Source organism: Lactuca virosa, chromosome 2 (assembly GCF_052849685.1).
Source record: "Lactuca virosa cultivar CGN04683 chromosome 2, Lactuca_virosa_CGN04683_v6, whole genome shotgun sequence".
Lineage (NCBI taxonomy): Eukaryota > Viridiplantae > Streptophyta > Magnoliopsida > Asterales > Asteraceae > Lactuca > Lactuca virosa.
The window spans coordinates 20,132,971-20,205,059 of NC_136427.1; the positions used below are offsets into that span (position 1 = coordinate 20,132,971).

A 72,089-nucleotide genomic window follows, 5' to 3' on the forward strand; every position below is an offset into this window, starting at 1 on the left:
ATTTGTTATCCTTTTCTAAACCACCAATTGCTCGAAATGCAAAATATTGCCATCATATCCTCATTGTTGTTTTATCTGGATAATATTTAACCGCCTCGTAATATACAAATTGTTATGTTTTCTTTTAAAAGTTGTCTTTCTTTCTTTTAAAAATAAACTTTTTTTTTTACTTTCTTGTATCTCTAACTGCAACAACTATTAATTACCTATGTTAGTGTACTGGTGTGATAATTTTGAAAAAAAATATAAAAGAAAGAATTATTTAAATGAAAAATAATGATATCTTGTGGTGGGGTCCACATTGCAAATACATTTGCAAGAGGCGATGATGGTATGAGTTTTGAGAAATTTGATATTGTTTTTGGGGATAATGACTTGGTAACATATTATTGGTTTTGTACACATTTAGTCACTGATTTTTTTTTGTCCACATTTTACCCTTGAACTTCTTGTTGTGTATAAATTAAGTCCTTATTACCGGTTGATGCCATATTTGCTTACATGGCTGCCTATGTGGACATTCATTAAAAGAAAACACTCCTACGTGGATCATCTCTGAGTTCCATTGATTATAATACGATGTCTAGCCCTAACTTGAATAAAAAAACATTTCGAACCCATACCCCAAATCGAAGAAGAAGATGTCGACTCCCAGTTCATCTGGTTCCATCGCAAAGAAAGAGGAGCTTTGTGATTGTCGACTCCCAGTTCGAATATGCACATCCAAGACTAAAGACAACCCTAACGAAAAGTTCAAAGTTTGCCCCAATTCTTTGGTATGTGGATCTTGATTTCCCTCTGTACTTTTGATTTTCCTTCTAATAAATAAAGAGTTTGAGCTTCTTACCATCTTTATATTTGATTTCGAAGAAACCAGGTAAGAAGTGTAAGTATTGAGAATGGATTGATGAACCTATGACTGCGAATCCGGATTTAGAACAAGAACTTGAAGCAGTTAAAGAGGATGTTGTATGTTTGAAGAAAGAAGTTCAAGAGCTGAAGAATAAAGCACATAGTTATAGGGTAGAAATCAGTTGTAATATTATCTGAAAACAGTTGAATAGAGTTTGGTATGATACATTGAATTGTGGTAGTTTGAATGTAGGGATTGAATGGTTTATATGGAATGTATTGAATGGTTTATATTGAATGTATTGAATGGAGTTTGCCTATTGAATAAAGTGTTACATGGTACACATTTGATTGTAATTTACATTGAATTTGGCTGCAATTTCAACAACCAAAAGACAAGGACAATGATAATTGAATTTGTATACAATTTCAACAACCAAAAGACAAGGACATTAATAGAAACAAATATGATTCCCAGTAGACAATTGACATATGATTCCCATTATAACCTTCTTAATAAACTAATGCATTAATACCAATAAAGACTGAAAAAGACAAAACACAATTGACATAGGATACCATATTCGATTCCATTACTTAAAGGCCATCAAAAGTTGTCAGGTTACAAGCAAGGGTAGTATTGTCAATTACATCAAAAGTTGGCCCAATTAACAAAAGAAAGTCACCATACATAGTGTACTATTACATACTTCCAAAGCAAAAGAAAAGTAACTGGGTTGTCCTCAGTCACTCCTTTTCCATCCTTTCGAAAAACCTGCTTCCTGATTTGTATCTTGTTGATTCTCTCTGAAGGCTTCCTTTCTCTAACACCAAGGCTCTTAGGCACTCTAACACCAAGATTCACAGACACTTGGTTAACAGGTACTGCTTGGTTAACAGGTACTGGATTCACAGGATCTTGGTTGATAGGTACTTCATTCACAGGAACTTGATTCATATGATCTTCATTCACATGCTGTTGATTCACAGGGATATTCTCTTGAATGTCAGGCTCTTGATTCATAGGGACATGCTCTTGAGTCAAAGGATCTTGATTGACATGTGTTGGAGCACCTGGAGCTGGAGTGCTTGGACCTGCTTGTGAAGGACAATTTTTTGCATTACTCTTCTTTCTTGCTTTACTTGGACCTGCTTCAGACGGACCCCTCATTGGACATGTAGCTTTGTTGTGTCCAGTTTCATTAGAAATTATGCATCTGTGTTGAACACATGCCCTGCTTATAGTATGCCTTGTATTCCCACTGAGTTCATTTTCTGCTTGGTCTCTTTTTCTTTTCACACATGGCCTACCAAGTAACCTCCTCCTAATAGGAGGCAGTATCTGGTGAACATTAGGCATGTGGGGTCACAAGGAACTATCATTCAAGGGATGTATGGTGTACTCATAGGCCCTAAGAAATGCATATTTAGTAAACGACTCTGCAACATATTCCTCTAAATCAAGATCTAAAGAAGATATGACACATATGGAATGTACACAAGGAATTCCTGTCAATTACCAACCTCTACATCCACATTCTCTCTTCTCCAAGTCAACACCATACCTTTCATTACATTGCACAACTTCAAACTGTTTGTATCCGCTAACATATGGTGCCCAGAATCTGTCAATAAAAAAAGTTAGTTATCAATTGCATGAACAAAAAGTAAGTAAAAGTGTTTGTAACAACTAACCTTCTCAACTTCTTTAGTTCACCAAGCGTCCTTCTGATAGTTGGACAGATTGCCAAATTCTAGCCCAATCCTTTCCCTTTCTGCATGTACAATCTCTCCATCACAAATACCCTTATGTCCTCTAACATAGCGATCAATGGCTTCTTTCTAGCTTCTTGAATAGCAGCATTGAAGCTCTCAGAAACAACATTTTCCATTGCATCACATCCCACTCCCACCTTAAAAAAGCCCTTGACCAACAGTTGGGGTCTCTTTTAATGATATAATCATATGCCCCTACATCAAAGCTCTTGATCTCTTCCATTGCAAGTTCAAAATTTTGAATTGTATTTGCCTTTACAACCCTCCAAAAGGCTTAATGTAGCACTCACCCTTAAAATTTTTATGGAAGTTAGCAAGGATGTGCCTAGCACACAACCTATGCTCTACTTCTGGACATCTTTCTTTCACATCCTCCATTATACCCTACATTGATTTGGAATGTTAGTTTGTGTAAAAGGCAATTTTTCGTAAAAGGTAATTTGTGTATATGTACCTTGTGTCCATCTGACATCAATGTGATTCCATTACCATTTCCCCATTCATCTATGTCTTCCATTATATTGTCCAAGAACCACTTCCACGTACTCTTGTTCTCAACATTTACTACTACCCAGGCTATTGGGTATATGTTATTGTTGCCATCCCTTCCTACTGTTGAGAGGAGCTCCCATTTACATATGCCCTTCAGAAAACATGCATCTATCCCAATAACCTTCCTACACCCATCTAACCAGCCATCAACCACTCCTTTAAAACTCACATAAAACCTTTCAAACACCACAATAGAATTACTTTGGGGTTGCACGTAAACTTCAACCTAAGATCCTGGGTTGGCCCTTTTAGTTTCAGCTCCATAATCCCGCAACTTGGAATAATGATCCTAAATCACCCTCAATTTCACACAATGCAAATCTTTTTGCATTCCTACATTGTCCAACACTAACATTTATGTTGAATAACTTGGATACCATAGCTTTCATCTTCCTCATACTCATTTTAGGGGACTCCAAAATATCAGTGACAAACTGTTTTCCTATCCACTTGTAGGTAACAATTGACCCAAGTTTGAATGCCCTTGAGCAACTATGGTCTTCTCTGAGGGACTTTATTTGAAATGTTTGTTCATCTTTCATTCAGGAAGCCCACAGTCTAAAAGGGCATTGTGGTCTTTTTCCTTTACAAGTAACCTATCCTTGTCATTCTTCTCATAATACAAGTCATATCCATGTGCAACTGCATAGTTATTGAGAGATGACTTAAGTTCAGCAGGAGAAGACAATCTCATACCTAGTTCAGGCTTCATCTTCCTCCATTCCTGAGTAGCATCATGCCTAGGGTAGACAGCTGGAAGTTCATTGCCTTCTTCATCTTCATCTGCAACAACTACTAGACATAACTTGTTCAAAAACTTATCATTATAGGTTCTTTTGAAGATTCTTTTGCTTGATGTAACATATTCATCCTCTTGATGTTCACAGTTCTCATCATCTGCCAAAACAGAGTCGACATCTTCTTCTGAATACACAAGTTCTTCATCGTCTGGTTCTTCTTTCTGAATCCACTCAAATATAGGTTCATTATCATGGTCAATATACACATCCACATGTCTGTTAGCATTTGTAGCCTCAAGAAACTCAGAGTAGTCACATTCATTTTGTAGTGTTTGGAGCCCCTCACTCAATCTCACTTCAGGTATACAGTAATACACATGCTTGCACTGAAAATCGATAAGCTTCTCAACATATTTGATGAAAACCGAATAAAACAAACTCGTTTGCATCTTCATTCAGTCGTAGTACTTCTGGAGCAAAATACACTAATGGATTAGGCACAAAAGTACCATTATAATGTACATCGACTTTTGGAAAAGCTTGATTTTCCTCCATTGAATCAGAATGGTGTTTTAAGAGAAGAGAAGGGTGAGTAATGAGGCACTGAGCAAGAACGGATTGTGAGAATAAAGACAATAGAACCCAACTGATCTTCGTTTGTAAATGAGGTTTCTTCATAAATGAGGGTGAAAGAGGGTAATTGTCACGTAATTGCCACGTAACTAAATTCATTTTCCTTAAAATCCCGTAAAACACAAATTGATCGGCTTAACCGGCATCAACCGGTAATAAGGACTTAATTTATACACAACAACAAGTTCAATGGTAAAATGTGGACCAAAAAAAAAGTCAGAGACTAAATGTGTACAAAACCAATAATATGTTACCATTTTAAGTCATTATTCATTGTTTTTGAGTCGTGTAATTAAACTAATAAATCCACTACCTATATATACTAAAAGGGTGTTTGGGATTGCTTTAAAAATGACTTTTGGATTTTTTACTTTTCCAAAAAGTCAAAAATATTCAAAAGATGTTTGGCAAGTTTAGAAGTTATTTTTAAAGCAACTTTTGGGCAAGGGAAAAAAGATTGATTCCAAAAGTCACAATTAGTGACCTTTTGTGACTTTTGTGTTTAAAAGCAATTTTTGTCTTTTGCCCATCCAAACATTTTTAAACCACTTCTTTTGAAAAAAGTTCTTTCCGAAAAAAATATTTTATAAAAAAGACTTTTGAGCTGAAAAAGTTATCCCAAACACCCCTAACAAACATGAAAAAATGGCATTTTATGCAAAAGAAAAAAAAAACAAAACAGCTGCTTTTTTAACCGGTTTCTCAAATCAATTCGACTCAAACCGGATTCAACGGGCAAAATCTAAAAAAATATAAAAACGGTCAGTTTTATTAAAACCGTACCTGTTTAGCTCAAACAGATTCGGATTTGAAACCACTTTGGATCCTGAACCTTTTTTTGTGCACCACTAATTATTATTATTATCTTATAATAATATAAGTAAGATATACATTTAAGTAATTTAACAAACAAATGTCCTACTATAATAATAAATTAATGACTGACTATACAGAGAAAGAAGCATGAACCCCACTCCAGCCCACCCTTCCCATTCATTACTATATCTTCAAGTAGAAACACAAAAACACACATAACCCATGGATGATGTATGGAAAGACATCAGCAGCCTTCCATCTCTTCACCACCCTACCACCACTCATCACCTCCAAGATTTCTTTGATCCAGATGCAGCCAGGGCTGGTGGAGGTGGTAGTGGAGCCACCCTCCACCACCCTTCTCCTCCATCACCACCACCGCCACCGCCACCCACCACCATGTTAAGTCTGAGTACTTCTGGTAACTCAGCACATGATCAAGAACCAATACATAATAATTCATCAACAGGAGCCACTCCACATGTAACAAATCAAAGATCCCCCCCTAAGTACAGTGACAAGTTCAAGCGTCTGATGAAGAACCGTGAATCAGCTGGTCGCTCTAGAGCTAGAAAACAGGTCTCTCTCTCTCTCTCTCTCTCTCTCTCTATATATATATATATATATATATATATATATATATATATATATATATATATATATATATATATATATATATATATATATATATATATATTGTATTCATCTAAAAATACAACAGATAATTTCATATATACTTTAATACATATATCTTACCATCAATTAAACTGTTTAAAATGTCATATTTTTTATTTTATAAATTAAATATACTTTGAATCACAGTCAAATACCCCTGTGCTATGAAGTTGCTTACATGAAGTAATACTTTAATGCTATAAAGTTGCTTACAAATTAAAGATGAATGTTTAATTCTTTTATTTTTTTTAGTTACAAACATTTCTTATTAAGACTTTTTATTAGTTATTTCTATCGTCGTTTTACGTTATATCTTTGCCAAAGAGCATTTAAGACATTTAATAAATATTAAGAACTCTTCCAATTAAATTAAAAATATAAAATACATATTTTAGGATTTTCATTGTGGCATGTTTGAAGACTGTTTGTGCCAATTTTAAAGAAAACGAATCCTTTATTTTGATCATTTAAAATATTTATATATTACAAAAAAATTATTTGTGTTTCGGTTGTCAAGGATAACATATCTTTGACCCACTTGCAATTTTAAAATATATAAATGAAAAGATAAAATATTCAACATCGGTAAATTTTATTATCTTGAATTGGACGAATGGATTGATGATTTGGATTTATACTTTAATTAAGATGGAGTATTGATCAATCTTCTCATGCTTTTGATTTCAAATGCATTAGTTGAAGAAATAAGATTTACTTTTATATATATATATATATATATATATATATATATATATATATATATATATATATATATATATATATATATATATATATATATATATATATATATATATATATATATAAGGTATTAATTAAAGTATAAATCACTTACAAATTTTCTAAGTGATTAAATGTATATACAAGATATGTTATTTCGTCGTAGATTATTTGAAATCAAAAGCATGAGAAGATTGATCACTTAGTATAAAATTTATGCAAAATACAATCCCGATCCTAATAAGATTATTTTTGAAGCAACACCAAATTTAAGATGGCAAGACTGAAGACACTGGGACTGTATTAATTTCGTAAGACCATATGCCACTCGATCCTACCCATATTCGTTAACTTGCTCTTAAGTGTATACAAGTGTAAGCTATGATGTTTTTTCTAAAACATCTTCAGTAATAGGTTTTTTTTTTTTAATATCAAATATTATTAATCAATCCAAAATATGTTTTTTTAAAAGACTGAGTAAATTTGGTTTAGGTTAATAACCACTTTTACTCTATTTTTTTAGCTTCATGTTTTGTATAATTAACCTCATTCTTTAATAATGCTCCCTTTTACATTCCTTATTATATTTATCTTCTAAAGCTTTATTGTTTTTGACTAACTATATATATATATTTTATTTTGATATTCGGTATTAAGTCATATCATATTTTATTGTTTTCTAATCAATACTACAAAAAGCCTAAAAAGACCCGGTTTTAAGCTTAATATAACCCGGTTTTCAACCGGGTTCCTTATAAACAAGTCCTAAGTTGAAATCCTGATAGAGCCCGACTGTTAAACCGGGTCATATTTCCATAATAAAGACCGGTTCCATCACAAAAAACCGGGGTTTTTCTTCAAAAACCCGGGTTTTACATGCTTTGAACCGCGTCATATTGCTTTTTTTTTCATAAAACCCGGTTTCTACATAATATTATTCGGTTTTTTGAAAAACCGATATGGCGGGTCCTATGTAACTTTCTGTAGTAGTGTATATTTATAATAAGATATCATGTAACAAGATAAAAACTATATATGAACTCTGGTTTAGTAGTCTTGATTTAATTGTATGTATTATAATATATTGAATTTATTTAACGCCATTGTCAAATACTTTTTAGTTTTATAAATATTACATATAATTAAAACTAAGAAACTAGATGAGTGGCTTTATAAAATACTACACAAAAATAAAGATAAATTAATTAATTAGAAAAAAAAAATCTTAAAAATGGTTAATGATCGTAAATCTTTAATTGAATAACATCTATTCTAATAAATAAAGATTTTTTTGTCAAATGTTACACTCTCATTCAATTTGTCAAATGTCATTTTGTGGGTATTTTGAATTAATTTTTTTTTTCAAATGTCATTTTATGGGTTTTTTATTATATTAAATTTCACATGATATTTCAATGTAATAACTACAATAAATATAGTAATAAATGAATATCAATTTTATTAATGAACTTACCTTTTAATTTTAAAATTCTTAAATTAAAGTTCATTAGTTTCTTTTGTTTATTTATTTAAATTATTTTTTAATTTAAAAGCTAAAAAAACATTTCAATTTTAATAGCACTTTATTTTTCTTATTTTCTTATAAATCAAAAGTTCTCAAATATTTAGATATATATATATATATATATATATATATATATATATATATATATATATATAAATTAATCCATGTAATACATGGACCTCACAACTAGTAAACTATAATACAATAAGATTAGGATTCACAAGGTATTGTCGTATCTTGGAAGTCACCATCTTAAAAGGACTTAATTTTTTTCACGACCCAACGGGATACATGTAAGTTTAAGATCCTCTACCAATTTTTTTCTTTTAATATATTAGATCAGTTTTCTAAGGTTAGTGATCTCCCATCATGGACCTTATACACTAACCTTAGAAAACTGATCTGATATATTAAAAGAAAAAAATATGTATATGTATAAGGTCCATTATGGGAGATCACTAACCTTAGAAAACTGATCTGATATATTAAAAAAATATGTATATGTACATGTATATGTATAAGGTCCATTATGGGAGATCACTAACCTTAGAAAACTGATCTGATATATTAAAAGAAAAAAATTTGGTAGAGGATCTTAAACTTACATGTATCCCGTTAGATTGTGAAAAAAAAATTACGTCCTTTTAAGATGGTGACTTCCAAGATACGACAATACCGTTTGAATCCTAATCTTATTGTATTACAGTTTCCTAGTTGTGAGATCCATGTATTATATATATATATATATATATATATATATATATATATATATATATATATATATATATATATATATATGTGAGAAGATCTAAATATTTGAGAACTTTTGATTTATAAGAAAATAAGAAAAATAATGTGTTATTAAAATTGAAATGTTTTTTTATCTTTTAAATTAAAAAATAATTTAAATAAATAAACAAAAGAAACTAATGAACTTTAATTTAAGAATTTTAAAATTAAAAGGTAAGTCTATTAATGAAATTGATATTAATTTATTATTATATTTATCGTAGTTATTACATTGAAATATTATAAGGAATTTAATATAATAAAAAACCCATAAAATGACATTTGAAAAAAAAATTAATTCAAAATACCCACAAAATGACATTTGGCAAATTGAATTAGAGTGTAACATGTGACAAAAAAAATCTTCATTTATTAGAGTATATGTATTAACTTTGAAGTTTATTCTAAATATTTCATTTAGATGATATATTTTTTATGTTTTAAACTTATAAATATTTCATTTTGATAGGAACTTTCGATCTCAGTTCGATCCTATGATCACAGTCTTTCAAAATTAAAAACAATCATATTCAAGATCTCGATATCCTTTTTTTTCTATATTTATCTCTTTTATATTTTAGCTAATAAGAGTAAGGGAAATTGTCAGAAAATTCCCAATATTTTCGAAAAAAATTCACTTTAATCTCAAATTTTTATTTTTTGAACATAAAAGTCCTGATTATTTCATTTTGGCTCAAACTAACAAAAAGATCGTTTTTTTTCTTTTAACAGGAAATAAAATATTATCGTGTAAAATCAAATAATTGTGACTTTTCTGTTCAAAAAATAAAATTTGGGACTAAAGTGAAACTTTTCCGAATATATTGAGATTTTTCTAACAATTTCCCTAAGAGTAAATTACATAAAACATCCTTATGGTTTGGTGCAATCGGTAGGTTTCTTTCCTATTAATAAATTATCATTGAAACCGTGAATATGGTAGTTTTTTGTTGGAGTATTTATCCCTCACATACATAAAATGACTACTAGTCGTTTACCCGCACAAAGCAACAGGTGGCGAATAGTTTGTTTCGGAAATTAATTTCTTTTTGGCGGACAATGATTACATTTAGTTTAACAATTAGTTTGATTTATGAAATATATCAAATTAAAAATAAGACACAATGTATGTATTGGCAAATAACACTAAGCATTAGTCGGTTCATCAATTTGTTTTCTTTTTGAAAGACAATGTATTGCTTAATGTATTCAACTTTATAAAATCAACCATTCCTTCCTTGTCTCCTCAATCTCATATGTGGAATTAACTCCATCTGGATTCCAACACTTGCAAGAATCCATACTTTTCTCTTTTTTTTTGTTACCCTTTCACAATGTCATCTAGCTTTGGGAAATCATCAACTATTCAGCTCTAGACCTTTAACTGACGATGATTTTTTTCAATCTTATACTTAAAAAGTTAAATAAGAAACTGATTTAGTTACATGAAAAAATATTACTAAATGAATCTTTTTAGAAACCACTATGTTAAGAATAAGAAAGATTGTATAACACCAATATTAAATAGCAAATCATCATTATAAGAAAGCTTAAGTTATATAATAATAAGAAGGTCAATCTAACATCAATAATAGTTTGAATACAATCCAAATTTTCAGTAACATAACATTAAATGACAACAAAAGCACGAGTCATGTATATTGCTTCAAACTCATGAAAACCATTTGCAAAAATATCTTAGAATCTTTAAAAAAAATGAATGAAATATGTCAAAAAAAAAAGCATAAGTTTGTTAAAAATAGCTACAAGCTGTCAAACAATTAAAAGGGGTTACTTTGAAGGATATTTCGAAATTGGAGGCTGTGTTGTAAGATTTTTCGAATCTATGGGCTATTTTGTAAGAAATTTCGAAATTAAGGGCTTTTTTTTGTAAGAAATTAAAAAAAAATAGGGGCTATTTTGTAAGATATTTGAAATTGGGGGTTGCTTTGTAAGGAATTTTTAATGTCATGGGCTATTTTGTAAGAAATTTTGAATGTGGGAGCGGTTTTGCACAACGAATACCATAAAGTACAATGTTATAATTGTCTTATCCTACAAACTACAATGCTATTTTGCACAACGAAACATAAAGAACAATGCTTTTTTACACACCATAGCCAAAACAAAAGTACAATGCTACTCTTGTTCTATCCTACTCTTGTTCTTCCATTTTCTATAAAAATAGCAACATTTGTTTTTTACTTGTAACTGAAAAAATAGTTATTATAATTTAAGTTAATGTATATATACATTTCCAATAATTCAACTTCAGATTTTTCGTCATGTGGGTCATTATTAAGGGCATTCTTCTTCTGCTTATTCCATCTGTCTACCTAAAATACCCTTTACAAAGAGTCTATGAATGTGACATTCTCCCTAAAATACCAATTTGTCGAAGCTCTCAAGCAAAATGTGCCATTTCTTCTTTTTGATTTAATAAAGTGTCATGAATCTCCTAAACAATAGACTCCTTCAACTGCTTCTTCATCTAGTAACTGATTGAGACAAAGCATCTGCACGGAAAAACATGTCTCTTAGTGGTTGAGAAATAGATTTCAACTATAATTACTTTATATATAAAAATCCAAATAGATTTCAAATTAAATTAAAAAATAAATTGAATTAATAGATTTGGTCCCCTTTCTTCTTAACAAAAACTTTTTAATTAAAAGTAAATACATTTCGTAGATGATGGTTAAGTTCTAACCGGGAATGTTACACATATACAAGAAAAAAAAATTAAGATTTTTTACTAACTCGAATTAAAATAAGTAGTCATTGTACACCAGGAATACATTATCTAGCATATCTTATGAAAGTCACCCACCATTGCACATACACACATCAAACACACCCAAGCACCACACATGCAAAACATGACACAGCCTCTTTCTCAAACTAAGATTGTATAACACGAATTAAGTTAAACAATATATGAAAACAAAAACATGACACGATGCTAACTTCAGTCTAAATGTTCAAAAAATATTACCTTTCTTGACCAGTAGTGTCTCAAATCTGAGCCTTGTTAGGTTTCATGAACAACACCTTCTCCCATTACAAATACATACATTAACTCAAATCACAACTCATAAAGTTTGTTATAGCCAATGAAACTACAAAAATGTAGAGCTTTTAGATGTATAAAATTTATACCCAAATTAAGAAAATCGTAAATAATGAAATTACCTATAATGCACTTATTGATCGGTTTTGTAAAGATGAACATTTCTCTACTGCACTTGTCCCTTCGACCTCCTACTCAGCACATGGTATTCCATTTCTCCTCCTTTTCCCCATAATACAGGCATTGTATAAGAAAATTCCAATTTAGAAAAAATGGAAATGTAATGTAGAAATGAAATTAAAAAGCTAAAGAAATCAATTAACTAAAGTACATTTCTACTTATTGCTCCTTCCTTGAGAATGTTGTTGGAAATGGTTAGATTTGGATCTTGGTTGTAATCAATGAAGCCTCTTAATAATGAATTGATATCCTACACAATAATATGATTTAAGATTAATTTTAAGAAACCATGATATATACATATACATATAGATAAATACATATCGATTGATTTATAAGAAAAAAAGAGCATTATTTTAGTAATAGAAATCCTTCGTACTGCAAGGTATTCCAATGGCAAGGAGAAATATGCCAAACACAAAATCTGATCTTCAAGTATCTACGAAAGCTGACCAACAATAGCAAAAAAAATAAGATAACAGAATTGGTATGAAAAATCCACAGATAAAAAAAAATTAGCAGAGGAGAACCTCATATGTCACCTGGACCAAATTTTTCGGTCCCCATAATTGGATTGAAGGTGTTTAAAGGTGAGCAACATCAAGAAATCCAACTTCCTAGTAACTATATTTCCCCAACACAAATTCTTCAACAAATGAAGAAAAGAAAAAAAAATGATGTTTACAAAGGAAACATCAAAACTGGAGGCAAAATTGCCAACCATTGTTTCGTTTGTAGATTTCTTGATAACAAACTCGACATACCAGAATAAAACCCAGAAATAGCATATCTAAAAACCAATAAATAATCTTACAAAGAAAAGACCCAACATCAAAATTATTCGGATATAAAACATCTTCAAAAAGAGTTGAGATGAGTAAAATTAACATAAAATCAGATTTAGATAATAATAAAAAGTTGATTCTAGACTTGTACCATGAGATATATAAACAACTCAAGATTAGTAAAATTAACCTAATATCAAATATAGATCCAATTTTTTCTTTATAATACAATGAATAGAAGTTAAAAAAAAACTGACATTTCTTGTTGTTTCGATATTTGAGCCTTAAACGATGTTTACCCCTTCTCACGTCTTTAAACTTGATATCCCTTCTTTCAATAGAAAAACGCCAGGGAAGGAGGGAGCCGAAATCTGAGAAGCAACTCCCATATAGAAATCAATATAAGTTGTATTGATTTTGGTATCAAAGTTCAAGCCTCGACACTAAAAGTAGCCGACCCACAACTCTGATTTACAGCAAATAGGATAACAGTAAACATACACACATAAAAAGTGGAAAGACGCTTTCAAGTTAGCAGAAATAAAACAAAAAACTTACATAAAAATAAGATTTTTTTGTTAATTTAGGTATTCAACAAAGAAAAGAACACATGAAATACAAAAAATCTTAGCAGATTGAATGGATTGTAATTTCAAGGAGATTGTGAGACCGAGAGGCGGAGGTAGGGTTTCTGGAGGATGTCGACTTATGCAATTAGGGTAAAGGTGTCCGATTATGGTGGTGAGGCAAACCGGCGGCGGCCATATTGGTGTTAAGGGGCAGAGCAACAAATCGATTAGTGACGGAAAAATAAGAATTGGATTTAGGGTTTGGATATGAAACTTTTTTAGGCTTTTCAAAATTTGTGACATTAGACGCATCACATGATAAAGCACTATAGGTTGTACAACCTGTAGTAAGATTTGTACATCTTAAAATTAAAGAAACACTCAATATATTTTATATAATAATAAAGATTTTACCATCTTTGAATATTTTTTTTCTTTTATTTCTTATTATTGATATATTATCATTATAGTTCATTAAGCATTTAGTTAATAACTATTCATGGTTATCCCAAACAAAAGGATATGGTAAAATCTATAGCTATACTATGACTGAATTGATGTTACATCAATTCATTATATATATATATATATATATATATATATATATATATATATATATATATATATATATATATAATATTTGCACAAGATAATTACTACTCTTACAAAAAGTTAACAATCATGTAATATTCTACGTAAAAGAAATTAATAATTAATTAATGAGTAAATTACACGAATGGTCCCTATGGTTTGGGGTAATTTGCAAGTTTGGTCCCTAAATAATTTTTTTAACTCGGAAGGTCCCTACATTTTGTTTTTGTTGCGTGCTTGGTCTCTGTCTTATCTAAAAAGACTATTTTACTCTTGATTTTTTAATTTATTTAAATAAACACACTCCAACCTCACTTCCACCTCATCTTATCTTATCTTACTTATCCCATTTTATTTAAATAAATTAAAAAAAATTAAGGACAAAATAGTCTTTTTAGATAAGACAGGGACCAAACGCACAACAAAAACAAACTATAAGGACCTTCCGAGTTAAAAAAATAAGTTAGAGACCAAACATGCAAATTACCCCAAACCATAGGGAGCATTCGTGTAATTTACTCTTAACTAATTAACTACCATAGTTTAGTTAATTATATTAACAAATTTTAGTTTGCATCTTATTAATATTTGTTTGTATAAGATCATTTCATATTGAAATTAACTTATGTAAGATCACTTGTTAATTCTTTTGGTAAGAGATGTTTAGTATGTGCAAGATCACTTTCTGTCGAAAGATGCTTGTTTTAGATGTTAATATTACGTTTTGGTACAATTTATAAGTGACACACTATGTATTTCCCACATCATACTCTATTTTTATTTGTCATATGCTAGTGAAAAATAATTATCGAAAAAGAAGTACATAGAAATTGTCATGCATTTCAAATAGCATTAGACACTTATGCTCGTCTTTGTTCCTTTTAAAGATTCTCTCATATTTTTTCAGCGATCATCATTGTCTTATTGAAAATTTAATGAAACATTACTGGACTTTGCTACATATGCTTTACAAATTTTCTAAGTGATTAAATGTATATATAAGATAAAGTTTATTCTCATATAAATCAATAAATCAGTCATATTAATTGTATTTTGTGAACATGATAAATAAATTTAATGACTAAATATATAAACGCGATAAAGTTTGTTACCCTTATAAATTATAACTTTTCAATAAATTTTTTAATTTTTTAATATTTACAGGCCCGTGCCGATGAATTGGAACATGAAGTTTTAAGACTAAAAACAGAGAATGCTAAACTCAAAAGGCTCCAAAAAGAGGTGATTTTTAATATTTATTCATTCCTTTACATGTAAAAATTATGAAATCGGTTTTTTTAATTAAAAATAATAAATAACAATATGTTATTAATTTTTTAGAATTCCCAAATAGAAAAAAAAAAACATTAAAAACAATTAGAGACGCGTTTCTTTGCAAATTCGTCACATACTATTTTTAGGGACACGTGTTTTTGCGATCGTTATGGCATTGTTATCAACTTTTATATTATTTATTATGATTATGATATTTTATTTATTTATATGTTGATATTGTGTTCTAAAAACTTTACCAAATTATAACTTTGTCATCTTAATATAAAATATTTTTTACTAGCTATAAAACACACATATACGCATCCAAAGTGAACATAATAAACAAGCAAGTGTAACTCATTTAATGAGAAAAACACTAAATAACTATTAAATGTGTACTAGAAGGTTGTCACACTCGGATCAACCTCCACAAGGTTTCACTATTCATTTCTCAATTCGTAAATGAATAATATTATAAAAGCCCTAAATTTTTAACCCGTAATTGGAAAAAGCCCTAATATATTTTTTTATTATTGTTATGGCCATAATTTTCTCGCAGAATTATCACTCTAGCCCATTTAACGAGTTTCATGGTTAACTTGGTTAATTTTTTTGCAAATTCAGTCCCAAAAGTTCATATTTGGTCCCTGAGGTTTGCAAAAAATTACACCACATGATGTTTTAACTTTATTTTTCGTTTTTTGTATACTTTTTTTTATTTTCGGTTTTTTTATAAATATATATACATTTTTTATTTCCGTTTTTGTATATACTTTATTTATTTTCATTTTTTAACTTTATTTTTCATCAATTTGATTTTTTTTACCTTTTTACCTTTTTGTTTCTATTTTATAGTGTATATATAGAGTATATTAGAGTTTTTTTAGTTTTTTTTTCATATTTCTTTTCGTATTATATTTTAATTTTTTCATCTTTTTTTTATTTTTTTCTTATTTCTTTTCCAATTATTTGTTTTTACTTTTGTGTATTTTTAACTTTTTATTGACCTTTTTCAAAAAATATAAAATGTATTATTATATTAGATTATATTACAATTTATATAATTTATAGTTTTTGTAATTTTTTTTATTTTTATTCAAGTAAATAAATTTGTTATGTTTATATTTGTAATTTCGGTCCAACTTATTTTCTTTTTACTTTTTTTTCTTTAGTGCTATTATATTTATGTTACGAAAAAATGAAAATTAAAAAAAATTAGCTTGTTTATTGAGAATTAGTGTTTTAATGTGTTATATAACTTGGAAATTAAATCATATTTTTATATGTGATATCAATAGTTTAAATTCAAGATAATATTTTTCAATTTGATAATAGACTAAAAGAAAATAATAATAATAATAATAATAATAATAATAATAATAATAATAATTGGTCTCTAAAAAAACTTGTTATAGTAATTTATATTAAATTTGAGTTCATTTACTTGAATCAAAATAAATAAAAACATTAGAAAAACCATAAATAACTAAGATAGAAAAAAATAGAAAACAAAAGGTATAAAAGGTAAAAAAAATCAAATTGTTGAAAAATAAAGTTAAAAAATGAAAATAAATAAAGTATATAAAAAAGAAAATAAAAAATGTATATATATTTATAAAAAAACCGAAAATAAATAAAGTATACAAAAAATGAAAAATAAAGTTAAAAAACCATGTGGTGTAATTTTTACAAACCCCAGGGACTAAATTTGAACTTTTTAGGACTGATTTTGCAAAAAATTTAACCAAGTTAACCATGAAACCCGTTAAGTGGGCTAGAGTAATAATCCTGCGAGAAAGTTGTGGCTATAGCAATAATAAAAAAAATATTAGGGCTTTTTCCAATTACGTGTTAAAAATTTAGGACTTTTATAATATTAGTCCATTTGTAAACCCAAACCTTATTTAATATTTTTAGAGTGTTCACTTTAATTATATTTTTGGTACATATGTGTGTTCATGGACTGATTTACCTCTTTTATCTAAGTTATTTTTTAAGGTTAATATTTAATATTTATTATTATAATATAATACTCTCTTAGTTTTTCGGAGATATAAAATACACGTTCTAACAATTGTTCTATATTTGTCTATGATTTTTACAAATTAACTATAAAAATCAACCACATTCTCAAATATGGTCACTATCACCCTATAAGAATGATTATCATTCCTTGGATAAAATATATGTTAAACTAGACTCTCTTCTCTAAACATAGACCATGACCTCATTTTATTTGGAATTTTCTAGAATTAATTATGCATAATACAAGATAGCTATTACAATTAGCCATCTTCATGGACCAGACTCTAAAGAATACAATTTCCACTAAACTTAGGAGTGGAACCAGGATAAGGCCTTTATAGGAAACACCAAAACCTCATGCAGGATGGAGTTCAGATTTAATATGAATGTACAAGATAGCTAATGCGATTAATGAGTTTTCTGGACCAGTCTATATTGAATGAATGTTTTACCATATTTGTAGTTGAAAACAAATCACACCCTTTGGAGGAAGAAAATAGACATCCATACATTTGAAGGGATATAATTTTCATACAAATTGGATACTCTGACTTTATATCATTTTTGAAATATAGAAATATAGGTGACATATTTCATGTGTTCACACATTGACATGTTTAAGTCTGCTTTCCACCCTACCAATTAATCCCTTAATGAATAAGATCATGATTACTAATTTTAGTGAAAATCAAACCTAGAAAATATATTTTAGATGAATAAAAGAAGCATCTTAATAGATTAAGATTTATGCTTGAAATCAACATACTAACCATGCTTCTATTCACATAAGATGATCACTAGAAGGAATCTTGGGTTTGGATTTCAATCCAAACTAATTACACACTTAATCCCTTGTTTTGAGCTGAAAAAATAAAGCACCACTCAACCACCGTGAAGTAGTGGCAACATAGCGGTGATAAGGTGGTTAAAACCCTCACTCCAAAAACAATACAATCAAAGGCCACATGAGATTTGCTTGACTAAACTTCTAATGAACATTAATAGGCTATAAAATTATAACCCACAACCACCTCATGGTAGTATGTGGTGTCGATGAAGTGACATCCGGCCGACACCACTACTAACAATGGTAGTTGCTAGTGGTGATGTTTTTTTGTGATTTTGAGATAAAAGAAGAATGAGCTAAAGAAACTAACCAACCAAGGGCTTCTAGAATCACCAACATCCTCCTCCGCTATCTCTCTTCCATCTTTGACACTTTTTCGTCTGAATCTCCGACAAGCACCTCATTTCTCAACCTCCTTCTCTCGGTATTTCTCCCATTTTCTTTACTTCACAACCGTTTATGTTGCAAGAGGAGTGGCTAAGTTTTTGATCCATTTGGTAAAGATGTGGTTTAGCTAATATCTAGTGATCCATGGATTTTATCCTTATATTTTCACTCTATCCCCTCAACTTTCCCATTTTGACAAAAACATCCCCTAATGTCAAATATCTTAACAATTTAAGTTTCAGGTTCAACCCTTTTAGTCTGTCATTAGATTTGAACTCTTTATATCAAAAATGATTGTTTCTAATTATTTTTACTAATATTTATTCATTCTATTATTGTAAGGATCGCTACTTGCCCAACCATGCTCAACATAGAAGAACAATGAGGTTTTTTTTTTCTAAAATCAAATGGTGATTGAAGGGATTACCCATTGTCTTATGTGCTAGCATCTAGTTTATCTTTTTAGCGATGTGGGATTGGGTTTGCATCCCAACAATCTTCCCCCCAAACCCAAGTTCCACCCTTGGCCTCCCCTTCAACGAATGTTCATCAGATCCAATCCCTTTTCATATCGTTGATACTCTAAGAACATGCTTACCTAACATGGGGCCATCATGAAGACTTTCAATACAAGGCTTTAAGATCAACTTCGTTGATCAAGGAATTACTAGGGACTGCGCTACCTGCGCCGACCACATCATCCGGGCTACTACCGTAGCTCTGATACCATTTGCAAGGATCGTTACTAGCCCAACCATACTCAACACAGAAGAACAATGAAGTTTCATTTTCTAAAACCAATCGATGATATAAGGGATTGTTCATTGATTTATATGCTAGCATCTAGTTTCTCTTTTTACCGATGTGGGATTGGGTTTTCATCCCATCATATATATATATATATATATATATATATATATATATATATATATATATATATATATATATATATATATATATATTAGGGCTGAGCATGGGTCGGTTTGGGTCGGTTTTGACTTAAAACCGAACCCAAAACCGAGCTATTGGTTTTAAGAAAATTTGAACCCAATCCAATTCAAAACCGATGGGTTCGGTTTCTCGGTTTTTCGGTTTCTCCGGGTTCAATTTCGGGTTGAATTAGTTTTAAAACCGCAAACCTTATTTCTTTGTAACCAAATACTAACCATGGGCTTATTAGGTTGGAATCAACCCAAATCCAATTTACTTTTCATTATATAGAAGAAGATATTAGGGTGAGTTTGATCCCAACTTCGATGTGGGACAACTCTAATATGCTATCTAAAATATGTCTCTTAAACTCTCCTTTATAAGAGACAACGGCTTACCAAGCCACCAAGACGCTATACGTTTTCTTATTTCTCATTATATATATATATATATATATATATATATATATATATATATATATATATATATATATATAATATGTATAATTTTTTTTATTATGTATTTAATAAATTTCGGTTCGGTTCGGTTTTTTACGGTTTCTTAAATTTATGAAACCGACCCAAACCGAAAATTTCGGTTTTTGAAAATTCCAAACCCAAACCGTCGGTTTTGAAGTCGGTTTTCGGTTTTTCTGTTTCGGGTTTTTTTCGGTTTTTCGGTTTATAGGTTCGGTTTTGCTCACCCCTAATATATATAAGTTTTCTAAGAGCTTTTTACTGTTCAATTGCTTTATTATTTTGGTATTTAAATTAATTAAATTCATATAAACTTACTACTTTGACATCATATAGCAAAATAAACATCTAACTAGAAATAAAGATTGTCTCTCACCATAGCAAATTTTAATATTTATATTTTTCCCTTTAAGTAATTTTAGCATTCATAATTTTAAAGTTAAAATATCAGTATGTTATATGTGACGATTTCGGTCCTTGCTATGTTTTAAAAATTACATTTTTGGTCCCTCACATAATTGGTCTTTATAGTTTTCATTTTTATTAATTCCATTAAGATATATTTTCAAGTCATATTTTTGTTCGCCTCCTCTATACATAATTGTTTGATGGAAACTTTATTTTTATATTTTTGTGGTCCACTTGATATGATATAATAGTCATCATGATATATGTGGAGTGTTGCCATTTTTAAATTAAATTCTACATACGAATTACAAAAGGGTTACCCCGCACATTAAAGTTATGTTTTCGTCATTTACATAATTTCTTTTTATAGTTTTTGTTTTTATTAATTTACTTAAGATATATTGTCAAGATTTATTTTTGTCTGCCTCCCCATTCAGATTTTTTTTTGGATCGAAACTTTATTTTGATATTTTTCTACTTCACTTCGATATAGTCTAATGGTCGTCGTGCTATATGTGGATTTTTGACATTTGTAAATCACATTCTATATACGAATTACAAAGGAGTTACCCGACACATCAAAGCTGTATTTTGGTCCCTTATACAATTTCTTTTTATAGTTTTCGTTTTTATTAATTGTAAACGAGGCCTTCTCCGCAATGCATGAGGTGACTTAAATACTAGTTATTGTTATTTATTATTATTTTCATTTATTTATTATATTATTTAATCTCTTTAAATTATATAAATAATTTCTTTTACTTATTTAGCTTATTTTTTAAGCCTAAATTTACTTTTAATTTATATAATTATTCTCACTATTTACTAGAATATTTTCCTAAATAATTAAATGGAAGCGGCTAAAAATAAACCCTAGCATAACATATATACTAGGTCCAGTTGATCAAATGTAATCTCTATAAATTAGGGAGACTTCTATAAGATAAGGAAACAAATATGTATCTAAATTAGAGTCAATCCTAACCACTAAGATATGAGAAATGACCTTATCAAATACGTCTTCAACTAACTTCTCTTCATTATGGATCTGGTTGATGACACCAACTTGAATAACTCGTCGGTCCATCAACTGTTGTTATAAGAAGCTAGCTAATGCAATACTTTGACTCATCAAATCACATAGTATGACCATAACAATATGTATATATGTATCTATGTATGTATACATTAGGGGTGGGCTTGATTCTATAATGGTACCAAAACGGGTAGCTGAAACATATGTATATAACTAGGACCAGTTCGAGTTGGATTAAACTAGTTCCAAAACTAACTACAAACTAAATTATCATGGTGATTTTTGCTGTATTTTTGTTCATGATAAATAAAACATCATGAGTGAATTTAAAATTAGTTTCCTTAGCTAGATTCCTCCAAAATTTGTGAACCAAACACCCTTAAGTATAAAGGCTTTAAGGTAACCGGTTCGGGTTCGGTTATTTCAGGTCAATATCAGAAAACAAACCCTACCGATTCCCAGAAAATATAAATATAGAAACTAAGTATTTGATTGTTTGTATGTAATCAATTCGGCTAAGGTCCAGGTTTCGTTCGACTCAAGTAATTTGTCTTGATTGCTTATTCCTAGCATGTATATATGCATGTAAGATGAATAAAATATTGTACCATAAATAACTATAATATAAAATGTATATGTAACATAATATATTAATAAATGTTATTTTAAATGGATATACTTCTGTCCCTAGGCCTCCGATGATATCGGAAGCGCATTCCCGGAGGGATCCAACGTCAGCCAACCCTTCTTGTTTTTTTCCCGCGCAAGATTTTTTTTCTCTGGTTTTTCTGGTTTGTTTGCTATGGGGATTACATTTTGTCTATTTTATAGATCAATTTCATGAAAGGAAAAGAGAATTAGGAGTGGAAGATAAGGAATAACAAAGTTAAAAAGGTGTGTGGAATGTTGATAAGGTATCTGTCCCATTTTATTTTACGAATTTTCCTTCTGATATCGATTCCAAGAAACTATGGTCTATTTGTGAAAAGTATGGGTATGTTTCTAATGTTTACATAGCCCAAAAGTTATCCAATATTGGCAAACGTTTTGCCTTTGTTATATTTATCAAGCTAAAGGATGAAAAGTATTTGGAATTGAAATTACATGATATTTGGATTGGGAATTTCCATGTTTTTTGTTTTTTTTTGGTAAGGTTTGGCAGCGATCAGTCAAAGTAATCTGAAACTCGTTCTAATACAATTACATAAGGAAAAGTGGGTAGTTTAAATGGATTATGGGTAGGTTCCTATGTTAATGTGGTGAAAGGTGTTCATGTTTCAGATCCTAAAACTTCTAAAAAAGTCGGATTCCTTGGTCTTAAAGGGTAAGGATATTTGCAATCCTTTGTTCTTGAAATCCTCTATTTTTTATCAGGTAAGAAACATTACGCTCATCCCAAATCTCTTCGTTCTGCTTAGAGAGGAAGGTTTTACTGGTGTTCAACTGAAATATGGTGGTGGTGATTGGGTTTATATAAGCTTTGATTCGGAAGTGGTTTGCTTTAAGTTCAAAAAATATGCATGAATTAGAGCTTTGTTCTTGAACCTAAGACTTGTTGTCAATGGGTTGAGAATTTTGGAGAGAACCATTTGGATTGAAATCATGGATCTATTGTCTTGTTCTTGGAATGATGATGTGGTTTCTAAGATTGCAAAACTGTGGGTGAGGTATTGTCACACCCCCAAACCGGAACGGCGGAAACGTTCTGGGGTGGTTGACGTCATGCGTAGTATCACAACAGTTGTATCATAGCAAGCATAGTAAACACAACCAAACATTGAATACATATATGAAAAAGGTTTACATTGTCTTAATACATAATTTTGTTCATATCAAAAGTAAAACGGAAAGACGTGACTTTAACGCGCCGACTTCCCCAAAAGCCTGGAGGTACTTGTCTACTAAATCCCTGAGAATACAAGCAGTTTTGAAAGAATATCAACATAAAGCTGGTGAGTTCATAAGCATTTAATCCTTGGTGAAAAATGTTTCTTTGATCCTTTTGAAAAGTGTTCCTCAAGAAAATCCTATATTTTCTTATGAAAAGCGTATTTGAAAACCCATTCCTTCCATGACTTCCAGATTCCTACAAGGTATGTACAATCAAAGGAGTCGTGGAATGAATATGACTATCCGTTAGTTATATATTAAACAATCCCTTTATGAAAAGACGAGTTATCCAGGGAAAATCCTATATTTTCCCTAAAAGTTGATGATTGGTTATCCGTTCTAAACTGAGGTGTACAAGTATCTACCATACTTATATCGATAAACGTAGTTTCCTTTTAAAACCCTGGTTACTCCCAGTGAGGTGTATTAGCCTTATTACATAAATAAATAAGTAGTGAACTAGATCCTAAGGGCATTACTAATGCCCTCTAGTAATCAAATCGGTTATTACTTTGAGGTTAGTTCACTTGTTTCATTATTACAAAAGTAAATTTTCGCTACCTGAGTTGTGAGTGTCATAACTGTACTTAGACTGGATAAGGCACGTAACGGGGCCAATATCTTTTTATGACTTTGTCACCCCTGAACCTAACGGTCTCGCTGTAGCTAGCAGCGAAGGTGCGGGATAGTCAGTCCCATATAGATCTATGCATAATAGTCACGCTCTCCCTCCAAGAGATTCTGGTTACAAGGGTTAGTCCTACACTCTCGTATCCGGTGGAGTGTTACCAAGGACGTGTCTCAAAACTTAGCCTAACAAATTTACAAGTAATAATACTGAAAATCCTGTTTATGATTTGCATGAATCCTTTATAAAATATCACATTTTATGATAAGATTTACAAGTTCCTTGCTTTAGTTTTGAAAACTGTTTCTACGAGTTGATTTCTTAATCGTTTGGTAAAACGGTTTTCTGTTAAGCATGTTGGACATATAATCATTTTATGCAAAATGAGATAACTTGAGCACAAGTTTCCTTGTACTTTTGCTTGTATTCCCCCCTGAAAACATGAAAAACTCGAAAAAAGCGTAGGGGTATGAACTCACCGTTTGACGTAGGATCTGGGTGTATGATCGGTTACGAATGCTGAGTGTCAACCGATGTTTCGTACGTAAGTGGATCCTATTAACATGTGATAACACATATGTGTGTTAGAATTAGGGTGTTTCATGACTAAACATGACGGGAAACCACCCTAAAGACTTGGAAATGCTTGTCGGGACCCTATATGATCAAACAAGGGAGGCGTACAGCTAAAAGGGTGTGTGTGCGGCCAGGGTGTGCGGTCAGCATGTGTGTGCGGTTGCACACAGGAGTGTGCGGCCGTACACAGGAGTGTGCGGCCGTACACTCCTCATTTGTGCCCGAAATGTCGATTTTTAGATGTTCTAGTGCTAATACCAAGTCCTACTAGTGAATGAAGGCCAAACTCTTCACTTTGGAGAGCTTTAAGGTGTGTACGGCCACCTTATGAAGGTGTGCGGCCGTACACCTTCAAAGGATGAAGAACACGAAGAACACTATGAGTTTTAGGCTTAGATTCAGGTGTCTTACCACTATAACAAGTTGAATGATGGAGTAATTCACGTTCTTGAGGCCCTTAGAGTGTTCTTGGATGAAGTTTTTAGAGAGAGAAAGTAGAGAGAGAAAGTAGGGTGCAGCCAAAAGAGGAAGAGAGTGAATGAAGGGGTCTCCTCCAATATATAGGGTCGGGTGTGCGGCTGGAAGGGTGTACGGCTGGCTGTGTGCGGGTGGCTGGCCGCACACTCTGGTGTGCTGCCTCACACACCATGCTGGGTGTGTTTGGCCCGATTTATTGATGCTACACACATTCTAACCCTTCCTAAGACTCATATCTAGGTTGTACTAAGCCTAGAACACTCATATAGACCCACAACTTCATTACAAAATAGCAAAACGAGGCTAACTTTGATAAAAATGAAGAATGTACAAGTTAGAAATTTCGGGTTGTCACAGGTATGTTTTTTTAAAGGAAGATGATCAAGCTCCTTTGGCGTTCAAAAGAGTTTTCATTAAATCATCTACGTCTTCTTTGATTCATTAAGTTCTTGATGTGGTTGTTCAAGGCATTAATTATAAAGTTGTGGCGAAGGAGTTATCTAACTGGGAACCGGATATTATAGATGGTGAGCAAACTTTAGACCGAGATATTCCACATTTTTCAAAGGACTCTGGTAATGAGATTTTTTTGGGACACGAAAAAGATGACGAGCATACCCCAAGGGTCACATTTGATGAATATCAAGATGGTGAAGTGGGTGAAGGAAAAATGAAGGTTTTTACAAACTAGTGGCTTAAAAAGGGTGATACTTTGGACGTTTTTGCAGCTGATAATAGGCGGATTCCTTCATCTCCTTCGGTGGTGCCCACTATCCAACCTCCTGCTATCCTGGTGGTTGTTGTTCCAACAATTCGCACAACTACTAATGTTGATACGGTTGGTTATGTCCCAACAGTTAATATGGTTGATGCAACTGTTGCGGCGGGTTTTCTAGATGCAGCTGAGCCAGATGCTATTTTTGGTCATGCTCCTGATGATGCTAAATGTCTGGTCCAGTGTAATGTTTTTAACGAGGTGGAAGAAGAGAATTCTAATTCTTTATCTCAGACCCTGGGTTTTCGAAGGTCAAAAAATGTTGGGTTCGATTCAAATGCTTTTAAAGCTTGTTCCTTAACTCCTAATAATTCGTCCAAGCTTCTTAAAAACATGTCCTAGTTTGTGTTGATGATATTACGGATGTCATGAAGCATTATATTGAGAAGGGTGGGTTACTTGGCTATGATATGGATGGTAATAAGGAGAAGATTATGAATAGTTTAGCTAGTATTAGTGTCCATTATGTTGATCAATGAATTGTCTTTCATTGAATGTATGTATTATTCGTTCTTTTTCTAAAGAAAAATCTATTTGCATGGAAAAAGGGATGTCATTTTTGAGTCTTCAATAAAATAGGATGACATAGGTGGATTTATTTAAAATTCATAGTATGTGGGGGAACTGTAATTTTTATTTTTCTTCTAGTAGTGCTCGTGGGAGATCGGGTGGTATGTTGTCTATTTGGGATCTAAATGTGTTCATTAAGTCATCGGTGGTTTATATGCCTAATGTGCTTATTGTAGGAGGTAAATGGGTCCTTTTTGATGTTTACTTCTTTATGATGAATGTGTATGCTCCTCAGGATACTAAAGGTAAACAAGAGTTGTGGGATTTTATTTTTTGGTCTGAGGGTAATTATATTATTATTGGTGACTTTAATGTGGTTAGAAATGAGTTGGAGAGACATGGTTCGATTTTTCATCATAATTCCACGAAATCTTTAAATGAATTTATTGATGAAATTGGTGATGTAGATGTTCCTATGATTGGGAAGATATTCACCCGGGTTGATTCGACTGTGTCTAAAATACGTAAATTAGACAATTTCTTAGTTTCTGATGATTGTCCTATTATGTTACATGATCAACTGGTTGATTATGTTCTGACTACTTTTAAGTTCTTTAACTCTTGGCTTCACATGAAGGGGTTTGACGAGGTGGTTCGTGGTGTAGTTGTTGATTTTATTGATGATAAAAAATGGAGTAAGTTTGTTGTTTTTTAAAACAAACTTACATTTATCAAACATAGAATCTGGGATTGGCATAGTCATACAAAATAAAACAATTATGTTTTGTTGCTTAATATTCATTCTCGTTTAAGTGTCATTGATTGTGTTGTTGATGATGGTAGTTCTTCTACCCAATTACTTGATGAAAGGAAACATCTCTTAGGTGAAGTGGCGAAGTTAGATAAGTTGGTGCTCTAGATGATGCATCGAAAGCTAAGGTTAATTGGTATATAGAGGGGGATGGGAATTCAAAGTTTTTCATGGTCTTTTGAAAAAACGTAGGCGAAAGATGATGATTTGGGGTATTACTGTAAATGGGGAATGGATTATAGATCTGGTTGCTGTAAAAAAAAGAATTCTTTGATTTTTATTCTGCTAAATTGCAGCTGTATAATTGAATAAAATTGGTGTCTCGTAGTAGTAGGTTTTCATTTCTCGGGGTTGAGGCGGCTTCTTCTGTTGAATATGCATTTTTAGCTTAGGAGATTAAGGACGCAATTTGGGAGTATGGTAGGGATCGAGCTCCAGGTCCAGATGGGTTCTCTTTCACTTTTCTTAAAAATTATTGGGTTATTCTAGGTGAAGATGTCACTGCTTTTGTGTAAAAAAATTTCCATAAACCTATCATTCCTGTTGGCTGTAACTCCTCCTTTATCACTCTCATCCCAAAGTTTGATAATTTATTCTGATTAAGGATTATAGAGCTATATTGCTTCTTGGAATTCAGTTTAAAATTGTAGTTAAGCTTTTAGTTAGCGCCTTTCCTTGATCTTACATGATGTTATTGAGGTTGAACAACCTACTTTTCTTAAATGGCGTTAATTTCTTGATGGCCCTTTAATGGTTAATAATCTTGTTGTATGGTTGAAAAGAAAGAAGAAAAACTTTTGAAGGTTGATTTGGATAAGGAATATGACTTCATTTCTTGGGAGTATTAAGATCAGATAATGTCTTTTATCGGATTTGGATTAGAGGTATGTTCAAGAATTTTAGATCTTCTGTGCTTTTAAATGATAACTCTTTTGATGAATTTCATTTTTTTAAAGGCTAGAGGCAGGGGGCCCTATTTCTCATTTCCTTTTTATTATTGTTATGGAAGGCCTTCATGTGGCAATGAAGGATCCTATTGCTAATGGTCTTTTTATGGTGTTTATTGGGTTTGTTTGATCATCATATTTCTCATTTTTTTTATGCGGATGATGCTTTATTTATGGGGGAATGGGATGAGAGTAATGTTCATAATCTTATTTGAATCCTTACTTGTTTTTATATCGTCTCGGTTATGAAGACTAATCTCTTCAAATTTAATATTTTTGGAGTTGGAGCCACTTATGATGAAGTGATTTCCTTAGTTTCCTTTCCTGGTTGTTCTCCAACGACTTTTCTGTTTACATATCTAGGTGTTCCGGTAGGTGATTCTATGGTGCATGTTAAAGCTTGGGATTTGATTAAAGACCGGATTCGAAAAAGGTTATCTTCTTGGAAGGTGAAATTACTCTCAATTGGTGGAAGGTTGACTTTAACTAAGTCGGTTTTAGGAAGTCTAGGAATTTATTATTTTTCGATTTTTAGACTTCCTATGACGGTGTGCAAGGTTTTAAAATCTTGTAGAGCGCGTTTTTCGGGGTGTGGATGATGATCGTAGGCATATTCATTAAGTGACATAGGAGCTTGCTTTGAATTCAAAAGAGAATGATGGCTTAGATATTGGGAGTTTAGATACTTTTAATCTTGTCCTTCTTTACAAATGGAGGTGGAGATCCATTCATGAGGTAAGCTCTCTTGGGTTCGTTAATAAATGTTTGCATGGTCTGTAACACCAAATTTTTTTTTTCCAAATTTAACTTTAACACTCATTCCAAATTCATCAAAACATTACATACTGGTTTTCAAAATGTATAATATCAGAGTTTTTCCCAGAAACATAAACAAAACATGAGGAGCTGTACGATCATGCCTTCGCCTTGCCGCGATCCCCTGATGTACCTGAAACAATAAACTGAAACTGTAAGCCCGAGAGCTTAGTGAGTTCCCCCAAAATACCGATACACCGCACATAACACACATATAAACAACAACATGTACTGGGTCCACAGCTTTACAGACTGGATTACCCCCTGGGCCCACAGTGTGAGTCTGGATTGCCTTACGGGCCCACAACTCACATCTGGCTTGCCATCGAGCCCACAATACGAGTCTCCCTCAGCTCGTAACTGGAATGATCTCGAGCCCACAGTACGAGTCTCCCTTAGCTCGCATCTGGAATGCTCCCGGGTTTGTTGGTTACCGCACGGAGTAATATCACCTCACCCCATACCGCATAACATGTCCACATATAAACATAACCACTGTGTATGCAAATAATCATATAACAACACATGTAGTCCTACATATCTACCTAACTGGCATAACCACTAGCATGTATCACTAACTCATATCCAACATCTAATACCGCTAAAATAACATAACCAATGGGCCGACCTTGGTGCCTTAGACCCCTTAGTATAGTGAGGATAACTCACCTCGCAACTGTCGTCTGAAACTAGAAAGCTCAACTCCCGGATCACCACCACAAACTCCACCACCTATATCCGACACATCACAAAGTTCATAGGTTTCGAAGATACTTCCAGCAGTCCAATAGTCAACCCTTGCCTAAAGCCCAAGTCAATTTTCAAGGTCAACAGTCCATTTTGACCTCAACTCGTCGAGTACCCTTAGCTACTCGCCGAGTTCCTGGCATGACTTGCCAACTCGCCGAGTCACTCGAGTGGCTCGTCGAGTTCTTAGTGTCAGTGGTCATAACCCCTTGGCCAACCCGCTGAGTTTTCCCTTTACAATTCGCCGAGTTCATACGTGTCCGAAGGTTGGGAAAACCCTAACCGACTCGCCGAGTCATTCGACTGATTCGCCGAGTCCAAGGCAATTTTCATCGGACTCGCCGAGTTGTTCATCCAACTCGTCGAGTACAGGACCATCTTCATGTGGCTCGTCGAGTTGACTATGCAACTCGCCGAGTCTCTTTAGACCTTCATCCATACAGATACTTTTTAAGCTATGCAGCGGCTCCATATTGCAGATCCAAGCTTCTAAGGCATGTTTATCACGTAAAGTTGCAAACTTTACATGCATGCAAGGCCCTAGAGACTCAAAATGACCAATCTAAGCTTCTAATGGAGCTTTACACGTTAGGAGAGTCTCATTCTTGCAAAATCTGGAAACTTTATGGACTTAGAGACCCAAGAGAGTTCAGATCTGAGGTTGCAACCTCAGATCTTAGCTCAAACATAAGAAAGGCTTCCTAATAAGCTAGAAAAGCCCTAAAATCCACCCAAAATAGATCTAGAATGAAAGGGGGGGGGGGTTAGGATAACAGCTTAATACCTTCCCAAAAGATGCCCACTGAAGTAGATCTTGATTCCCACGAGTTCCTTGCTTCAATCCCCTTGTTTTCCCCAAGCTTTTCTCTCCAAGAATCCTCTTCCAAAGCTTAAAACACAATGGAGTACACACACACACACACGTATTAGGGTTTTGCTGAGCTCTCAAGGGACTGTAAAGAGGCTGAAGGAGGCTTATGATTCTTTAAATAGGGTGCAAAACCCCGGGATTTAGGGTTTCATCTGCCAGCTCCTACTCGTCGAGTCCCTTCTTGGACTCGGCGAGTAGGTCACTAAAATACGTGGACCAACCCGCTGCTACTCGACGAGTTGGGCAACCAACTCGTCGAGTAGACCTTCAAATCAAATAAATTCTTATTTAAATCAATACCTGAGAATCGAGGCGTTACAATTCTCCCCCACTTGAACTAGACTTCGTCCTCGAAGTCTGCCACGACGAACAGCTCCAGATAGTGCTCCCGCATCTCTGCCTCTGGCTCCCACGTCCACTCGGACCCCTTACGATGCTCCCATTGTACCTTTACCAAAGGTACCTCCTTGTTCCTCAGAACTTTCGTCTTCCTCTCCAGCATGGCCACAGGCCTCTCCACATAATTCAGGCGTTCATCGACCTGAATATCATCCAACGACATCACTGCCTCCTGATCCATAATGCACTTTCGCAGCTGCGAAACGTGGAAAGTGTTGTGGATCCGACTAAGCTCCTCCGGTAGCTCTAGCCTGTAAGCCACCTTGCCAACCCTGGCAATGATCCTGAACGGCCCAATGTAATGGGGACCCAATTTCCCCCTCTTCCTGAAGCGGATCACACCCTTCCAGGGTGAGACCTTCAGGAGAACCATATCATCCACCTGAAATTCTAACTCAAATCGACATCTGTCGGCGTAACTCTTCTGCCGACTCTGAGCGGTCTGCAATCGCTGCCTAATCTGCTGAATCTTCTCAGTAGTCTGCAAGACTACTTCCGTCCGCCCCATTACTTTGTGTCCCACCTCACCCCAACAAACTGGGGTGCGACATCTCCGTCCATACAACAGCTCGAAAGGCGAGGCGCCAATGTTGGAATGATAGATGTTGTTGTAAGCGAACTCCGCAAGCGGTAGGTGGGAATCCCAACTCCCACCGAAGTCAATGATGCATGCCATCAACATATCTTCGAGGGTATGAATGGTCCGCTCGCTCTGACCGTCAGTTTGCAGATGTAATGTTGTGCTAAAGTGCAACCGTGTGCCCTGTTCCTCGTGGAACTTCTGCCAGAAGCGGGAGGTAAACCTAACATCTCGGCCGGAGACAATGGAGACGGGAACCCCATGGCGAGACACGATCTCACGAACGTACATGTCGGCTAACTTCTCGGCCGACAAACTCTCCCGAATAGCCAAGAAATGGGCGCTCTTGGTCAATCGATCCACGATGACCCATATAGCATCAAATCCCTTCGCCGTCCTCGACAACTTGTTAATGAAATCCATCGTGATTTGTTCCCATTTCCACATGGGAATCTCTAGAGGTTGCAGCTTACCATGCGGCCTCTGCTGTTCGGCCTTGACCATCCTGCAGGTCAAGCACCTCTCGACATACCAAGCGATTTCTCGCTTCATACATGGCCACCAGTAACTCAAACTCAGGTCTCTGTACATCTTGGTGGCCCCCGGGTGAATGGAGAAATGAGACTTATGAGCCTCCTCCATGACTGTCTGTTTGACCCCACCAGACATCGGAACACATACCCAACCGCACCGGGTCAATAATCCTCGGCTATCCTGCACAAACCGGGTATTCTCACCCTTGATCCTCTCCAGCTTCCAATTCTGCGGTCGCATTCCCTCAACCTGGGCATCTCTAATCAAACTAAGAAGCGGAGAATCCACAGCTATCCTCATACATCTCGCTGGGGTGGAAGACCCAGCTGACTTGCGGCTCAAGGCATCCGCAACCACATTCGCTTTACCAGGGTGGTAAAGGATCTCGCAATCGTGGTCATTGACTACATCCAGCCACCTGCGCTGCCTCATGTTCAGGTTCGGCTGATCCATGATATGTCTCAAGCTCTTGTGATCCGTGTAAATGGTACAACGGACCCCATAAAGGTAATGTCTCCATACCTTGAGGGCGAACACCACCGCTCCCAGCTCCAAATCATGCGTAGGGTATCGCGTCTCATGCGGCTTCAGCTGCTGTGATGCGTAGGTTATCAGTCGTCCTCTCTGCATGAGGACCGCCCCTAAACCTGTGATGGATGCATCACAGAACACCACAAAATCCTCAACTCCCTCCGGGAGTGTCAAGACTGGGGCCTCGCACAACCGTTGTCGGAGGGTCTCAAACGCCCTCTGCTGCTCAGGGCCCCACCGAAAATCCACCCCTTCCTCGTCAGACGAGTGAGGGGTACTGCAATCTTGGAGAAATCCTGGATGAATCTCCGGTAGTACCCTGCTAATCCCAAAAAGCTCCTGATGTCCAAGGGAGATTTCGGAACCTCCCACTGCATGACCGCCTCGATTTTGGCCGGATCGACCAAAATCCCCTCCTGGTTAACAAGGTGTCCAAGGAACTAGACTTCTCGTAACCAAAACTCGCACTTCGAGAACTTGGCATAGAGCTGTTCTCGCCTCAAGACTTCCAATAACTCCCGTAGATGCTCATCATGCTGCTCTCGGGTCTTGGAATACACCAATATATCATCTATGAACACAATGACCGAACGGTCGAGCATCGGTCTGCAGACCCGGTTCATCAGATCCATAAATACTGCTGGCGCATTGGTGAGCCCAAACGACATCACCACGAACTCGTAATGTCCATAACGCGTCCGAAACGCGGTCTTCTCCACGTCCTCCTCCCTCACTCTAACCTGATGATACCCGGATCTCAAATCGATCTTGGAAAACCAAGATGCACCCTGCAACTAATCGAAGAGATCATCTATCCTCGGGAGTGGATAACGGTTCTTCACCGTTAACTTGTTCAACTCCCGGTAGTCGATGCACATCCGGTGCGAACCGTCCTTCTTCCGGACAAAAAGAATCGGTGCTCCCCATGGAGAACTGCTAGGTCGGATAAACTGCTTGCCCAACAGTTCCTGCAGCTGTGACGACAGCTCCTGCATCTCGGGTGGCGCCAATCGGTACGACGCCTTGGCGATAGGGGCCGCACCTGGCACCAGGTCGATCCGAAACTCGACCTGCCTCTCCGGAGGTATCCCTGGCAACTCCTCCGGAAACATATCTACAAACTCCCTGACCACAGGAACATCGGAAACCGAAATCTGATCCCTGGCTCGAGTATCCAATACATACGCTAGGTAACCCGCACCCCCGTGCTGAATATACTGTCGAGCCCTAGCAGCTAAACAAAATCCTGATCCCGCTCTGGTGCCCTCACCATATGCAATCAACTCTCCCCCACTTGGGGTTCGAACCACTACCCGCTGACCCTCGCAATCAATCATGGCACCGCAGCGACTGAGCCAGTCCATCCCCACAATCACGCATACATCCCCCACGGGGATCGGAATCAAGTCTATCGGAAAAGGTACCCCAAAGATCTCCATCTCACACCCTCGGTAGATCGAAGAAGCAAAAACCCCGTGTTCGTTGGCGATAGAGACTCGCAACGGACACTCTAGCTCGCCTACTGGCACTCTGAACTCCCTACTAAACGTCTGAGATACAAAAGACCGACTCGCCCCCAAGTCAAATAAAACCAATGCAGGTAAGGAGTTCACTAGAAACGTACCTAATTACAGGTATAACAGATAAGCATACAACAGATATAGTAAATGAGATAAAGGACAGAAACATACCAACAACCACATACGGTGCTGCCTTGGCCTCCATGACCGTAAGCTGAAAGGCATGCCCCTGAGCCTTCGGGAGCTCTGCCCTACCCTTCCTCCCATCGGTAATCCTCAGTGTAGCCGGCGCGGGAGCCTGCGCCGGCTTAGCAGCAAGTAACGGACAGTTGGCCTTAACGTGGCCAACCTGATCGCAGTGATAACATAACCTCATACCCTGAATTAGGACTGCATGGAAACAATCCTTCGCGTAATGCCCCTCCTTGCCACACCTGTGGCACCCAATACCAGCTCGGCACACACCATAATGACCCTTTCCACACTTCCCACAAGTGCGGCTCTGCTGACCCCCGGTCCTAGTATCAGCGGTCTTAGAGCGCTTCGGCGCCGGCTGAGACTGTGCCGGGGCCTGCCGCTGCTCTCTCAACTGCAACTCAATCTCCAACTCACGCCGTCTAGCGGCCTCCTGCAACTCCAGAAGAGTATCGCCCTCTCAGTGAACATACGGGTGATCTCCGATACCGACTCCCCATCCTGTCTCAAACTCAGAAACTCCTGTGCCAAACGTTCCCGCTCGACCCGCGGAATGTAATGGGCGCGGAACATGTCCCTGAACTGCTCCCAAGTAACAGCAGCTCTCTGATCATCAGTGTACGACCCAGTCGCAATTCTCCACCAGTCCTTGGCCCCGGACCTTAGCAGGTTCAGAGCACACCTGACCTTCTGGTCAGTAGGACACGGGCAGGTAAAGAAACACCCCTCCACATCTGAGATCCACCTCATAGCCTTGATGGGATCCTGCGTCCCATCAAAAGTAGGGGGCTTCGTGTTATCGAAGTCCCTGTACTGAAAGCCCCTACTAACTCCTCCCCCTGCCGCGGATACAGTTGATGCAGCTGCTGCGACAGCTGTCTCTGCAAGGGCTGCGTAGCGCTCATCAAAGTACTCGACCATGGTGGTCTTAATTGACCCAAACATCTCCGGCAGCTGTGCCCGGAACGCAGTAGCAACCTCGTCATGCAGGATCTCTTGAATCCTAGCATCCAAATCCTCTGTACCCATCTGCACCACCGGCTCAGGTGCTGTTGGCCCCTTCTGGCCTCTGTCTCCTGATCCTGATCCCGAACCGGATCCAGCCACAAAGCGTCTCGTCATCACCATTCTGAAACATACCACAAGATATCAGATAATCCACATAAATAACTGGGAGCCAACTCCCGACTAACCCTAGGGGTTGTGACTTCCTTGGTACGCGTATGGGTCTTGTGCTTTCAGTAGTACGGGCCCATACTACCTTCCACACCTACCCATATTTGTCTCAGGTATCACCACAACGCCCTAACTGAATACACAACATGGCGAGCGCTCAATCCTCACTCCTAGAGGAATGCTAAATACCTCATAACTGGCCTCTCGGCCTCACACAACCCACTCATCCATGAAACTTCCACCAACCCTGCAGCACTAGTGTATACTAGCCATACATAACGCTGGACCCTATAGACTTTCGAATATCCAGTCCTACCCTAAGCTCCCAATCAAACAAGAACAGAACATAAGGCCAAATCAAACATTCTCAGGCTATAAGATCTTAATTATGTATAACCGTGATGCATACACTAAGCAACTACAGTAATGATGTCAATCTCATATAAAGGAAACCCTAGGCTAGCAGGCATCATGTAATCAGGCAATTTTATCATGCAATTCCTGAAGATCCCTAGCCTAGTACTAGCATGTTGTTCTAACATATCACATAATCAAATAACTGCATGGTATTTTGGGGTCTACTTACTGGCTCCGGCTGATCGTACACCCTGCATCCTCCTTTACTTATTTTGAAAAAACATTTTTTTTAAATCATTTGAAAACCTTTCCTTGATTTGAGACTGGATTCACACGCATGTTCCTCCAATTCACTCAAACCAAGGCTCTGATACCAACTTGTAACACCCAAATTTTTTTTTCCAAATTTAACTCTAACACTCATTCCAAAGTCATCAAAACATTACATACTGGTTTTCAAAATGGATAATATCGGAGTTTTTCCCAGAAACATAAACAAAACATGAGGAGCTGTATGATCACGCCTTCACCTTGCCGCGATCCCCTGATGTACCTTAAACAATAAACTGAAACTGTAAGCCGAGAGCTTAGTGAGTTCCCCCAAAATACCGATACACCTCACATAACACACATATAAACAACAGCATGTACTGGGTCCACAGCTTTACAGACTGGATTACCCCCCCCCCCCCTCTGGGCCCACAGTGTGAGTCTGGATTGCCTTACGGGCCCACAACTCACATCTGGCTTGCCATCGAGCCCACAGTACGAGTCTCCCTCAGCTCGTAACTGGAATGCTCTCGAGCCCACAATACGAGTCTCCCTTAGCTCGCATCTGGAATGCTCCCGGGTGTGTTGGTTACCGTACGAAGCAGTATCACCTCAACCTATACCGCATAACATGTCCACATATAAACATAACCACTGTGCATGCAAATAATCATATAACAACACAGGTAGTCCTACAGATCTACCTAACTGGCATAACCACTAGCATGCATCACTAAATCATATCCAACATCTAATACTGCTAAAATAACATAACCAATGGGTCGGCCTTGGTGCCTTAGACCCCTTAGTATAGTGAGGATAACTCACCTCGCAACTGTCGTCTGAAACTAGAAAGCTCAACTACCGGATCACCACCACAAACTCCACCACCTATATCCGACACATCACAAAGTTCATAGGTTTCCAAGATACTTCCAGAAGTCCAATAGTCAACCCTTGCCCAAAGTCCAAGTCAACTTTCAAGGTCAACAGTCCATATTGACCTCAACTCGTTGAGTACCCTTAGCTACTCGCCGAGTTCCTGGCATGACTTGCCAACTCGCCGAGTCACTCGAGTGGCTCGTCGAGTTCCTAGTGTCAGTGGCCGTAACCCCTTGGCCAACCCGCCGAGTTTTTCCTTTACAACTCGCCGAGTTCATACGTGTCCGAAGGTTGGGAAAACCCTAACCGACTCGCCGAGTCCAAGGCAATCTTCATCGGACTCGCCGAGTTGTTCATCCAACTCGTCGAGTACAGGACCATCTTCATGTGGCTCGTCGAGTTGACTATGCAACTCGCCGAGTCTCTTCAGACCTTCATCCATACAAGTACTTTTTAAGCCATGCAGCGGCTCCATATTGCAGATCCAAGCTTCTAAGGCATGTTTATCACGTAAAGTTGCAAACTTTACGTGCATGCAAGGCCCTAGAGACTCTAAATGGCCAATCTAAGCTTCTAATGGAGCTTTACACCTTAGGAGAGTCTCATTCTTGCAAAATCTGGAAACTTTATGGACTTAGAGACCCAAGAGAGTTCAGATCTGAGGTTGCAACCTCAGATCTTAGCTCAAACATAAGAAAGGCTTCCTAATAAGCTAGAAAAGCCCTAAAATCCACCCAAAATAGATCTAGAATGAAAAAGGGGGGTTAGGATAACAGCTTAATACCTTCCCAAAAGATGCCCCCTGAGAATCGGGGCGTTACATGGTCCCGATGGAGGTTTTTCAGGAGGTCCTTGGCAATATGGTACAAAATTATTGGCTTTATTAATCAGATGCATGAGAGAAATTTTGTTGATAAAAATTTGATGTCTATTATGGTTGGGGATGGGTCTCTTGCTAAGTTTTGGGAAGATGCTTGGTGTGGGGGGTTGATTTTTAAAAATCAATTCCATAGACTTCTTTTCTTTGTCTTCGATGCAAAATGCACTTGTTGATACTTTTGGTCTCTTACTATGTGGAACCCAACTTGGTGTCAGGCAATTAGGGAATGACTGAAACTTTGAAATTTGATAGCTTAATGAATTTGATTAGTCCTATTGCTTTGGGTTCTCATCCAGATAGATGGTTTTGGGAACTTGATTTCATTGGGTTTTTTCCGGTTAAATCTATTAGAAGACATATAAATACCATTCGTCTTCCGGTGGGAGGTCTTATTACTAGATGGAATAAATATGTTCATATTAAAGTTAATGTGTTTATGTTATGTTAGATTGATTACCTCTCATATCCAATCTAATTGACGGAGGAGTGGAGTTGGATTCAATGTTGTGCCCTATTTGTTAAAGTCTTAGAAAAAATATTTCCCATTTGTTTTAAAGTGCCAATTAGCTCAAAAAAATTGGCATCGTGTAGCTCTTTGGATGGATGTTCAATTTTTGGACTTTGGTTGTCCATCTGAGTTGATTGGTTAGTGGATGTTAGGCTGGTGGGTAAAATGGAAAGAGTGATTGCGGAGTCGATGTGTTTGATGGAGATTTGGGTTCTTTGTACTTACAAGAATGCAGTTATTTTTAATACCAACAAGTACAGGAAGCACTTTATTTTTTATAGCATTGTTTAGCATTCTTTTAAAAGGTTTTCTTTTCGTAATACTAAGATTATGATTAGTTGGAATGCTTGGATGAGTAATCCAATCATGCCATAATTTTGTTTGTTTTGCTAGTTTCTTGCTAGCTATTGACTGGTTTTAATAAAATTTTACTGTCGTTATTTGAAATGTTTCCATATAATTATTATTATGCTTTTAAAACTTTACATTATTACATATGAATATTATAAATTGAAAAAAAAATCCAACGAAGATGAAGGAATTTTTCACTCATTAGGTTTTGGGAGTTTTATTTTTCATAAAATCATGTTATTATGTATTATTTAGATTCATTTTATTTATGAGAAATTGAATATACTTTTACTTTTCTTCATACTAATCTTGCTATCCATATGAAATGATAACAAGTACCTTAAAATATTATTATTTTATCAAAATGTGACATTTGTTACCATTTTACATGTGTATTAATATAAGTAGGAAGAAAATATAGGAGAATATTTAATTTCTTTTTATTTATTCATCTAAAAAGAATTCATATGAAAAACTTCTTATATTATCATCAAAACTCTATTTTTTATTAGATTTCGAATATATATATATATATATATATATATATATATATATATATATATATATATATATATATATATATATATATATGTATATTCATTCCAAACCATGTTAATTTTATAAGACATGAGAAATCGATCTTAGCTACTCATCTTAGATATCAAAAAATAAAAAAAAATCTAAAATGCAAAATAAAAGGAAATATCCAAAATTTCTTTTTTTTAAATATTATTTTTGTTATTAAATTTATGCAAAAAAAATATAATAAAAATAATAAATAAATAAAATACCATTTTTAATTATACATGAAATATTCTAATAAAATATTACGCTGTAAATACTTAAATAGATATGTGAAAATTTTAGAAGATTCTAATATTATATTGGACTTGTTAAATATGTTAAAATTTTCTAATATTTTAATAAAATTGTTAGAATATTTCAATATTGTACTAGAGCTGTTTGAATATTTATACTATAATACTCTAGTAAAATATTTGATTATTCTAACAATTTTGGTTTAATATTTATAGTGTAATATTTTATTAGAATGTTTCACATATATTTAAAAATACTGTAATTTTTTATTTTTCTATTTTATTTTTATTTATTATTTTTTTGGATTAATTAATTGATGAAAATAATATTTTAAAAGAATTCAAAAATTATCATTTATTTTGTAGCTATGATCGCATCCCCATATCTCACAAAATAAGCGTGATCTCAAATAAACCTAACCTTTTATATATATATATATATATATATATATATATATATATATATATATATATATATATAGTTAGGAATCATTAGAATCACTAACATATTTAGGATCATTATGATCAATTTTTCAAACATTGTTTGAGTTTAGCTTATATCGATAAAATAAATAAAAATATGTAAATTCATCATTTTTTTAACCTCTTGCCATATTGATATTCGAAACAAAAAATATAATATGTGCATCATGTGCATATCATTTGGAAAAACTTTTTTTAGAACTTATATTCTATTGAAAAAATATGCAAATTTATCATTTTTTACTTCTACCCATACTGATATTCAAACTTTTTTTTTTTTGCATAAAACGTAAAATTTGCACAATATGCATATCAACAGTAACACATTTTTTTTTCATTTTTTCAACAAATCATTTTCTATTGCAGCATCTTAACTTATTAGGATGTATTTTATACATACATAAATGTGCATATATGCATATGTGTGTGTGTGTGTATATATATATATATATATATATATATATATATATATATATATATATATATATATATATGTGTGTGTGTGTGTGTGTGTGTGTCTGTGTGTGTGCGCATATGGTGCACATTTTACCTATTTTTCTTTCGAATATCAATATGAAAAGAGGTTAAAAACGATGAATTTGCATATTTTTAGTTATTTTTTTCGATATAAGATAAGCTTTAAAACAATGGTTGAAAAAATCATCAACATTTGAGTTTGTGCATGTATGCAAAATTTTTTTAAATTTTCATAGATTAAAAAAAAAAACGTTTTAATTGGCTAAGACGTATCTATGAATGTGCTTCGTTGAAAAAAAAATTAGAAAAAAATGTTTTTTTCAATTGAAATGTGCTTATGGTGTGAATATTTTATAATTTTTTTTTCTAATATCAATATGATAAGAGACTGAAAAATAACCAATTTACTCATTTTTAAATAATTTTGATAAAAGATAAGCTCTAAAATAAATGTTCAAAAAGTGATCCAAATGATCGTAAAAAAAATCATGATCCCAATAGAACTTTAATATATATATATATATATATATATATATATATATATATATATATATATATATATATATATATATTAGGTATAAGACCCATGTATTATATGAGTTATTTAAAAAAATTAAATATGAAAATTCTGAACATTTGAAAAAGTTTGAATTTATAAGAAAAGTTAGAAAAATATTCATTATTAAATTAAAGTGTTTTTTTTCTCTTTTAAATTTAAACAAATAATTTAGATAAATAAACAAAGAAAATTAATGAAGTTTTAATTTAGAAATATTAAAATTAAAAGGAAAGTCAATTATTGAAATTGATATGCATTTATTATTACATTTATTGCAATTATTATATTTAAATATTATTTGGAATTTAATAAAGTGGCAAAAACCACAAAATGCCATGTGGAGAAAATTTAATTGAAAATAACCATAAAATGACATATGACCAAAACAATTAGAGTGTGACATGTGGTAAAAATATTTTCATTTATTAGAGTAGAGAGAGAGAGAAAGAGAGAGAGAGAGAGAGGTTCAAATGAGAACTCAAAGAGATTAAAAACCCTAAGAACCACTTTTTTAAAATGTTTTTATTAAGAGCATTTTGGACAAATCAAACATTAATATTGCCACTTGTTGTTGGACAGTCGCCGGATCACCGTCGGGCCGCTGTCAGACTGTCATCGAACCACCGCTGGACTAACAAATTTAATGACATTTTCTGACCATATTTACAATTTAAAAGAACTTCTTATTTCTTTGCTAATATTTTTTAATAAATGTCATTTTATTTTTGTAGCCAAATATACAAAATTGTAATAAAAAATAGATTTATGCCTTTTCTGGACAGTTACAAAGGTTTCTTTTAATGTAGAGACAAATGTGTTTGTTATTTCTCTTATTATATTTTTTAGAGATTGTTATTGATTATTGATTATTAATTATTTTATATTTATATTTCTATTTTTGCAGTTATGCTCAGCCTCTTCCCAGTTTCCTAAAAAGCCCAAGCTTCAAAGAACAAGAAGTGCCCCTTTCTAAGGTCACTCATGTTCATTTCCGAATTTCCAATGTTCAATACCAATCTTTATTTATTGTTTAGTAATTAAGGAATCTGTTTAAATCGTAGGATTTCTAAAAATATATAAAAAAAAAGAAACAATTTCACTTTTTCACAACAAATCGGTTTCTGATTATAGTTTATTAATAACCGGTTGTATGAATAAAATTAAATAAGTTAGCTAAAAAAATCCTAATTTTGGTTCAAAATTTTTTAAGGAGTCTTAGAAGTACGATAATTTAATAGTTAAAAATATATGACGAAACAAAAAAATGTGAGGTTATTCGTGTTAACTTCATATTTTTGTTTTGATATTATAGCAAATATCGAGAACACGGGTTGTCACGATATTTACAACAAGACAAAATTTGGTACAAAGTATTATCGTTTAACATGTGATATCAAGATATTTTACATACAACTTGCAAGTATCCATCATGACAAAGCAGACAAATATCCCCATAAAAAAGTATACGCTTCCTTCAAAGTTTAAATTCATGATAATTTTGAGGTTTTTTTAGCTATTTCTGGTCAAACATTATAAAATTGAGCTATTTCTGGTCAAACATTATAAAGACTATATATAAATGAACACTATTTTATATGCAAAAGGTAATAATCCATACTTCATAAAACTTAAAGAAACCAACAAAATCCCTAATCGGAACAAAACATAGCACATGTCAAAGCACATTACTATAAGCATCAAAACTCCTATAACATATAGATCAACAAACAATGTATATTTAGAAAAGTATAATATTAAATTGAGTGATCAAACCCCAAAAGTCATCATAAGTCTTAACAATTCTCACATCCAAACATTTAAAATTTAACATCATAAGCATATAATAGTTTTTTTCTCTATATCTCAAACTCATCAAATCACCAGCCTTAAGTGGGATCGACGAACAACAATTAACTACTTTTATTTGGGCAACGACGAACAACCTATTGAATTTTTTAGGTTACAAAATCAATGTACATGTGGAATTTCACATAAACACTTATGGGTACATGCAACCAAAAACATTTTATCGCTTTTCACTATTATAACAACATACTTTATGAAACAAAACTAATACTATGGTAATAAAAAATAACAAGCCAGAAAAAATACATTTGCTTAAATCGAATTAAGCTAATCAAGTCTTCTTGAAATGTCCTTGGAAAGTCTAACTCTAATAGTGTGGTAGTCTCTAATGTATCACACCCAGACCCTAGGACCGAAAAAGGAGAGAGGGGAGAAATAGAAAATCTGAATTCTATATGTGTGAGGTGTAGGATCGGTTTTGGCTAGCGTACATTCCTATTTATACCTGCTAGATAACCTAGAAACCCTAAATTTGAATAATAAAATAATAATATTTTATTCCTATTCATATTATGTTTCCTTATCTGATCAGGAGGCTTCCAGAAACCCTAAAGATGGATCCTAAAATCGCCCACCCCCTCCCCCTTGGGAGGTTCTAGAATGTATTTCGTGTTCAAGTACTGAATGATTGCCTTTTTGTAAGTCCCTAATCTGCTTGTGTATCAATCAGATCCGTTTGATGGTGCGGAATCCCAATCAAACGAATGATGTCAGATCAAATAGAAGAGAAGGAGAAGAAGAATAATATGAATCTCAATGTATTAATGAATAGAATGATGATCATTTACATGAGATTCACACACACCAACACACACTTGTTCTTCTCTCTAGTTTCTCTCTCTAGAACACCTTCATATGCACACACTTAAGCTCCTCTAGTGTTCATCACTCTACTCCTCACCCCTTACACCTATATTTATACATAAGAAACATGGGCTTGGTGAACATGGTCCGTAAATGGGTTTACGGCCGTAAACACAACCGTAAACACGTATACGACCGTAAACACCAAGCTGTTTACGGTCCAAGACACAAAAATACATTTTCCTAGAAAAGTAAAGTATCAACCATATTTTTGACCCAACAATCTCCCCCTTGGTTTATAGCTTTCTTTTCTTTTCTTAAATGACCCAACAAGCTCCCCCTAAAAAGTAGTTGGCTTTTCTTGTTAATCTTCATTGGGAGCTTTGGCTTCAACTTTAATCTTCAAATTCTTCACAACTTCAAGATGAACTTGATGAATCTTCAATGAATGACTTCATCTTGAGCAGTTGGGCTTTTCTTCAGAATTTGACATTGAACGCACATCGGGTGAGGAGGCTTTTTGTACTGATTCTTGAAAGATAATGCTTTCAGTTTGAGAATCTTCAGAGAGAACATCAGAGAGAACTAATCTTCAGGATCACTTCAGCAGGTTCAAGATAGCAGCGGACTGATTGAGGAGGCTTCAATGCAATCCGTCACATAATCTTCAATTGCAGCTTCACCTTGCTTCTGGGGTTGAAAGATTGAATGTCGAATCAGCTTAAGAAAAACTCAGGAGTATAGAGAGGAAAACTCAAAACCGTAAGTCACCGATTGAATTTGCATCCAGAAGGTCTGAGAACAGCACGCATAATCTCAGAACAGATCCGAAAATTCTTCATGTCATTAAGCACTAACCTCGTTTGTGATCTCTTCTTTTCTTCCTTTCCCGCAAAGGACACATACTCCCAAACAAAGTTATGAATGTTGTACAGTTGAGAGATGTCCCCTATCATGTGCCTGGAACAGCCACTACCAACAAACCGAAGTCTGATGAAAAGCCTCCATAGCTGCTCCGACACAGAGCGGGATCAGTTGGTCTTTGGAACCCAGTCCATTTTGAAACTGGGTCGACCTTTGTCGTCTACGCAAGATACATTCTCCCACGACATGTCCTGTTTATCACAAACAGAAGATGTAGAAATATTAGAGTCACTAGAAAATTTGGGAGAGTGAGCCTTTGGAACCCATTTGTAGTTGGGTTTAACCCATTTCTTTTTCGATCTGATGGGTGGCTCAGTACTTGCTTTTGATCTTGATGTCGGCCGTTGAGATGACTTTGATTTTGGCTTCACGGGAGCATCTCTTGGATTTGGCTTCTTGGCCGACATTCCCTTCTTGCCCTTGGGATTCGGATTCTTGGCCTTGTGGGTTTGATTCTTGGCCTTCTGCGCGTTCCAGTCACCATGGTCTGAACGTGACCTTGAGGGGTTTCTTTTGAAGTATCTCTCTCTTGGTGCGTTCTGCCAGCCTTGTGCATAGTAGGGAACGTATGCGCGATTAGGACAATTTCGGGCAATGTGTCAAGGTGTTCCACAGTGAAAACATGCCTTTTTCTTCAATGTGAAGTTGTTTCTTCCTGCCCCTGGTGGCGTGTCTTTGCCTTGTCTCTTGCTTTTCCCACACGCACAGTTGCAACATGCATTCTGTTTAACTTGATTTGGTGGCCTGTACTTCTCAACAACAGGTTGATCAGAAGCAATTGAGTTCGAAGCAACAGATTCAGAGTTCAAGGAGATGTTGGTTTGTTCAATGGTGTTCTCCTTGTTCTCATCCTCTGCTACTTTACCTGCATATGAAGTAGATGTGCTAGAAACAGGAACATCAGTATTTTCAAACAAATAATCAAATATGTCAAAAAAATTTAACTCAACATGATCCGATGCAAAAGCATCAAAGGCATCACAAGATGTATCATCAACTTTAATATCAGAAACAGAAGGTTGTTCATTGGAAACAGAAACATCAGGTTCAGGCTCAGTTTTGTTATCAAAAACAGAAACAGAATCTCCAGCTTCATGCTTTGCCTGATCTAATGGTTGATCTGCAGGGGAAGTAGAAATGTTAGAACTTTCAACATTAATAAGTCCGCCTGAAACGAAACCAGATGGCTTGCCATAAACCATAAACGGTTCATTGGCAATCTCATCCTTGGATAGGGGTTGATACTGATATGTATGATTATAAGGAGGAGGTACACTATCATATCCTAAACCCTTTGACTGATTTCGTTTGAACTGCATGCAGTGATCAATCATGTTGGCAACTGCCTCGCTTGATCCATCAAATTTTCTAAAATCAAAATTTGCAGTTTCAAATTGTCTTTTCAATGTATCAAGCTCGGTAATTAACTCATCATTTTGTCTCTTAACATAATCATAAAGCTCACATTTTTCACTGTATTCTGTCTGAATTCTTTTAAAATCTTTTATTTTTGTTTCTAATTGGGCCTTAAGGGGTTTCTGTCCTTTCCTGAGTTGATATCCTTCATATCTCAGGTCCTCAACTTCTCTTTTTAATAAATCAATTTGTTCCCGAAGAAATTTAATCGTAGTTTCACAAGATTGAGAACATGAAACTTTATTGACTGGAACGTTTGAAGAACTCATTGTTTTTTTTTAAAATATGCCCTTTGACTAAAAACTCAAAAGTCAACCTCAAAAGTCAAATTTAAAAAGTCAAACTCAAAAGTCAAACCGAAAAGCTAAATTTGAAAATTTAAAAGTCAAACGAGAAAGTCAAAGTTTAAAGTCAAAGGTCAAACTTTAAAGTCAAGGTCAACATTTTAAGTAAAAAGTCAAAAATTAAAGTCAAAAATTAAAAACTAAAGTTTTTGGATGAAAATGGAATTTTAAAATAAAAGAAATTGAATTTTGGGGTTAAAAGTGACAAAATTTCGAAACTGGATGCGATAGGGAGTGTTTATGAATTAAATTGCGAAGATTTGTAGCATGTGATATGTTGGTTCAATTGGTAAGGCGGAGGGCTGATGAAGTAGAGGTCGCAGGTTCGATCCCCGGCACCCCTGAAATCCGTTTCAATTTTTGAAGTCCGAAGGCGAGGCTGCTGCGATGTGAGGGCGCTGGTCCGAAGTGCGAAGGCGAGGACCTGGTGCGAGGATGCTGATGCGAAGCTTGCTGCTGCTGAGCCGGCTTCCCTAGCCGTTCATCGAGCCGAATTTCGAGCCGAGACCGCAAACTCCGGCAACCGTAAACCGCCGACCGTAAACTCCGGCGACCATAAACACGTTTACTGCCGTAAACTCCGGCGACCGTAAACACGTTTACGGCCGTAAACTCCGGACCGTAAACTGTTTCCGACCGTAAACTCCAGGAAACCCTAGCCGCCGCCGCCGCCGACCGTAAACCCTTCAAAGACCGTAAACTCTTCGCAGATTACGTGAAAAACAGCGTTTTTCACCTCTTTTTGCTCCAAAACTCGATCAAAAACTCGTTTTTATCAAAAACGCGAAGAACAAACCCCCCCTAATTTTCAGAGATCTATCCAAAAACGCAAGAATCTTTCAAAAATAAGATCAAATATGCTCCAGATCTGACAAAAATGACTGATACAATCCAAGCTCTGATACCAATTGTAAGTCCCTAATCTGCTTGTGTATCAATCAGATCCGTTTGATGGTGCGAAATCCCAATCAAACGGATGATGTCAGATCAAATTGAAGAGAAAGAGAAGAAGAATAATATGAATCTCAATGTATTAATGAATAGAATGATGATCCTTTACATGAGATTCACATACACCAACACACACTTGTTCTTCTCTCTAGTTTCTCTCTCTAGAACACCTTCATATGCACACACTTAAGCTCCTCTAGTGTTCATCACTCTACTCCTCACCCCTTACACCTATATTTATACATAAGAAACATGGGCTTGGTGAACATGGGCCGTAAATGGGTTTACGGCCGTAAACCTGTTTACGGCCGTAAACACAACCGTAAACACGTATACGACCGTAAACACCAAGTTGTTTACGGTCCAAGACACAAAAATACATTTTCCTAGAAAAGTAAAGTATAAACCATATTTTTGACCCAACACTTTTAACCCTTACACATTTAATTAATTCTAATTAATCCAAAATCAATAATTAAATTAACTCTGAATTAATTATTACTATTTCCAATTAATATGTTAAACATAAATATATTAATAAATCATATACCTCTCTTCTAATATCAATCATATTTATTTTTCGGTTATGAGTGAACCCCAAAAAGGACTTTACTTTTATTATGTAATTATACCGATTTAGTTAAGACGTTCTACACTTTAATTAAGATCTTATACACTTAATCCAACAGTCTCTTACCCACTAGAGGAGTATCAAATTTGACCATTCCCTTTAATATATATATATATATATATATATATATATATATATATATATATATATATATATATATATATATATATGCTCCGTTACATAAATGGTTGTATATATATACATTTATATATATAAAAAAACGTAAATATATGTGTTCGTTTAAAATGTTTGCTTTGTGAATGTACATGTTTAAATTGCATTATTTTTTGCACACATTTTACTACTATAGTTGTACAGGTTTAGATTGTTAAATTTTTGGTTGGGAATTGTAACTAAAAGTTGGGATTGTTGTGGAAGTTTCTCATTCATCAAACTAAGAATATCGACTTAGTGAAGTCCTTTGTAATAACCGTTAATCCTATGTGAGCGAAGAAAGTGTGTATGGATCAATTCGGGTTGACACCTCGTCTGTGGTTGCTAGCTACAACCATCGTTTGACAAGACAAAACAAATGACAACTTGCTTTTATCTTACTCTTTTATCACGACGTCGATGAAGCATCGTTAAGACAACAAACACCAACCTATTTTTCAATGTGCTTCATGGAGGCGGACTCAAGTCATATAACTCGGTTATTATTCCACAAAGTCCCGGATACAAAAATACTAATACAGACTAAGATAAGGATGTATGTAGTATAAGAATTCACAGGTAGACTGTTTATCAAATTGTTTGTGTTTATTTATATAAAATAAACACTTAATATTCCACTTCATGAAAATATATTGATTTTTACTTATTCATTATAAGTAAATTAACATGAATATTTGAGTTTTACATAAATCATATCGATAACATTTTTGGTTATATACTTGCACAAACTTTTCTTTGAAAACATTCTATGTTTTATAAAATTTACTTTTTATAAAACTTACTTTATAATTCCACATTGGCCGGATTCTCCTCAAAAATACTAATACAAGTTAGAATAGAAATGTATATAGTATAAAAATTTACTCTTAGATTAGGATTAAGTGTAGTGTTTTTTTAAATAAAATAAACATTTAAGAGTATACAACATAAAATCATGTTGAATTGAAGTTATAGTTTATAAGTGAATCAATATACACACGTGTATAGGGTTACAAGTACAATTACACATAAGTCAGGGTAACACTTCGCATTGTTATTTTACCACTCTGAATTATAAAAGTAACATTTTTATATAATCTGATAACTGTTCATTTTTATATAAAATTCCTCTTTTAACAAAAAAACAGAGTCAAAACCTATAGAACTCACCAATAATTTTTGTTGACGTATTTTTAAACGCGTGTATTCTCAGGAAATTAGAACCTGAATTTCAAGCCTCGTGAGTTATAGAATAACCTATATTTTCTTGTCTTTTGTCATTGGCCAATACGTTCAGTCCTATTGCTTTTGTTAAATTATGTTTAGGTAATCTTATTTCGTAAACTTGTGTTTCCAAAGTTTCAAATGATGTAATCTCTGCATTCAAATTTAAAAAAAAAACATGTAATGTTATTCAAGTTGTATACTATTCAATGTATGTTTGTTAACTATGATCCAACTTTCGTCGTCGCAACCTCAATGCTTCTGCCGCCAGTCGGGGTATGACAGGTATCAGAGCTAACGACTATAGCTAACTAGTAATTTCTTTATAAAGCACAACTGTAGTCTAGGGCTTACTCTCGTAAGATTAGGTATATCCCTATCCTACAACATCAAACACTTAGGTTCACTCTTTAGGCCTACGACGCTCTATACGCCGAGTTTATTTTTATAAACCAATATTTAATAAATATTGTTTATTTATTTATAGAGTTATATATAAAACTCGAACCCTCAATAAAGATACATCGAAAGGTTTTAGGTTAGGTACTTCAGCTAAGTTTTATTGTACATGAGCCGAAACACAACTAGACGTAGACTGATCACCTTTCTTTAGTTTTGGTTAGACCGATGCACAACAGAACTTAGATTCAGTAGATGATATACTAAAACACTTGGAAATTCTAAAGGACTCAAGGAAGATCAAAGTTTGAAATGCTTAGGAACTCTCAAAAAATTTTAGTGAACACTTTATGAATATTTGGTGAATATCTACTTCAAATCCTCATAAAACTCTTGCACTCATAAACACCAATCATGTCTCGTGTTTAATGCATAATTCTAATTACTCATTTATAATGCTCTATGAAAACTCCTATTAAATATCTTATGAATACCTTACGAAGTACACGCAGTTTCAAATCATTTTGGAGTTCGACTTAGATATTCAATTAGTCTATTTCTTTTTGTGAACCGTCCCACATATGTTTGAACCATCCAAGTTCAAAATAGGGCACCTGCACTTGACCTTTGTCTTTCGTTTCCCTTTTGAAAGCAAATACACTAGAATCATAAAACACACAAAACATAAAAGTTGTAGAAAATTTTATCTAGTTCCCAAAACATCTTGATTCAAACAAATTGGAGCCCCAGAACTCGAGATATGGTTACACCATCGATGACTGGTCAAATTTCTCTAAAATATTTTCATCAGGCTTTTGCACAGTACGTGATAGTTTCCTTTCACTCATTATTCGGGTAAATTCCATTATTTGTAGTGATGTATACTTACCTACCCATAATACTCATAATGAATCTATAATTGGACTAACTACATGTTAATTTTAACACAACTATGGTATTATCGCCATTTTCACATGACTCATTTTTCTTTGAACCAATTGTTATAGGACGAAACAATGTCTCACAATAAATCAACGAGAGAGCGTCCATCACCAACATAGTCACTCGACACATCCATAATCAAGTTGATGATCGAACAACAAATTGCTAACACTTTGGCCACTTTCGAAACCAATAAGAACAACGCATCTGAACAAGGTAGAATTGGAAGCAGCACCCATGAAAGTGATAATGACGTTCCAAAGGCATGCATATACCTAGAATTCATGAACTACAAACCCATATCCTTCTATAGATAATGAAGGAGTTGTAGGAATGACATTATGGAATGAAAAGATAGAATCAATATTCCATGAAAGCTCATGTGCAGAAAATTGTCGTGTTAAGTTTGCCACCTACACTTTGGCCACTTTCGGCTGATCCATGAGGTACCTCAAACTCTTGTGGTCCGTGTAAATGGTACAATGGACCCCATAGAGTTAATTCCGCCAAATCTTGAGGGCGAACACTACAGCCCCCAACTCTAAATCATGCGTTGGATAGTTAGCCTCGTGAGGCTTCAGCTGCCTCGACGCATAGGCTATCTCATGACCCCTCTGCATCATAACTGCACCTATGCCCGTAATCGACGCGTCACAATACACCACGAAGTCATCTAATCCCTTGGGCAGAGTCAAAATCAGTGCCTCGCACAACCGCTGTCTAAGAGTCTCGAAAGCTGCCTGCTGCTCAGGCCTCCAACGGAATGTCTCCGACTTCTTGGTTAGTCGGGTCAAAGGAATAGCAATCTTGGAGAAATCCTGGATGAATCTCCTGTAATAACCCGCTAGACTAAGAAAACTATGAATCTTAGTTGGAGACCTCGGAACCTCCCACTGCATCACGGCCTCTATCATGGCCGGATCGACCAAAATACCCTTCTGGTGGACGAGATGCCCAAGGAACTGCACCTCGCGCAACCAGAACTCACACTTGGAGAACTTCACGAAAAGTCTCTCCCTCCTTAGTGTCTCCAGCACCTCCCTCGGGCACTCCTCATGCTGCTCCTGAGTCTTGGAATAGACCAAGATATCAACAATGAAAACTATCACAAACCGGTCCAGTATCGGTCTGCACACCCTGTTCATGAGGTCCGTGAACGCGGCTGGAGCATTGGTGATCCCGAACGACATCACCACGAACTCATAATGCCCATAGCAAGTCGTAAAAGCTGTCTTCTAGACATCCTCGTCCCTGACTCGCATCTGGTGATAACCTGACCATAGATCAATCTTGGAGAACCAAGATGCTCCCTGAAGCTGGTCAAACAAATCATCGATCCTCGGGAGTGGGTAACGGTTCTTCACCGTTACCTTGTTCAGCTCCCGGTAGTCTATACACATGCGATGTGACCCATCCTTCTTCTTCACAAACATGATCGAGGCTCCCCATGGCAAACTGCTCGGTTTGATGAATCCCTTGTCTAGCAGCTCCTGCACCTGCGTAGACAACTCCTGAATCTCGGGAGGAGCCAACCGATACGGTGCCTTGGCTATCGGAGACGCACCAGGGACTAGGTCAATCCTGAACTTGACCTGCCTCTCCGGAGGTACCCCAGGCAGATCCTCCGGGAATACATCCGGGTACTCTCGCACTACCGGTACATCATCCACTGTCGCCTTACCCTTGTCCCGGGTATCCATAACATAGGCAATATAACCTACGCACCCCTGCTGAAGGTAGCGCCTAGCTCTCGCTGCTGAACATAGAGTCAACCCATGTTGCGGCCTTTCGCCCTGAATCACTAACCCTCCCCCACTAGGAGTCTGAACCCCCACTAGCTGCTACTCGCAGTCGATCACTGCCCCATTGGGGCTCAACCAGTCCATGCTAACTTAAACCTTATTCCCTCGTAGGGGAATAGGAACCAGGTCCACTCAAAACTGCTCATCAAATAATTGTAGCGTACATCCACGGTAAACCCTCACGACCCGTGACGTCCTATCATCTGCTATCTCGACGTCCAATGGAAACTCTAGCTCCCCCGGAGCTCCAACAAATCACTTGCTAAGTGCGAGCGACACAAAAGATCGGGTAGCCCCCGAATTAAACAATACAAGAGCAGATATACCGTTCACTAGGAACGATCCTATAACAAAACACATAAACATGAGCGACAATCAATATAAATAAAGAGATACGGAGAGAATACATACCAATCACAACATCGGGAGCTGCACGTGCCTCCTCTGCAGTCAGCTGAAAAGCCCTGCTCCTCGCCATAGGCGCGTCTACCCGGTCCTGACGGCCATCTGTAATCCTCAACGTGGCAGGAGCGGGTGCCGCCACCTGTCCTGCTGTTGCCAGACTCGGACACTGGGCCTTCTTGTGGCCCCTCTGATTGCATTAGAAGCAAATCAGATCTGAAACTGCTGTGGTAGTGGTGATAGCTGTACAATCCCTACTCATATGACTAGTTCGGCCACACTTGAAGCAGCCCGAACTCCGCGCCCTACACGCCCCCTTGTGCATCTTGTCGCACTTGCCACACCGACTGCGGCCCTGTTGGCTTCTCGATCTATGATCTGACAACTTGGGCTTCTTGCCCGCGCTCACTGTCTGCACCCCTTAGGGTTTCCTCTTCCTCTCCATCTCCAAGTCTAGCTCCCTTTCCCGAGCTCTTGCAATCATATCTTCCAACGTCTTGTAGCTGGAACGGCTCACACACTGCCGTATGTCGCTCCTCAACATCTCATGATATCGGGCCTTCTTCATCTCCTCGTCTGCCACGTACTGTAGAACAAGAAGGACCCTATCCCTAAACTCGGCGGTGATCTCTGCCACAGTCTCTGTCGTCTGCTCAAGATCTGGGAATTCCCTCGCTAGCTGTTGCACCTAAATCACAGGTGCAAAATCGGCCCTGAACCTGGCCGAGAAATCACTCCATGTCATAGCATCTAGAACTGTATCGTCCCCAATAGCTCTCCCAACCTCCTCCTACCAGTCACGTGCCTTGTCCTTCAGAAGACAGGACGCAAGTCTAACCTTGTCCCCCTCGGGACATCCGCTGGCGACATCCGCTGGTGCGGAATGCGTTGGCGACATCCGCCAACCATCTGGTGCTAGTAATGGGGTACCGAGCCCCATGATAGTCGGGAGCTCCACAAGCCCTGAACTCCCAGAACGTTAGTGTGCACGACCCCATCATGGCCGCCACCTCCGTGCGGAAAGCGCTCAACTTCTCATCCAGAAGCTCCAGAATACCCTCCTTGACCGAACCAAAGATCACAGGAGTCTGCTCTAAAATGATGCGAGTGATCTCAGACGAAATAAACTCCCTCATCTGCTTATCCTTCTGCTCGGTTCCAGAGCCCGAGCCTGATCCCTCACCAGTCCCTGAAGTGCCAATCGGCCTAGTGCGTAGCGTCACCATACTGAAAATACACCATAACAAACATCGGTATACTCATCATATCTCGAGGGATGTAACATACTACAAGTTTCCTGGATTCATCTCAGCCTTCCTTGATTTGAATACGGATCCTATGCTTTCAGTAGTATGGGCCCATACTACCTTCCACATCTATCCGTACTTTCCTCAAGAACTGCCTTGACTCCACCAAGTCCCTTCTACCACTATTGTGATCTCATGCTAAACTCATCCTAGGGTTTCCCTAGGGTAATCACCAACCCACTCTCCCTTATCAGCTGCATAAGAAGTCTCTGCTACCTCCCCCTAACTAGGTCGTGAATACTATTACATATCACTAAGACTAGATAATTCTTTGAACGAGAGATCCTACCCTACAACGGTTGGACTCAAACAAGAGCTGCGCAATAGAGCTAGACCTAACCTTCTGAAATTATTTAATCTTCGCAATATGTAACTTAACATATTAATTTACTAGTTAGTAAGAGATAACTAGAACTCCTAAAAGCACAAAGGAAGAAACATTCGAGCATCGAATACACATAATCAAGCATATCACATTCAGGCCATCATTGACTAATCTGTACTAGCATGCGGTTCATAAAGCTGAGATACATATAACAGGCACATAATGCATGCTTCCTAGATCCTTAGTCCTAAACTAGCATGCAATTCTTGTAACATCCATAAAAATCATGCCAAATTTAAACTTTTAAATTATCCCAAAACCATTGATTATTACAAAAGTTGTTTCGAAAATAGTTTAATGTCAAATATCCCAGAATCAAATCATAAACAGCAGGAGGTGTACGATCATGACTTCACCTTCCCGCGATCTTTAGAAGTAACTGACACAAAGCCAACAACTGTAAGCCTGAAGCTTAGTGAGTTCCCCCAAAATAACCATACGCACATCAACATACATACAAACAACATACTATGGATCCAATCAACCATCGGGTTGAAATACCCCAGGCCCTCAACCATCGGGTTGGAATGCCACTCATACTATAGGTCCAGTCATCCTCGTGATGGAATACCCCAGGCCCACAACCATTGGGTTGGAATGCCCTCATACTACGAGTCCAATCATCCTCGGGATGGAATACTCACGGCCCACAACCATCGGGTTGGAATGCCCAAGTCTGTTGGCTCTTGCACAAAATAGAGGAGCCTCAACCACCAATCAACATGTGCACATATGTCAGATAATCACATAACAGTCTATAGACATACATACCGATCTAACCGATCATACTAGCATAACATCATCCTATCTACCAGGATACTGATCTACAGATCATAGCAACATAATACCATCCTCTCTACCAGGATGCTAATGTAACAACTCATACTAGCATAACATATCAGAGTAACAATCAAAAAGGGCCGGCCTTGGTGCCTTAGACCCTTGAGCATACTGAGGAAAACTCACCTCACAACTGTCAAACTGAAATGATAAGCTCAAACTCTCGAACCACCGCCACTAACTCCACCACCTATATTTACCATAAGACCATTTCCATAAATTTCCAAACCAGAGTTCAAACTGGTCAACCCTTGGTCAAAGTCAAAGTCAACAGTCCATGTTGACCCAACTCGTCGAGTGCAGCTACCAACTCGTCGAGTTCCTTAAGGGTTCAGAAGGTCATAAAACCCTCACGGACTCGCCGAGTTTACCACCAACTCGTCGATTCTATGCGTAATCTGAAGTTGAGGAAACCCTAACTGGCTCGTCGAGTCACCCTACTGACTCGCCGAGTCCATGCAGAAACCTTCAAGGCCAATCTTCATCGAACGCGCCGAGTTGGCCATGCAACCTGTCGAGTCTCTTCAGTCCTTTCTCCATTCAGATGCTTATAAGCCAGCACAAAGCTCCATTTTGCAGATCTGAGTTCCTAGAGCATACTTCCTACGTAAAGTTGCAAACTTTACGTACATGCAAGGTGTAAATGGCCAAAATCAAGCTAGAGAAGAGGTTCTAAGTGAGGATAAGTCAATATCTTGCTAAAGGCTGAAACTTTATGACCATAAGAACTAGGATGAGCCTAGATCTGAAGTTGCAACTTTAGATCATGCTCAATACCAGAAATGAAACACCAACAAGCTAAAATGGACCTAATAGTCAACATAAAGAGATCTAGAAGGAAGAAAATCAAGGTAACGACTTGTTACCTTCAAACTGATGCCAATAAGTAGAAGGGTCAGATCCACTAGCTCCTCTTGCACCACTCCTCTTATACTTCAAGTCTTCTTCTTGCAAATCACCTTCCATGCTTAAAAATCACACAAGAATGGAGCACACACACGAATGAGGGTTTCTGGACTCACAAGGGGCTGTAAGGGGAGGCTAAGGGGGCAAAGGATCCTTTAAATAGGGTGCAGAACCCTGAAAATTAGGGTTTCATCCTTCAGCTCCAACTCGTCGAGTCGTGTCCTCCGACTCGTCGAGTTGGTCACTTAAACACGTGGCCAAAACGTTCCTACTCGACGAATCAGGGCATCCAACTCGTCGAGTAGACCTTTCAATATGAAAAATAAAGCTGTAAAACTAATACCCGAGAGTCGGCGCGTTACAATTCTCATAAAGCTGATCCACATATAACAGACACATAAGGCATCCTTCTTAGATCCTTAGTCCTAATCTAGCATGCATTTCTTATAAACAAATCATAACATAACTTGTATGGGTAATTTGGGAGTACTTACTTGAGCTCAGTTGATTCCATGCACCACACCCTTTTTCTCTTTTAAAAATTCTTTGTAAAAATGATTTTCTTTTGAAAATTTTCATACCATGTCCTTAGTTTGAGTTCAGACACACCTGAGAGTGTGCCCGAATCCCTCAAACCAAGGCTCTGATACCAACTTGAAACAACCCAAAAATACAAACCAAAAATTTCTTTTTAAAATCATTTAGTAAAAACCATAATCCATCAATATCATAATAAATCACAAATCGTATCTCTCAAAAACATCATGTCAAATACTGTATCACGATCATGTGAGAAAAATATCAGAGTCTAAACAATCCCAGGCTAAAACTGTGGTGGGTGCAATGCGATCATCCCGAGCCCTTCCCCTTGCTAGCGAAAGTACCTGAAACGAAAACTGAAAACTGTAAGCACGAAGCTTAGTGATTCTCCCCAACTACCACATACCATACACATATCACATAACATATCTTGGGCCCCGCCCCTGCTACATCGAGTCAAGCTTGGCATTGGCTTTCCCGGCATCGGGCCTCACTCGACATTGGGCCCCGCCCGACATCAGGCCCCGCCCGACATCGGACCCTCCTCGGCATCGAGCCCCGCCCGACATCGAGCAGATCTCCGCATACATATAAACATATCAACCAACATATAGCACAACACATAATACTAACATGTAAACATTCCTCGGGCCTCGCCTGACATGAGACCAAGATCCGGAAACATACTAACATTCCTCGGGAACCGCCCCGGCATCGGACCGGAATCCGGACATACTATCATAACATATTAACTAGACATTCCTCGGGCTTTCCCCGGCATCGGTCCGAAGACCGGAACACATAACACATAACAAGCACATGCAAGAATCACAAAGACATCAAGCATACAAACATTCCTTGGGACCGCCCCGACATCGGATTGAAATTCGAAAAACATATAAACCTATTTCGGGCCTCGCCCGACATCGAACCGTGGTCTGCAACTACTACTATCTAAACGGGCCGGCCTTGGTGCCTTAGACCCGTTCCTACAGGAGAAAACTCACCTCGCAAAGCTGTCTGCAAAATATCACGGTGAGGAATATCTGATAGCTGCTCCAACAACTCCCCGACTATCAATATCACAATAATACTTAGTCAAAAATTTGATACTCCTTCTCAGGGTAAAATGACCATTTTACCCTTGGTCAAAGTCAACATCCTGGTCAAAGACAAGGTCAACTCCCAGTCAACCCCAACTCGTCGAGTTATCTCCTAACTCGGTGAGTTCATGTACTACTCAGACTCATAGTCAACCGAGTCAACTCGTCGAGTCCCTTCCCAGACTAGTCGAGTTCTTCCTGTCATAAAAATCGAGACAAAACGTATTAACTCGTCGAGTCCCTCCTTGGACTCGTCGAGTTCTTCAGTTTCCGAGTCCTAATCTTGCCCAACCCATTGAGTCATCTCTTAGACACAATGGTTTCACTCAAACCAGAAAAGGGTTAGGGGTCCACGACCCGACTCGCCGAGTCACAAGAACAACTCGTCGAGTACCTCATATGCCAAATCCATACAGTCGATTCTAATCAATTCCAATGCTTCCAACTCATAGATCTGGACTCCTTAGACTAGCATTACACGTAAAGTTGCTAACTTTACATGCATACAGGGTGTTATGAAGCTAAAACATCCACCACAAGCTAAAATGGAGGTCTAAGTTATGGAATAGGGCCATGGCTGAATAAAGGTGACAACTTTGAGCTTCTAAAGCTCAAGAGTGCCCATATCTGAAGTCCTTACATCCCAAAGAGTTCAAATCTCGGAAATAACCTTGGAAATAGCTACAGGTCGCTCGATGTAGTTCAGGCTGTCATCAACCTGAATATCCTCAAAGGGTACCACTGTTGAATCATTCACTAAGCACTTCCGCAACTGAGAAACATGGAAGGTGTTGTGGATCTGGCTGAGCTCTGCTGGAAGGTCTAATCGGTAAGCAACCCGAACCACCCGGGCTAAAACCCTAAACGAACCGATGTACCTGGGGCCCAACTTGCCCCGTTTTCGGAACCGAATGACACCCTTCCTGGGTGACACCTTCAGGAGGACAATGTCACCCACCTGAAACTCTAAATTTGTACGCCTCTTGTCGGCGTAGCTCTTCTGCCGACTTTGAGAAGTCTGAAGCCTGCTCCGGACCTGCTGGATCCGCTCTATAGTCTTGAGTACTACTTCAGTACTCCCCATGACTCTCTGACCGACCTCACCCCAACAGATCGGGGTCCTACACTTCCTCCCGTAGAGCATCTCGAAGGGAGGTCGGTCTATGCTGGCATGGTAACTGTTGTCATATGAAAATTCTGCTAACGGAAGATACGTATCCCAACTGCCACCGAAATCCAAAACACATGCGTGTAGCATGTCCTCGAGAGTCTGTATCGTCCTCTCGCTTTGTCCGTTCGTTTGTATCGTCCTCGTGAAACCGCTTCCAGAATCTGGAAGTGAAACGGACATCTCGGTCTGACACCACCGAGACAGGTACTCCATGCTGTGCCACTATCTCACACACGTATATCTCGACCAACTTCTCGGCCGATATGCTCTCCTCGATCGGGATAAAATGAGCACTCTTGGTCAACCGATCCACAATGAACCATATCGAATCTACTCCACGTGCGGTCCTGGGAAGCTTGGTAATGAAATCTGTGGTGATATCTTCCCATTTCCACACGGGAATGTCTAGCGGTTGCATCTTGTCGTGTGGTCTCTAGTGCTCGGCCTTGACATTCCTGCAGGTCAAGCACCTCTCCACATACCACGCTACGTCCTGCTTCATGCAGGGCCACCAATAATCAGGGCGAAGATCCCGATACATCTTCGTCTCCTCAGGATGGATGGAGAACCTCGACTTATGGGCCTCATCCATCAGAGCCTGCCGCACTCCGCCCCAGTACGGAACCTAGACCCTCCCATGCAGGGTCAGCAACCCTCGACTATTATAATCAAATGAGGCCACTCGGCCTACAATCCTCTCACACTTCTGGCGCTCTTCCTTCAGGCCCTTAACCTACGCCTCTCTAATCTGCTCCAACAGTGGAGTGATCACTGTCATCCTCAAACATATATCTCTAATCGGAGCCGCTACCGCCTTGCGGCTAAGGGCATTGGCCACCACATTGGCCTTGCACGGGTGGTAAAGGATCTCACAGTCATAATCCTTTACCACATCTAACCACCGATGCTGCCTCATGTTCAGATTCGGCTGATCCATGAGGTACCTCAAACTCTTGTGGTCCGTGAAAATGGTACAACGGACCCCATAGAGGTAATGCCACCAAATCTTGAGAGCGAACACTACAGCCCCCAGCTCTAAATCATGCGTCGGATATTTAGCCTCGTGAGGCTTCAGGTTCCTCGACGCATAGGCTATCACATGACCCCTCTGCATCAGAACTGCATCCATACCCATAATCGACGCGTCACACTACACCACGAAGTCATCTACTCCCTCGGGCAGAGTCAAATCGGTGCCTCGCACAACCGCTGTCTGAGAGTCTCGAAAGCCGCCTGCAGCTCAGGCCCCCAGCGGAATGTCACCGACTTCTTGGTCAGTCAGGTCAAAGGAACAACAATTGTAACGACCGTCATTAGAGGTATTAATTATTAAATATTTCTTAAATTATCTTTGGGCTAAATATGGATAAAAATGACTATTGGAGTGGACTTAAGCAAGTGGGCGAAATAATTGGGTCGCCCATAGGACGTACGCTGGGCGTAGCCTTGGTGTACGCGGGGCGTAGAGGCGCATTGGATGCGGTGGACGCATGCACGTACGCGCAGCGTACCAGAAGTACACGCAACGTACGTGAGCAGATGCCAAAACCCTATTTTTTAGGGTTTAAGACATATAAATACTCCATTATAGCCACCCCTGGCCTCCTTACCAACCCCTCACCCTCAGAAACCCTAAATACCCTCTCTTACTCCATTTTTGTGTGTGTTTGGAATTTTGAAGCATAGTTTGGTGAAGAAGAGCTTGGAAGAAAGAGAAGAGAAGTTGGAGAAGAAGAACGTGAGTATCTTGAGCTCAAGGATCTGGGATTATCTCATCTTTTGGCACTCAAAGGAGGTATAAAGCTTCCAACTTTCCACATAGAAGCTTAGATCTAGGTTTATGGAGCTTTGGACCTCTTTAGGTCCAAAGGATGGATTTTTATGATGCAACTTCGTTTTTAAGCTTGGGGTTGCCACCCTCAGAGATAAATGCATTCCTATAGCAATAAAGTTTCAATCTTTAAGGTCCATTTGTGACCATGCGTGAGATCTTGCCATTTCCATGGAAGTATGTTGCTATTTTCCAAGTTTGGGTTCATTTGGTGGGTTACAAGCCACCAAGTAACCGACTTTATGGATTAAGACGTTGAAAAGGACTTGGATATGTAGTTATAGCCTCCGGGGTTGAGTATTAAGTACTTAATAGGAAAAGTGGCTTAACAGGGTAGTACGCTGGGCGTACCAGCCAGTACGCGCAACGTACAAGCCACACAACAGGTACGTGCTGCGTACAGAGGAGGACGCCCCGCGTACTCAACAGTATTGGGCATTTTATCTTTTGGGCCTCAGTTTGGGCCAACTATTGGACTTATCAGCTATTGGGCCTTAGTGGGCCATCAGAAGTCAGATTTTAGACTAAGGACATGGTTGGGCTGAGGGAAGGCCCATTTGAGAAGTTGGGCCCAATTTAGAAAATTAGGCCATTAGTGGGCCTTTAGTGGGCCATTAGTGGACTTAGAAAGATTAGTTGGAATTGGGCCTTGGATATGGTCCAAATTTAGAGCAGGGGTAAAATGGTTATTTTACCCTTAGAAGGATTCTTAGTTTTTTGACTAAGTATTATTGTATAGAGTTAGTCGGGGAGTCGTGGGAGCAGCCAGCAGAGATTCCTCACGCATGAGTTCAGCATCTAGTTTGAGAGGTGAGTTTCTCTCCAGTAGGAACGGGTCTAAGACCACAATTCCGTCCTGTTTAGATGTTAGTAGTTCCGGGCTTCGGTCCGATGTCGGGGCGGTCCCGAGAAGAGTATATGTATGCTTGATGTCTTTGTGATTCGTGCATGTTATGTGTTATGTGTTCCAGGGCAAGCCCAATGTATGTTAGTGTATCTATTATGTGTTCTGTGTTCCGGGGTTAGCCCGATGTCGGGGCAAGCCTGATGCATGTTAGTTTATATGTTATCTGTTATGTGTTTCGGGCTTCGGTTCGATGTCAGGGTAAGCCCGATGTATGTTATATGCCTATGTTATGTGTTTATGATGTATGATATGTTGTGTATGTGTCGGGGTAAGCCCGATGCCGAGGTGAACCCGATGCCAGACGTGGTCTGATGCCAGGATGAGCCCGATGCCAGGTAGGAGTCCGATGTCGGGTTTGTCCCGATGCAGCTGGGTGGTGTCCCAAAGTTTATGTTACATGTTATATGTTATGTGTATGGTATGTGGTAGTTTAGGGGGGGGGGGTCACTAAGCTTCATGCTTACAATTTTCAGTTTGGTTTCAGGTACTTCAGCTAGCAAAGGGAAGGGGTCGGGATGATCGCATGGCACACACCACAGTTTTCTAGCATGGGAGATTTACTCTGATCTTTGACATGAGATTTTGATATGTTGACGGATATTACGATATTTTGAGATACATGGTTTATGATTTTATACGATGATGATGATATTTATTGTTTTATTTATAACTTAAAAATGAAATTTTTGGTCTGTATTTTTGGGATGTTTCAAGTTGGTATCAGAGCCTTGGTTTGAGGGATTCGGGCAGACTCTCGGGTGTGTCTGAACTCAAACTAAGGACATGGTATGAAAATTTTCAAAAGAAAATCATTTGTATAAAAGAGTTTTTAAAAGAGAAGAGAACTTTGAAAGGAGAAAAAGGTTGTGGTGCATGCAATAAGTTGAGCTCAAGTAAGTACTCCCAAATTACCCATACAAGTTTATGTTATGATATGTTCATAAGAACTGCATTCGAAGAATTATCTAGTCTTAGTAATATGTAATAGTATTCACGAGCTAGTTAGGGGGAGGTAGCAAGGACTTCTTATGCAGCTGATAGCGGAGAGTGGATTGTTGATTACCCTAGGGCAAGCCTAGGATGAGTTTAGCATGAAATCAACAGTAGTAGTAGAAGGGACTTGGTGGAGTCAAGGCAGTTCTGAGGAAAGTACGGATAGATGTGGAAGGTAGTATGGGCCCGTACTACTGAAAGCAGAGGATCCGTACTCGAATCAAGGAAGGCTGAGATGAATCTAGGAAACTTGTAGTATGTGAGATCCCTCGAGATATGATATGTATACTAATGTTTGTTATGGTGTATTTTCAGTATGGTGGTTCTATGCACTAGGCTAGTTGGCACTTCAGGCAGTGGTGAGGGATCGGGCTCGGGCTCTGGAGCCGGGCAGATGGATGAGCAGAAGAGGGAGTTTATTTCGTTTGAGATCACACACAACAATCTAGATCAGACTCCTGTGATATTTGGATCGGTCAAGGAGGGTATTTTAGAGCTTCTGGATGAGAAGCTGAGCGCTTTCCGCACTGAGATGGAGGCCATGATGGGGTCGCACACACTGACTTTCAGGTAGTTCAGGGCTTGTGGAGCTCCCGATTAACATGGGGCTCGGGACTCCATTGCAAGTACTAGATGGTTGGCTGATGTCGCCAACACGTTCCGCACCAGCAGATGTCCCGAGGGGGACAAGGTTAGACTTGCGGCCTGTCTTCTGAAGGACATGACACGTGACTGGTGGGAGGAGGTTGGGAGATCCATTGGGGATGATTCGGTTTTAGATGCTATGACATGGGGTGACTTCTCGGCCAGGTTCAAGGCCGAGGTTGCACCAGTTATTGAGGTGCAGCAGTTAGCACGGGAGTTCCAGGACTTCCAGCAGACTACAGAGACAGTGGCGGAGATCACCGCCAAATTCAGAGAGAGAGCCCTTCTCGTACAGAAGTATGTGGCGGACGAGGAGATGAAGAAGGCTCGGTACCACGAGATGCTGAGGAGTGACATTAGACAGTTTGTGAGCCGCTCCAACTGCAAGACGCTGGAGGACATGTTTGCTAGGGCGCGCGCGCGCGCGCGAGAGAGAGAGAGAGAGAGAGTGAGAGAGAGAGAGAGAGAGAGAGAGAGAGAGAGAGTTAGATTTAGAGATGGAGAGGAAGAGGAAACCAGAGGGGGGGGGGGTCAGTCATGGAGTTCGGGTAAGAAGCCCAAGGTATCAGATCACAGATCTCGGAGCCAGCAGAGCCACGACCGTTGTGGCAAATGCGGCAGGATACACGAGGGAACGTGCAAGGCGGGGAGTTCGGTCTGCTACAAGTGCGGCCGAATTGATCATGTGAGTCGAGATTGCACAGCCACTACCATCACCACGACAGCATCAGATCTGATTTGCTTTTAGTGAAATCAGAGGGGACACAAGCGGTCCCAGTGCCCGAGTTGAGCAGTAGCAGGGAAGGTGGCAGAACCTTCTCCTGCCACATTGAGGATTACAGATGGCCGACAGGGCCAGGCTGAGGCGCCTACGGCGCGGAGCAGGGCTTTTCAGCACAATGCAGACGAGGCACGAGCAACTCCTGACGTGGTGACGGCTATGTATCTTTCTCTTATCTTTTTATTGATATTGTATGTTACTTATGTTTATGTGTTTTGTTATAGCATCGTTCTTAGTGAACGGCATATCAACTTTGGTACTGTTTGATTTGGGTGCCACCCGATCTTTTGTGTCGCTCACGCTTAGAAAGCGATTTATTAAAGCTTCGGGGGAGCTTGATTGCCCACTTGATGTAGAGATAACAGATGACATGATCGTCAGGGTTACGAGGGTTCACAGAGGTTGTACACTTCAGTTGTTTGACGAGCAGTTTTTAGTGGATCTAGTTCCTATTCCCCTGTGATGGAACAAGGTTATAGTTGGTATGGGCTGGTTGAGCCCCAATGGGGCAGTGATCGACTGCGAGAAACAACTAGTGAGAGTTCGGACTCCTAATGGTAGAGGGTTAGTGATTCAGGGCGAGAGGCCACAGCGCGGACCGGTCGTATGTTCAGCAGCGAGGGCGAGGCGTTGCCTTCAGCAGGGTTGCGCAGGTTATGTCGCTTATGTGATGGGTACCCGGGATAAGGGTAATGTGACAGTTGATGATGCACCGATAGTGCAAGAGTACCCGGACGTATTCCCAGAGGATTTACCTGTGATACCTCCAGAGAGACAGGTCGAGTTTAGGATTGACCTAGTCCCAGGTGCGGCTCCGATAGCCAAGGCACCATATCAGTTGGCTCCTCCTGAGATGCAGGAGTTGTCTACGTAGCTGCAAGAGCTGCTAGACAAGGGTTTCATCAGGCCGAGCAGTTCACCATGGGGAGCCCCAATCCTATTTGTGAAGAAGAAGGATGGAACACATCGCATGTGTATAGACTACCGGGAGCTGAACAAGGTAACGACGAAGAACGTTACCCACTTCCGAGGATAGATGATTTGTTTGATCAGCTTCAGGGAGCATCTTGGTTCTCCAAGATTGATCTACGGTCAGGGTATCACCAGATGCGATTCAGGGACGATGATGTGCCGAAGACAGCTTTTAGGACTCTCTATGGTCATTATGAGTTTGTGGTGATGTTGTTTGGGCTCACCAATGCTCCAGCCGCGTTCATGGACCTCATGAACCGTGTGTGCAGACCGACGCTGGATCGGTCTGTAATAGTCTTCATTGATGACATCTTGGTTTATTCCAAGACTCAAGAGCATCATGAGGAGCACCTGAGGGAGGTTTTGGAGATACTAAGGAGGGAGAGACTTTTTGCAAAGTTCTCCAAGTGTGAGTTCTGGGCATCTCGTCAACCAGAAGGGTATTCTGGTCGATCCGGCCAAGATAGAGGCCATGATACAGTGGGAGATTCTGAGGTCTCCAACCGAGATTCGAAGTTTCCTGGGTCTAGCGGGTTACTACCAGAGATTTATTCAAGACTTCTCCAAGATTACAGTTCCTTTGACCCGACTCACCAAGAAGTCAGTGGTATTCCGCTGGGGGCCTGAGCAGCAGGCAGCCTTCGAGACCCTTATACAGCGGTTATGCGAGGCACCGATTCTGAACTTGCCAGAAGGAGTTGATAACTTTGTAGTTTACTGTGATGCCTCGATCATAGGCATGGGTGCAGTTCTGATGCAGAGGGGTCATGTGATAGCTTATGCATCGAGGCAACTAAAGCCTCACGATGCTAACTATCCGACGCATGATTTAGAGCTGGGGGATGTGGTTTTCGCCCTCAAGATTTGGCGGTATTACCTCTATGGGGTCCGTTGTACCATTTACACGGACCACAAGAGTCTGAGGTACCTCATGGATCAGTCGAATCTGAACATGAGGCAGCGTAGGTGGTTAGATGTGGTAAAGGATTATGACTGTGAGATCCTTTACCACCCGCGAAAGGCCAATGTGGTGGCTGATGCCTTGAGCCGCAAGGCGGTAACGGCCCCGATTCGAGACATTTGTCTGAGGATGACAGTGATTACTCCATTGTTGGAACTGATTAGGGAGGCGCATATGGAGGGCCTGAAGGAAGAGCGCCAGAAGTACGAGAGGATTGTGGGCCGGGTGGCCTCATTTGATTATGACAGCCGAGGGTTGTTGACCCTGTATGGGAGGGTCGGGTTCCGTACTGGGGCGGAGTACGACAGGTTCTGATGGATGAGGCCCATAAGTCGAGGTTGTCCATCCATCCTGGGGCAACGAAGATGTACAGAGATCTTCGACCCGATTATTGGTGGCCCTGCATGAAGCGGGATGTAGCTTGGTACGTAGAGAGACGCCTGACCTATAGGAAGGTCAAGGCAGAGCACCAAAGGCCTCACGGCAAGATGTAGCCGTTAGACATCCCCGTGTGGAAGTGTGAGGATATTACTATGGATTTCATCACTAAGCTTTCCAGGACCGCACGTGGGGTTGATTCGGTATGGGTCATCGTGGATCGGATGACCAAGAGCGCTCACTTTATCCCGATCCAAGAGAGCATATCGGCTGATAAATTGGTCGAGATTTATGTGCGAGAGGTGGTGGCGCGACATGGAGTGCCTGTCTCGGTGGTATCTGATCGAGATTTCAGTTTACTTCCAGATTTTGGAAGCGCTTTCACGACGAGATGGGTACTCGTCTCCACTTCATCACTGCTTTCCACCCCCAGACTGACGGACATAGCGAGAGGACGATTCAGACTCTCGAGGACATGATTCGTGCATGTGTTTTGGATTGCGGTGGCGGTTGGGATACGTATCTTCCGTTAGCGGAATTTTCGTATAACAACAGTTACCATGCTAGTATAGACCGGCCTCCCTTCGATATGCTTTACGGGAGGAAGTGTAGGACCCTAATTTCTTAGGGTGAGGTCGGTCAGAGGGTCATGGGGAGTACGGAGGTAGTACTCAAGACCACATAGAGGATCCAACAGGCTCCAGACTGCTCAGAGTCGGCAAAAGAGTTACGCCGACAAGCGACGTTCAGACATGGAGTTTTAGGTAGGCGACATGGTCCTCCTGAAGGTGTTACATTGGAAAGGTGTCATCCGGTTCCAAAAGCGGGGCATGTTAGGCCCATGTTATATCGGTCCTTTCAGGGTTATAGCCCGGGTGGGCAAGGTGGCATATCGATTGGATCTTCCGGCAGAGCTCAGCCAGATCCACAACACTTTCCATGTTTCTTAGCTGCGGAAGTGCTTAGTGGATGAGTCAACAGTTGTGCCTTTAGAGGATATTCAAGTGGATGATAGCCTAAACTACATCGAGTGACCAGTGGCTATCCTCGACAGGAAGACGAAAGAGCTGAGGAAAAAGAGAGTGGAGCTGGTGAAGGTGCAGTGGCAGCATCGAAAGGGCTCGGAGTGGACATGGGAGACCGAGGAGGAGATGAGGGAGCACTACCCAGAGTTATTTCCGGATGCAGCAGACTTCGAGGACGAAGTCTAATTTAAGTGGGGGTGAATTGTAACAACCGTCATTTGAGGTATTAATTATTAAATATTTCTTAAATTATCGTTGGGCTAAATATGGATAAAAATGACTATTGGAGTGGACTAAAGCAAGTGGGCCAAATAATTGGGCCGCCTATAGGACGTACGCTGGGCGTAGCCTTGGTGTACGCGGGGCGTAGAGGCGCATTGGCTGCGGTGGACGCATGCACGTACACGCAGCGTACCAGAAGTACGCGCAACGTACGTGAGCAGATGCCAAAACCCTATTTTTTAGGGTTTAAGACATATAAATACTCCATTATAGCCACCCCTGGCCTCCTTACCAACCCCTCACCCTCAGAAACCCTAAATACCCTCTCTTACTCCATTTTGTGTGTGTTTGGAATTTTGAAGCATAGTTTGGTGAAGAAGAGCTTGGAAGAAAGAGAAGAGAAGTTGGAGAAGAAGAACTTGAGTATCTTGAGCTCAAGGATCTGGGATTATCTCATCTTTTGGCACTCAAAGGAGGTATAAAGCTTCCAACTTTCCACATAGAAGCTTAGATCTAGGTTTATGGAGCTTTGGACCTCTTTAGGTCCAAAGGATGGATTTTTATGATGCAACTTCGTTTTTAAGCTTGGGGTTGCCACCCTCAGAGCTAAATGCATTCCTATAGCAATAAAGTTTCAATCTTTAAGGTCCATTTGTGACCATGCGTGAGATCTTGCCATTTCCATGGAAGTATGTTGCTATTTTCCAAGTTTGGGTTCATTTGGTGGGTTACAAGCCACCAAGTAACCGACTTTATGGATTAAGACGTTGAAAAGGACTTGGATATGTAGTTATAGCCTCTGGGGTTGAGTATTAAGTACTTAATAGGAAAAGTGGCTTAACAGGGTAGTACGCTGGGCGTACCAGCCAGTACACGCAACGTACAAGCCACACAGCAGGTACGTGCTGCGTACAGAGGAGGATGCCCCGTGTCCTCAACAGTATTGGGCATTTTATCTTTTGAGCCTCAGTTTGGGCCAACTATTGGACTTATCAGCTATTGGGCCTTAGTGGGCCATCAGAAGTCAGATTTTAGACTAAGGACATGGTTGGGCTTAGGGAAGGCCCATTTGAGAAGTTTGGCCCAATTTAGAAAATTAGGCCATTAGTGGGCCTTTAGTGGGCCATTAGTGGACTTAGAAAGATTAGCTGGAATTGGGCCTTGGATATGGTCCAAAATTAGAGCAGGGGTGAAATGGTCATTTTACCCTTAGAAGGATTCTCAGTTTTCTGACTAAGTATTATTGTATCGAGTTAGCTAGGGAGTCGTAGGAGCAGCCATCAGAGATTCCTCATGCACGAGTTCAGCATCCAGTTATACAGGTGAGTTTCTCTCCAGTATGAACGAGTCTAAGACCACAATGCCGCCCCGTTTAGATGTTACTAGTTCCGGACTTCGGTCTGATGCCGGGGCGGTCCCGAGAAGAGTATACGTATGCTTAATGTCTTTGTGATTCATGCATGTTCTGTGTTATGTATTCCGGGGAAAGCCCGATGTATGTTAGTGTATCTATTATGTGTTCTGTGTTCCGAGGTAAGCCCGATGCCGGGGTGATGAGTTGAAAAACTCTTAGATCGATTAGATCTTCAACAGGTTAAACAATAAAATCAAATTAACATAAGAACACAATATAGAATCAAACAATGCTTAATGATTCAAATGTAGTCACGCCTCAGCAGAGCTCGGCAAAGAACTTCCACTATAGAGGCGAGCTAGGGTTTGTAGTACAATTCTTGGAATAATAATCAAAGCGCTAATCATAAAGGCTGCATGCGTGCACCTTAAATACTAAACCCTAAACAAAAACAATCACAGTTGGACAGGCCCAACCGGATAGCAAAACTGGGCTAAGGACCGAGCCCATGACGCAACACTTATTCAACCCAACAATCTCCCCCTTTGCGTCAAATGAGGCGAGAGATTATTTCGGTTGAGTAGCCTTCACCGTCTTCACAACTTTGAACAGCCGAGGAATGATAGCAAGAAGTGTCTGTCGAAATTGAATATACCATCGTAGCATGTCAGTAAACAACTTCTTGTCAGCTGCAGAATTCTGATTGCACCTGTGAATGATCTCCAAAATATGCTCCAAGCAAGCAGTTGAGAATAGGTGCTTATCACAAAGAGCAAAAAGACATTTGTGATTTTCACCCTAACGAACATCACTGTATGAAATTTGGGGTCGATTTTACCCTTGACCATGACGTTTACATTTCCAGTTCTTCTAGTTGGTTTGATTGTTGGTCGCTTGTGAATGGCAGATGCGAATTCTTGATCCATTTTCGCTACTTCATGGATGTAGCAGACAAGCATTCGCTTGATGTGGTCAATAATCGGCTGATACTCCTGAGGATTGGACAGCAGAATATTGTTGAGGAGTATCCAGTCGTGAGGGTTAAGGTTCGGTAGATCAGCCAGGGAAAAATTATGAACCGAGCTGTCAGAGCCTCGGGTCACTTTAAACTTGACATTGACAAATTTTCCAGCTGCGTAAGGCTTCAGAACCTTGACCGTAGTAATTTTATGTGAGCTCCAAGGAGTGGGTCCGCGTAATTCGCGAATAACTTTAGGGTCAAGTACTGTGGTTGAGCGAACTCCAGATAAAATTCCAATAGATCCCGATCTACCTTCGGGTCCGGAGAGGGAATGACAGCAATTGAGTTGAAGCAATGAAATATAAATGCCTTTCGTGTGATTGGCATATCAAACTGAGCGTCCTTCGAGTTCTCAAGACCGAACGATATTACAGGTTCAAGCCAATGAGTACTCGGTTCATCTATAGCTTCTCTCTGGAGCGATTCAATAGTCCATTCTGGAAAGATGGACTTCTTTTTCTCCAAGAGCTCCTTTTCTTTTAGCTTCTTCTCGAGCTCAACTGATTCCCTCTCAATCTTTTTCTCAAGCTCCTTATCAGTGGGCTTGGATTTATGAAAGGGCTTAGAGGGATTTTCACCCAAGATATCTTCGAAATAATCATCATCATCTTCATCATCTTCTCCAATCTTCTTCTTCTTTTTATCCCTTTTGCTGACCGAAGCTACATTATCCTTCGGTGCAGCTGTTGATTTGGGTTCGGGAGGAGGTTGAGTATCATCCTTGCCAGCTTGAGTAGCCTTTTCTCCCACTTGTTTCAGATTGACAGAAGTCACCGGAACACCCTCTATCCGACTCAAGATATCCAACGCAGGTATGACTTTTTCGGCTAAATGGCGTCTAATGGATATAGTCAGTATAGAGTCATGGGCGTCGAGAAGGTGTAGCAGAATGGAATGAACGTCACCCACAGAGCTTCGAATAACCTCTCTTTCAGACTTTAAATCATCAAGCTCTTTTGTGGCAGAGCGAAGCTTTATGTTTTGAATTTTCAGCTGAGAGGTTCGCTTGTCTAACTCATCCATAATGCGATTTTCAACGGCAAGTTCGGCTTCCAGCTGAGTCAAACGGTCATTGACATTATTATGAAGGTTTTCGTTGGCAGCTTCAATGGCCAGGAGAGCGACTTCAAGATTAGTCCTTTCAGCTTCAAGAGAACGCTGGAGATTATCAACTGATGCAGTCACAGTCTGAGAGTTCTTTTGAGCGGCAGCTTGCAAAGAGTCTAGGAATAGATGAGCCTCAGAAATTAGTTTTTCGACTTTTGCGGTCGCATCTTTGCATTCTTTTGTGGAGGCCTCAACAGCAAGCGAGGCCTTCTGACATTGAGATGTAGAGGCATCGATAGCCTTTGCTGCGGCAGAGAGAGAAGCATCATGCTCTTGAACAACCGAAGAGAATAAGGCCTTGAGAGAAGCTTCGGAGTAGGAACCAGTGGAGGAGGAAGAAAGTAACTGATCAAGCTTATCAGTAACAGCCTTGAGATGGCGCTTGGTAAATGGAGCATCGTCATCATCATCACTTTGGACACGGTAGGGACTGAAGTAAGTGGAATCAAACTCCAAGTCCTCACCTCCAAGAACAGTGTTGGTTTCAGTGGATTGGGTAGGAGAGGGTGGTGTGGTGGTAACTGGAGGTTCGGTAGTGA

At 38.1% G+C, this 72,089-nt stretch overlaps 1 protein-coding gene across 4 annotated transcripts; it reads left to right on the forward strand.

The window, feature by feature from the left end:
- The first annotated feature begins 5,487 nt into the window (after nucleotides 1–5,487).
- LOC145156261 (uncharacterized) lies at nucleotides 5,488–42,357 on the forward strand. 4 transcript variants are annotated; one of them, XM_079075699.1, is made up of 3 exons: nucleotides 5,493–5,948; nucleotides 15,456–15,533; nucleotides 41,823–42,116. In XM_079075699.1, the coding sequence occupies exons 1-3, from the start codon at nucleotides 5,592–5,594 to the stop codon at nucleotides 41,898–41,900; spliced, it is 513 nt and encodes a 170-aa protein (XP_078931825.1). In that variant the 5' UTR covers nucleotides 5,493–5,591; the 3' UTR covers nucleotides 41,901–42,116. The 4 variants fall into 4 exon arrangements, with proteins under 4 accessions (XP_078931824.1, XP_078931827.1, XP_078931825.1 ...); XM_079075700.1 differs by lacking the exon at nucleotides 41,823–42,116 and adding an exon at nucleotides 42,148–42,357 and having other exon boundaries at nucleotides 5,498–5,948; XM_079075698.1 differs by lacking the exons at nucleotides 15,456–15,533; nucleotides 41,823–42,116 and adding an exon at nucleotides 9,566–9,776 and having other exon boundaries at nucleotides 5,488–5,948.
- Nucleotides 42,358–72,089: the final 29,732 nt, after the last annotated feature.

Coding starts and splice junctions, on each gene's coding strand:
- LOC145156261 (XM_079075698.1), top strand. CDS start 5,592: ATGGATGATGTATGGAAAGACATCAGCAGCCTTCCATCTCTTCACCAC. Junction 5,949..9,565: donor GCTCTAGAGCTAGAAAACAG/GTCTCTCTCTCT, acceptor TCATTTTGATAG/GAACTTTCGATCTCAGTTCG.